At 37.2% G+C, this 72,089-nt stretch overlaps 2 protein-coding genes across 3 annotated transcripts; both read left to right on the top strand.

Annotated features, from left to right (window-relative positions):
* The first annotated feature begins 3,617 nt into the window (after positions 1 to 3,617).
* On the top strand, positions 3,618 to 4,496 carry LOC114269022 (uncharacterized). Its single transcript, XM_028210282.2, has one exon. It carries the CDS (start codon positions 3,673 to 3,675, stop codon positions 4,279 to 4,281), a length of 609 nt encoding a protein of 202 aa, XP_028066083.2. The 5' UTR covers positions 3,618 to 3,672; the 3' UTR covers positions 4,282 to 4,496.
* Positions 4,497 to 26,342: 21,846 nt separating this feature from the next.
* Positions 26,343 to 43,000, top strand: LOC114269023 (uncharacterized). 2 transcript variants are annotated; one of them, XR_014335186.1, is made up of 12 exons: positions 26,343 to 26,386; positions 26,549 to 26,633; positions 26,843 to 26,903; positions 27,011 to 27,165; positions 37,928 to 38,209; positions 38,337 to 38,463; positions 39,499 to 39,606; positions 39,729 to 39,831; positions 39,918 to 40,043; positions 41,275 to 41,354; positions 42,019 to 42,212; positions 42,729 to 43,000. XR_014335186.1 is itself a non-coding variant. In XM_028210283.2 (11 exons), the coding sequence occupies exons 3-11, from the start codon at positions 26,851 to 26,853 to the stop codon at positions 42,799 to 42,801; spliced, it is 1,221 nt and encodes a 406-aa protein (XP_028066084.2). In that variant the 5' UTR covers positions 26,349 to 26,386; positions 26,549 to 26,633; positions 26,843 to 26,850; the 3' UTR covers positions 42,802 to 43,000. The 2 variants fall into 2 exon arrangements, 1 of the variants encoding a protein (XP_028066084.2); XM_028210283.2 differs by lacking the exon at positions 41,275 to 41,354 and having other exon boundaries at positions 26,349 to 26,386.
* The last annotated feature ends 29,089 nt before the right edge of the window (positions 43,001 to 72,089 follow it).

Consider the following 72,089-nt stretch of genomic DNA (forward strand, 5'->3'; position numbering starts at 1 on the left):
ATATATTGTATTTTTAAAGTATTTTTCTTTATATTTTTTCTGATACACTATTTTGCTGTTTTCCTATGCTTTGAATTTCTTCTCGTGGCTATATAAGAGTTGTCGAATCCATGTGCAACCCCCTTTTTTTTCTTTTTTCTTTTTTATATTATTTTTTTTTATCAACGATTATATTTTGTGAGACTCCATGTGGGATTTGAAGGTTTTCTTTATTTATGCAATGTGAAACACATCTCATACGAAAGAGAATTGTATCAAGTTTTCTGGTTAGTTTGTATCTATCTAAACTTTTTATTTCGGTAAGTTTATTTTTCAGCCGGACCAGCTCCTCTTCAATAATTAGAGGGTGTTGTTTGGCATTGGTGGGTCTTAATCTGGGCCTATGATGATAATTCAAACTGTTCAATGTGTAGAACATGTTGAATGCATTGTCTTTGTAAAAAATTACATTAATCGGATATCAATAATTATTTGATTAACTTACATTTCAATATAATTTTCAAAATAAATTGTAATAAAAATGTAATCTGATCAAGTAGTTATTGATATCTGATAAACATAAATTTTTACAAGAATGATATATTCGATAGGTTCTATAGATTCAACAATTTGGATTATCGCCATGGGCCAGATCAGGGCCCAACAATGTTGAAGATCACCCTCCAGTTATTGGAGAGGAGTTGTATCCTTCCTGGAAATAGCGTACTAAAAATATACTCATAATATGGTTGCTTGCGGTAAAGATTGAATTATGTATGTATAGAATAAATCTAGACTATAAATTAACAATTTTGGGCAAAAGATTTGGATTTGAAGTCTTCCTTAAGTTAAAATTTAGAGTGCTACATATGCTCGATTGCACTAGCCACTTGAAAAATTATTAGATGTTTGGAAAGTATTACATGAAATTATCATATGATATCTACCATTATTGATAATAACCTAGATCTCTTTGGGCCCATGATTTGAATGCAATTTGAGCGTGTGAGGCTCACCACAAGTCTTATTTCGATAATTTGAACCATTAGTTTTGTCGAGTTATTTGTATATATCACCCACACACGAAAATAGGTCAATCCAATATTCGTAACGTATTCAATTTTTGCATTTGTTATCAAGAAAATGAATAGTGAAAAATCTAGAAATCTCCTAGATGTTGATTTGTGACTATATATTAATTTTAAGCAGTATATAACAATCCCAATCAAACAATCAAGACAAATCAACACAATGATTTTAACGTGGAAAAACCACAATTGGACACCTCCAACTGTGATTAAAAAATCACGGGCAACAGCCACAAAACAATTCACTAAGAAGATTTAAAGGAATTACACAGGTATACTCTCAATTACCTAGCGAATCCACGCCTAATTGAACCAACCTCTATGTGCCTCTTCCAACCCCGTCTTCACCTCGGAATTGTCTTTACGATAAGCCACTCCAGAATCCACCGAAGTTTCAGGCCATGAGTTAAATACTCAATAAAATATCAAAGAAAACTAACAAAATATCCACAGATATAAACCTTAAGAACCAAAAAGAAGATCTAGAGGAATTCACCAAGTTTTGGGAGAAACCCAACTACTTATAGAAAACCAAAGTAATCCTAATTTTGGAAGAAAACCAATTCCTTATAGAAATCCAAAGTAATCCTGGATTTGAAGAAAACCAATTCTTTATAGAAATCCAATAATCTGTGTCTGCGCGGTCCGCTCGAGCGTGGTAATGTCCGCTCGAGCGGAGGCTTCAAAATTGTGTGATTCATATAGGCTTCACGCTCGAGCGGAAGTTTCCACGCTTGAGCGGATAATCACACCATCTAGTACTTTTTCAGGCGACACAGAGATGCTGTGAGTTTGCAATCCCCGCTTGAGCGTCCCTTGTCCCGCTCGAGCGGGACGACCAAAATTGGAAAATCTGGAACACTGGATCCTGTAACAACCTCGGTTTTGATCCATGAAAATTGACAAAGGCACGATTCGAGTTGGATTCGCATCTAATAAACTCATAGTCTCACTGAAATAAAAGTGCGAAAACAAATACAACTGAAAGGAATTTTGTCAAACGGAGTTGCTAAGAATAAGACCTAACAAATAGTCTATTTTTAAAAATACACTTGTCATTTATATTTTTTAAAGACAAATGTAATAAATTGAATAGGTTACAATTATTATAGTAACTTAATATTTTATATGAATTATATACTCAAAAGACCTAACAAAGTGAGCGGTTCGAATAATTAAAATAAGATACGTGATAAGCCTCACAAATCCGAACAACACCCTTTAGTTTATAATTTGAGCCGAAGAGAAGTCGAGTCTTAATAATATACGAGTGATCCCCGTTGTCTTCCAAATACTTACTATAATACAAATATAATGGACTCTAATATCAATCCAATCACCACCATAGACAAAAGTACAATGACATATACTCTCCTCTGAAAAAAAGCTCCTCTCAATTACATGATTGAAATGAAATCTCCATTTCATTGTCCGAGCTCATTATAGGTCGGACTATGATAGAGAGCTTTAGACTGTGAGCTCTAAAGTCAACTCTACCAAATTGACAATAAAGAAAAAAAAAAAAATCATAATATCAGATCGATAATAATAGGAAAATGATTGGTGGCCCTAAAACATTTGTCCCTAATACCCCTAATTTCCATTTTTGGAAACTGTTTTCTTTTTTTTTTTCTTTTTTCCTTTTTTTTTTTTTTTTTTTTTACCAAAAGTGGAATTTCGGGGCATTCGAGCCCCGAAATTTAGGGCCCTCAAGCAGCGCTGATAATAATATTATAAATAGTATTAATACATTAATTAATACATTAATTTTTACATGTGAACACTACCTACTATTTGAAGCATCTAATAGAGAGCAAATTAATGGTTGTGTCAGTCTAATATCACGCCGATTTGCTTCCCAACTTCATCAATTTTTTACTTTCCGTGAAAAGACAGATCGGCGGCATTAAAGACGAATCACCAAAAACACGCGTCATAATAATTGAAGCCATTGAATTTGACTAACATGGTGAACGGTTAGTTGTTGAGACTCCGGTTAAGTTTGGAAGGATTAAATAAGTGTATTTTTTGATTTTTCATAAAATATAAGTTGGACTTGGGTTGAGTTTGAAGTGATGTATTAGAGAGGTGATGTGACTTAAATAAGATGATGTGATTTAAATAGAATAATAACTTTTTGACTTTTTGAATTTTTTTAAAAGATGTCAAACTTGATCTCAATAGGGTGAACGGTTAGTTGTTGGAACCACTTTAGGCTAAGTTTGGGAAGTCCCAAATAAGTCAAAAAGCCAAAAAGTTACTCAAAAAGTTAAAAAGTTAACACTATTCACCAAAAGTCAACAATTACGGCTGCACAACTCCCAATTCAAATTTTCCTCTACAAACTAATTTTTACAATTTTTTATTACACATTTTTCCATAAAAAGTCAAAAAGTTAACCCAAACATCCATATTTTCAATCTCAATTTTTTAGTCTAAAAAGACAAAAAGTGCACTTATTTAGTCTTCCCAAACTTGGCCTTAATGTGAATCAAAGTGAGAAAGTGAAAGGCTATTACTTTGTGTGCATATATATATATATATATATATATATCTAGGAAGCTTGTGCTGTTAATTCAAGCTCATTGCTAAACATTGTTTGAAGATGATGATAAGTGGTGCAATGAGGATTGTGGTGTTGTTATTGGTTTGTTTTCAAGTTCTTGTGAGTGTAGTGGTTGCTAGAGATGTGGCGGCGAGTGTGAGGCATGATGAGGAGGAGGAGAAGTTTCTGGCTTTTGGTAAAGGGGGTGGATTTGGGGGAGGTGGTGGATTTGGAAAGGGTGGAGGAGTTGGAGGGGGCTTCGGAAAAGGTGGAGGAATAGGTGGTGGGTTTGGAAAAGGTGGTGGAATTGGGGGAGGATTTGGTAAGGGTGGTGGCGTCGGCGGTGGTATTGGTAAAGGTGGTGGAATTGGTGGTGGAGGCGGCTTTGGCAAAGGTGGTGGTGTTGGTGGAGGATTTGGTAAGGGTGGTGGCATCGGTGGTGATATTGGTGGTGGTGGAGGCTTTGGGAAAGGTGGTGGAATTGGTGGTGGTGAAGGCTTTGGAAAAGGTAGTGGAATCGGTGGTGGGTTTGGTAAAGGTGGTGGAATGGGAGGTGGCTCCGGTGGTGGGTTTGGTGAAGGATTTGGTAAAGGTGGTGGAATAGGTGAAGGAGCAGGAGGAGACGGTGGATTTGGTGGAGGAGGTGGTGGTGAAATTGGACATCACTAAAAATTGCTCGTTGCATGAAGAAACAAGAAAAGAAGTATTTATATAAAATATATTATTATTGTAGAAAGTCTAAGTGTGAGGAAAAATAATTTCACCTTCTTCTTTTCGAGCAGAAATGATTAGTGAAATCTTATTGATTGTAATTTTGTTCTACATCGTATACTATTTCAATCACTTGTAATTTCGTTGAATGAGAATATATTTTTATTTCTTAATACGTGTGTTTGTATGTAGATTTGTTTTTTTATGCAAGAAAAAAATGCATTCCTTCAAAGATTACATAAATTACTAACAACGTATGTTGCCAAATACTTTGTTTCATTTCGTAATTAATCAATTTCATTAAGTAGAACAAAAAAGGTGTAAATGAAAATGAAATGAAATGTAACTAATTAGTTAGCTATTTTTGCACCACCCGGGCAATTAGACAAACTATTGGTGTTCAGGCATTACCAATTCAAATACAAAGTGCTACACTTCACAAAGGCACGGTATTGTCAATGCAACCAGTAACTAGTAGTAAGGGGGCAACTTGGGTGAATTCAATTGAGTTGAGAAATTGATTAAAGTCTAAATTTTAAGCTATATTTTAGTATTATAGTTTGACCTTTTACTCAAATTCGTCTGTTTAAGTCCGTCCCAAGGATAACAAATTGAACTCGGGTTAGGCTATTGAATTGTCCAAATTACCCACAAATTTGAATTTTTTTATTATAGTAAAATTATTAATAAGATCAAAATAAATATATAATTTGTGTAGAGAGAGGTGAGAATCGAAAAATCATTGCGCCCGGTGCTTTGCCATTTTTGAGTAAAAGGGAAAATGATAAGTTTATTTTATTTCATTTTATTTATTTATTTATTTATTTTTGTGTTTGTTACGAATATATGATATAAATGGTGAATATAATTTAAAGGTTCAAATTATATGTATATTTAATATTTTTTTTAATATTTTATATACACGTTGAGCTTCAAGTTGCTTGAGTTATGTGATATTTATTCCAAGTCTAGCCCAAATTTAATACGTGGTTATGAATTTTTGTCCGAACTCTCATTGAATTACAAAATATATTATATAAATTCTTAAAACTCGTATAAGAGCATCTCCAATGCACTAGGCATATAATACTTGTTAGTTAAAATGCCTAGCGTGATTCACTTTTTTCAATTCCAATGCACTAGGCATTTTGACTCAACTCATATTCACTAGCTATATGTAGCTAGCCTTCAACGCTAGGCAAAATGTATTCAATCATTAGGATCATTTCCCTCCATCTTTATTGTTGACGTGGCATTCTATAAAATTAATAGTATTTAGATAAATAGCTAAAATAAAGAGCATGGTTGGAGTAAAAACATAAAACAGTTGATAGACAAAATAAAATATATACTTTATAGTAATATTTGGATAGGTAAAATGCCTACTACCGTTGGAGATGCTCTAAGTGTCTCATTTTGAAATGGGTGAAAATGATCTAATTTTCTAATTGAAAATTAAAAAAATATATAATTTTAAAATTGAGAGAATAAAATAATATTTAATAATAATTAAGGAGTGTCCTTGGAAATTAACTCTAAATAAACGTCGCCGTAATTTGTGAATTTAAGAGGAGCATGCTGAATTCAAATAAGTTAACAAACTATGGTTATTTTCTGAGTTCTCAAAAAAAGAAAAAAGAAAAAAACACCTATGGTTATTGGCTCGACAATGAAACTAAAATCGGCCATGAAATGGGCAAAAAAATATTTAAAAAAAAATGAAAATATGGAAATTGCAAATAAACAGAAAACAATACATAATTGCATTTTAGTGGATATTTCTCAAATTGCAAAAGGAATAAAATATTGAAAAATAATTGTAAAAAGATTGTTTGGATCATTTTAAGACGATTATTACTATTTTCTTCTTTTTTTCAGGTTTTTTTTTTGTTATTGTCGACAACTATTCACCTTGTTTGGTTTTGATTGATTTTCTTAAAATTGAGCTTTATTATTTTTCGTATTCTTTTATTTTTAATGAATTTTTTAAATATTTAAATTTGTTACTTTATAGATGCACATAACTTAGATGCAACTAAAAAATAAAATTAAATACATAAGAATAAAAAATATATACTTACTTTTTATATTTTTTTCATATTTTTTGTATTTGATGAAATTTTTAAAGATTTTTTTCATAAATATTATACTTTTTAAGCATATCTAGGTTAGTTGTATCTAATAAATAATTTTTTTAAAAAATTAAAATTTTTCATTAAAAATTACAAAAAATAAAAAATTCAATTTCCTGATAGATTTAAAAAAACTTAACCCGAAACTCAAATTATATAGATTTAAGAGTTAATTACCTAAAAGTTCTATTTAGAAATGTTATGGTAATTTAGGTCTTATTTAAGATTTTTTGAATCAATAAGTCCTATTTAATAAAACTGAAAATATTATCATTTTTTTTAATTTTTAAAATTAAGAATATTATCAATTTTACATAGTAATCTTCCAGATAACTGTTTCACTAATTGATAAAAAAAACAAAGCATGAGATAAAACGTTTTCACCCTTTTTCTTATTAGTTTGATTCAAGTATCTAATAAAACTAAAAATATTAACAATTTTTTTTTTCAGTTTTAAAACTGAGAATATTATTATTAGTTTTTTCATTTTTAATTTTTAACTTTTTGCACATCAATGTTCCATCATCATGCTTTTTTTTCGATACAAAATTTTAGTTTTACAAAAAAATAATTCAGCTTTCTCAATTTTTTTAAAAAAATATTTTTTTTTTTTTGCACATAATTTTTTTTTATAGTTTTTTTTAATTTGAAAGTTGATATTTTAAAGTTTTGAAAATCAAAATAAATATCATATTGTCATGGTCTTTTATAGATAATTATAAATGGTAAACAATCATTGTTTGAATGATAATTCTAAGAATTAAAAACTTAATGGGACTTGAAAGTTCAAAAAATCTTAATTAGAACTTAATAGAGTATAAGTTCATAAATTAGGACTTGTATGTAAATGCCTCTAGATTTAAATATATGAAAATATTAAATATACATGTAAATTATTAGTCATTGAATGATATTAAAATAATTTAAATTGTTAAATCATTTTGAATATATATTACAAACACAAGTAACACAATATAAAACCTTACATTTTTCTTTTTTCACTCAAAAATTGTAAAGATAACTGTAGCAACACATCAATAGTTTGAACAGACAATCTTAAATTACAATTCCACCTTGAACAGATTTAGACAATTCTCAATACAACTTAAATTGATCTTGAACAATCTCTCAATGAATTGACCTTGAACAATCTTGATTCATACATTTCCTTTTTCTTTTTTAATTGGACTCCCATGAAAAAATCTAAAGAAAATTAAAAAACACAAAGATAATATACAAGTACAGAACAATCTTCTCATATAATCTTATTGACCAAGTTTGCCCTCCTCCAAACGTTGTCGCTTTGTTACCTGAAAACACAACCATGAGTTAGCCGGCGGGTGTGTGCTAGAAACCCCTCTGATGCCTAAGTCAACAAATAGACATTAGACAATAAGCTCTGTGTATTTGAGAATAAGAATTGCAATACATGTACATAGGTTCTGTCATGAGCTTTTATAGATTCCGCCAAACACATATCTAGTATGACTCTAACTCTTCTTAACAGAGTCCTCTTAGGAATCCCAATCCTAAAGGATAATGCTTATTCTTGAAACACCTTCCCCACTGTAAGCCAAGTGGGATGGTGACACCGTGCCTGGTTTGTAAGTGTTCGACCGAACTATCATGCTTTGGTTTATTCCTAATCACACTGCGAGTTCGTCTTCCACACAAGCTGTGCTGAGCTAAGGGTAACTCAGTCCCCTCCACTTGTCTGGTCGTTAGTGAACTAGGTCCAACCCTTTGGTCGGCCTACCGTACACTCTGCTCAAAATCGAGCTGCCTTCCTCGGCCCACTACTCGGCCTAACCACCACCGAGCGTGCAATTTATCTCGGCCTAATTTAATCGCACAAATTACCCTCTCAATTGCCCCTTAATTCCATCTGCGTAGCATGATTGAGCTTATTGTCTGTCAGCCGAGCTATCGATCATGCTAACCGAGATAAAAAGTACTGTTTGGCTTTAATGAGTCCCATTAATTACTTAACACGTTCTCTTGTTGCCCTGACACCACTATCATCACGGGACTAGCCCCTGGCACAGCCGTCAAACACTGTCCCAAACTTCGAATGGTCTCGCCTTTTCACCTTATGCACATATATTGCCCACGCGTACGCCCACTCGCATTCATTGTTCATCATCTCTTAGCGAAAATCTTGATCCAATCCTCCCACCCATTGCATTTTCGTGCGCCAAGTCCTGTTTCAAGCATTTTCAGGAATTAATCTGTTTTGTGCCAACTACTAGAGCTTTATCCACTGATCAAAACAGAGTACTACCCTTGCCAACTGTAAGTTTTCTAAAGCTTTTTTATGTTTCTTCTTTAATAGTCAAGCTGTTCTTCGTGCCTTGGTAAATACATACGAACCCAGAAAAATACCCCTGAGTCTTAACCCACTAAAATGCTTTTGAGTATTAACTTGCCAAAATGCTTAATAAAAAAAGATGAGGCACTGCACTAGGGCCTCTAAATACCCCTCTAGTTTCACGCTTAAGGATAAACTCCATCCAAAACCAGTGATTTTGATCCAAAATCATGTTTGTACCGAAATAAAACTTGTTTACACCATCCTATGCTAGATCAACTACACTGCGTGCATTAGTCACAACCAGAACCGAGCTACGATCCTGCCCCTGGTTAGAACCGAGCTAAACCTTGCCCTTTCTTAGGTCAGGCTAAAACCTTACCCTTTCTTTCAGCCGAGCTACACGTTGCACACACTCTTATGGCCAACCAAACTACAAACTAATTTGCATTGTTGCCTTAGCCCAGTTACTGCCTGGCCATAACACATTCTATGTTTTTCACTGTGCAAACTTGACTAGGTTTATTCAGGCACACCATTCACTTCACCACTTGACGGTGCTGTTCAATCGAGCTTCCCAATCGAAGCCGAGCTACCAGCCGAGCTTCGCACCTTGCCTGACTTAAGACCATGGGAAAATATTGCTTCATGGTCAACTCCCTAGGTGCCATAGCCGAGTTCTGCAGGGACTACAACATTCCTAAGGACGTACACTTGTCCTTGGCCGCGCTGGATATAGTACCTTGGGGCAAGCCAGGCTTCGTTTCTTTTATCGTGCTGACTATCGTAGAGGGTGGACTACGGTTTCCTATCCAACCACTTATTTGCGAATTCCTAAGGCAAACCAGGCTCTGCCCCACTCAATTATCCACTAACACCTATAGGATAGTAAATTGGATTGCTGAGCTCAACTGCCTTCTTAGTCTCCATCTTGGACTGGCTGAGATCTTCCACCAGTACTCATTCGGCCAAAATGACGACTGGTGGGTTTACTACCTCAAAGTCAAGAGAGGCTGAGAGAAATTCGTCAAACGAACGTTGGACAAAGACTTACATGATGGCTATTTTCTTTAGGTTTCTGGAAACTTTGAGAACCAAGAAGCCCAGATATCGGGCTATAACATAAATTGAAACAAAGGCACCGCTAGAAAGATTAGCTCGGTTGTAACCATTTCCACTCGCAATGTTTCATGTCGTTTTAACCCTTGTTCTTTTTTGCAGCCTTAAATTTGCTTAAGGAGAACTACCCCTACGCCGATCAAAACACCCTTCATGCCGTGCTACGATACCGATATAGGGACTAAACTGAGCTCCTACATTTCTAACTGACCTATTAATACAGTAGCAAGCGAAAGAGTAAGGTGATCGACTTGCTCTTGGAGTCTTCACCTAAACCTGATCCCAGTCTTCTCCAAATTAACCTTATTTCCCTCACCGAATAGCAAGCAATGGTAAAGAAGAGAGTCGTTCGAGCTCTTATCACCGAGCAAGCTCCTACCAAAGTCCAAGTCGAACAAGTTCCATCCACCTAACCGTGCGAGACTATCGTCGCCCTTCCAACCACCAGGGAAACCACATCTCGGCCAGGTAAGCGTGCTCGTATCTCGTACGCTGAACAATAATGCCTGGTGGATGAGGAAAAGACCGCACTTCCTGATCCCAAGCTGCCAGAACAAGGGCCTGCCCATTCTGGCCGAGCAAGCCCTTCTTTCCACTAGTGTAGACACCAGTTGTGTCCTTCAAGCGCCGCGTTGTGTCCACAACTGATTCGGTGACCGCGGAGAAGGACTACATATTGGCTTTTAACTTATCAAAAAGTCTTTGTCTGCAGGTCGAATAGAACATCACGACCACTTGACCAAGCTCAAGGCTATTTGGTCGGTAGTTAAGTCGATTGTTCTTGTAAGTCACCCACTTACCTATCTATTTCTTAACTTCTTGTGACTTTTTGCTCGGTTACCCTAACCGCTTTAATGTGAATCACAGGCCATGCAAAAATGCCACATTGCCCATAAACGTTTGCTTGAACTGCAAATGATAGCACGGTCGGCCATTACTAATGCCAATGCCAAGGTGGCCAAACTGAAAGAGGTTAAGGGCAAGCTGGCTGAGCTAACTGCTGAACAAGAGTGAGGAGGAGGAGAAACAAAAGGCCTTTGCTGAGAAAAAAGAGTGTTACCTGCGCAAGCTCGCCAAGTTGGAGAAAAGGAAGAACGCCGAAATCAAAGCTCTAGACAAGAAGATGGAGGATGTCGAGGACTGTGGTTATGCCGAGGGCGAACAGACCTACGTCTAATAATGCGAGGCAACCAAGGATATTGTCTTCAAATGCGGTTGGAAAATAGCAGCAAAAAAGCTCAGTCAGGCACCCGACTCTAAGGTCTTTCTCAATCCTCCTTCCCACTTCATCCCAAGCTATATAGCAACATATGCCAACACTGTGCAATAGAAGTTCCTGCAAGTGGAAAAGGAAGACAATCCGGTGCCAAACGAGCTGGACCCATTGCCAATTCGGTCAGAAGTGCCAAGCTAGACCGAGCTAAGCCTAGTTGTTAAAGAACGTATCACCAATCTGACACTGGACAGTGGTGTTGGCATAGAACTGGTGGGTACAGAAGTCGGTTCTGGTGCGAACGCCGAGCTGAAGGACCCGTTCGACTGACTGTGGTGTGGATGTTTTGTATTTCCTGCTTTTGTTTTCTTATTTTATTTTATTTGCAATGTAACTAGGCTATACGCCCCACATCTTGTAATTATTTCGTCAATGTAATGAAAAATTTCCAACTTTTTGCACAATCATTGTGTTTCTTCTAAAATGATTTATACCTCTTTTGAATGCATGCTTTGCCGAACTAATCAGTTCAGCCACACCTGACCTTCCCAACCTTCTTTAACCGAGATTAAAGAATCCAAAAATCATATTGGACAAAGCTGCCAACCTTTATTTGGCTGAGATAAACATCTTGGTCAAAGAGTGTAAAAACGCTTGTTGGTCAAACCTGCCAACTTGAATTGCCCCTAGTTGGGCAAATAGTAGAAAAATTTATTGGTCAAACCTGCCAACCTTCATTGGCCGAGATATGCATCTCGGTCCAAGAGTGCAAAAAAGTGTGTCGGTCAAACCTATTAACCTTTTTTAGCCTAAATACTTATCTCAGCTAATGAGTGTAAAAAAATTTATGGTCAAAATTGTCAACCTTATTTAGCCTAGATACTCATCTCAGCTAAAAAGTGCAAAAAATTATGTTGGTCAAACCTGTCAACTTTATTTATCCTAAATACTTATCTCAGCTAAAAAATGCAAAAATTTTGTTGCTCAAACTTGCCAACCTTCTTTAGCCTAGATACTCATCTCAACTAAAGAGTGTAAAAAATTTTATTGGTCAAATCAACCAACTTTTTTTAGCCTAGGTACTCATATCGGCTAAAGAGTGCAAAAAAATTTTGTTAGTCAAATTTACCAACATTCTTTAGCCTAGATACTCATCTTGGCTAAAGAGTGCAAAAAATTCTGTTGGTCAAACCTGCCAATCTTCTTTAGCCTAGATACTCATCTCGACTAAAAAATACAAAAAAGTCTGTTGGTCAAACCTGCCAACCTTCTTTAGCCTAGATACTCATCCCGGTTAAAGAGTGCAAAATATTTTGTTCGTCAAACTTACTAACCTTCTTTAGCCTAGATATTCATCTTGGCTAAAGAGTGTAAAAAAATTTATTGGTCATACTTGCCAACCTTTTTTAGCCTAGATACTCATCTTGGCTAAAGAGTATAAATTTTTTTGTTTACAAACAGAATAAATACAAGTATTGAAAGAAATTATGCTGGACAATATGTCTGCTTGTTTTATTGAATGTCATAAAATTATAAGTATATATAGCTAAAAATAAAATGTCTTGAGATTGGCCGCGTTCCATGACCTTGGGATAGCTCGACAGTCCATATCTTCGATGTAGTAAGCTCATTTTCCTGCTAATCATATCACTTTGTACGGCCCCTCCCAGTTTAGTCCCAACTTGCCATCTCTAAGCACCAAAGTGTTTCCTATTACTTTGCGTAGCACCCAATCTCCAATCTTGAATTGCCTTGGATGCACTGTCTTGTTGTATTTTCTAGACAATTCCTATTGGTACGAGGCGATGTAGACTAGTGCCTTTTCTCTTCTTTCTTCAGCAAGATCGAGTTCCAAAGCTATGGCCTCTCCATTCAAATCTGGATCGAAATTTTGGCTTCTAATAGTGGGGAGGCCGACTTCCAGAGGGATTACTGCTTCCATGCCATAGGTTAAGAAAAAAGGCATTTCGCTAGTCAATCGCCTAGGTGTAGTTCGGTAAGCCCATAAAACATGGAAAAGTTCCTCATTCCATTTTCCTTTTGCTTTTTTCAGCCTCTTTTTCAAACCATCTAAGGCTACTTTGTTGAAGGCTTCGACCTGGCCATTAGCTTAAGGGTATCCTGGCGTGGAGTTCTAGAATTCTATCTTGTGCTCTTCACAAAAACCCCTAAAAATTCTTCCATCAAATTGGGTGCCATTGTCAGATATCAAGGCCTTGGGATTCCAAACTGAGTTATGATGTTTTGCCATATAAATTTCTTTATGTCCTTTTCCTTGATGGATTCAAGTCTTCTGCCTCCACCCACTTTGTGAAGTAATCTATCGCCACAATAAAGAACTTTTTATTACCTGACGAGGTTGGGAGTGGTCCCACTATGTTTAAGCCCCACATTGCAAAAGGCCAAGGGCTGGTCAAAGGTAGAAGCTCTTTAGCTGGTTGAATTTGATGCACAAACTTTTGACATTTCTCGTATTTCTTGACGTACTTTTCTGCATCTGCTTGCATGTATGGCCATTAATACCCCTGTGAAATAGCTCGTAAGGCCAAAGATCTCCCCTCTTGGTGGCTTCCTTAAATGCCCTTGTGAATTTCGAACAAGAGTGCCTCGACCTTACTAGGATGGACACACTTCAAGTACGATCTTGTGAAGGACTTTTTGTACAGTGCTAGCGATTGGGAGAACCAAAATCGCTGCGACTTTGCCTTAATCTTGTTGGCCTCTTTCTTGTCCTCTAGTAGAATGCAATCTTTTAAGAACACTACGATTTGGTCCATCCAAGAGCGACCTAGCTCGGCGCAGCTATAGACACCCTATTTTTGACCGCCCTTAAGACTTGGGCGCTATTGATTGTTTATTTAGTGATGCAGGCTATGCTATGCAAAGGGTCGATTTCTTTGGCAAGGAGAGTGTCAAATCCAAACCTCACACCCCTTTTTTTGGACCAAAACTATTTTGAATGGTTTTTAGACCTTAAGGCCCTTTCTTTCAAAATATTTTGAAAAGGTTTCTGCGATGCTCCGAGGCTCACATTTTGTTAAGTGCTGCACTTTTCAGTAAATCGAGTCAGGACAGAATGGAAATGAATGAAAGAGAGATGAATTCTTTGAAAAATCTTTCAAAACACCTTGTTTAGATGGAGTTGAAGAAAATTAGAGAAGAGGGAAGAAACCCAGTTGGGGAAAAAGTTGGGCATGAACCGTTAAGAGAGAGCCGGGCAGCCCTCGGTAAATCAGGTCTATCCATTTGCACACTTGGATTTCAGCTATAAGGCCACCACTATTGGAAAGAAGACTTCCGGGGCTTCATTTTGCACTCTAGAATCTCCTCAAGCCGAGACCAGATGAGGGAGATATGGTTGGTTGAAGTTGGGCATCATTCCGGTTGGACTGAAACTGAGCAGTCTTCACTAAAAGAGGAATATCTCTTAGTACAGTTGGAATTTTGATGTGATATTGCCACCATTGGAAAGAATACTTCCGGAGCTATAGTTTAGGCTCAAGAATGACTTGAAAAGGCATCAATATTAAGGAGTTATGCTTGCTTCAAGTTGGGGACCAGGACTGATTTTTGCTGCCGACCACTAAGAGAGTGTGCCGACCACAAATGGAGCATGTCGACCTTATGCCGACCAGAAATGATCCTTGTCGACTAGAAAAAGTGGCCAGTTAACCAGTTGAGGTGGTCGATCGACAACTTGTGCCCAGAAAGCCCAGAATTTTGCAGATATTTTGCTCCAGCTGTTCCAGACTGTCACAGATATTTCCAATTCAGATATTTCTGACCCAAAGCTCTTGAATTGCTATATATGGAAGATACATCTCATATTTTGAGAGGTTAGAAAATTTAGGGAGCTTCTCACTCCAGAATCCTCTCTCTCTAGAAGATTTGTGAGCAAACTCTCTCTCTCTCTAGAATTCTCTCATTCTCCTCTTATTTTTAAGCCTTAAGCTTAGAATTCTTTACACTTTTGCAAAGAGACCCTTAACCAAAGTTGATCACCATTGGGCTGAGGTCCCTTGGAACCTATTTTTGGGCTGTTGGAAGGTTGTTTGGCTCAGAAAAGAGGCTAATTTGCTGTTGTGCTTCAAAAGTAACCCCTTATCCCTTTTAAGCTCTTTGTGCACTATTGTTTTGCCATAGTTTTCAATTACTTTGGGGCTATTTTTGGGGTGGTGTTGAACTACAAAAACCTCTATTTTTCCTCTATTTTTCAGTCCTAAAAGTGTTGGTTTGTGCCTTGTTTGGCTAGGGGGTTGTTCTCCCTTTTTGTTCCTTGGCTTGTGAGGCCTTTTGTGCAACTTCTCACCACCTTCAAATCCAAATTTTTGGGCCTTTTTACCACTAAAACTCATAGGTTTTTCAGTGACAAAAACCATGTTTTGAGGTCCCAAATAGGTGGGGGTGGCCCCCCCTCATCTTCTCTTGTTTAAATGTATTGATGGCCAACCAAATGAGCATGTGGTTTTACTTCTTTGTGGCTTTGTTTAGGCTTATTTTTGTGACTTTTCAGACCTTCCATAACTCTATTTTTGGCTGTCTTGGTCACCTCTTGCATGCTTATTGCACTTGTTGTGTAATCCTACTTATGGCCTTGCAAAGTAGCATGTCTTTGTGCCTTGAATTTGCTTAGTTCAAGCATGTTTTTAGCCATTATTTGCCATGCTTTAACTCTGATTTTAGTTGGTTGGATCACCTCTTGCTTGGTTCTTGCACTTGTAGTGCAATCATGCTCCTTAACCTAGTGTACTTGGTGTTTTGGCCTTTCATTCTAGCTTGTCTTGGCTATACTCCATGCATGTTTTGGTACTATTTTGACATGCTTTAGGAATATTTTGAGTGTTCTTAGCCTTTTGGGGCTTGCTTTGTATATCTATGGCATAGAGGGCTTCACTAGTCTTGAGTTTTGAGACCACTAGCATGCTATATTTGTGATGTTTGCATGATATAGTATCATTTGCCATAGTGTTTCAGAGCATATACTTCCATCATACACTCATATATATCGCTCTTTAATTGTGTTTGAGAGTTGAGCCTTATGCCTCGTTTATGAGCCAATGCATGAACATCATTTTCTTGCTTTTCATGTTATCTTCTCGGTTCATTTCAGCCACTGTTTTGGCATGTTCGACCTCTGTCCAGGTTGGTTAGACCATTTGAGATTGATAGTATATGCCTCATGTGTAGTATGTTTCATTAGCTTTGATTGCCTTAGCTTTTAAACGTGCCATGCATGCATTGCTTACATGATAGAGTCTTGCGCATGTCACTTTAGCATTGAAGGTTGATCATCTTGTTTGTATTGCATATGTTTGGATTGGACGTTAATCCAAACACGAGGAATGTCGCACGTTTCATACTCAAAGTGATGAAACGTGTAGCACTTCTCGGTCGCCGACCCTCTTGATCAAGCATAATAGATGTGGAGGACCTTATGTGTTATTTGTGTGCATTCATTAACATTGACTTGTGCAAACTTGGCTTCTCGGCCATCGTGCATTGCGATGTTCGGTTGGTGGCCCGAGAGTCGAGTACCGCACTCCCTTGAGCCTGAGAAATGATAGGGGAGGGTGGTTGTGCACACATGTCTTGCAAATACACTGCTATCCCCCTTGTTGTTCTCTGTTGCAGCAAAATTAGAGTTTGGAGAATCAGCTGGTCGACCAACCACAATAAGTAGTTGACCGACTAGTAAGGGTGGTCGGCCGACCAGTTTTTCTGGTCTACAGCTCCTTTTTCTGGTCGACAGCCCACCAGGAGGTCCCCGTGTTGGAGCAAAAGCAATCTGAAAGTTAGTGCACTTTTCAGAGATCAAATCAACTGCAAACAGAGGCAATTTTGGGCATAGCAATGGATTTCCGAGCAAGGCGATCGAGCATGCATGCACCCCTCACCACGAGGACCTCTTTTAATTGCTTTAGCTGCTTTACTTAGTAAGCTAATTCGTCGATTTTGTTCTTAATTAGTTAATGTGCTTGATTAATCGATTTGTTTTGTAATAATTAATTAACTAGGAATAGTTAATTAGTCTTGGTTTGTAATAATTAGTTTAATTAACATAGCTAATTAGCTTATTATATGGATCCTCCGTCGAGAGGGCAAATGTTGTAATAAGCGTGTGTGTGTGTGATGCATGTCTTCCAACCCCATTTCTTTCTCCCTTTTACTTATCAGCTTTCGATGGTTAGTTTAGGGCATGTTTCAATTAGCATACTTATGCTTTGCATGCGTGCATCATTCAGTCATATTGCATGTACCCGACTTGACACATCATTCAAACTGTATTGAATTTCAATACTTACTTGAATACGTGTTTCAATGCATGTATCAATTGTTACATTCATATCGTAGATATCCGAGCCTACTTAGTTGCATTTTGCATGTGTTGCATTAGGCATTATTGACATAGCTAGGATCATGCAATGATTACTAACTAGCTTTTGTTTTGGTTCGGAGTACACTGCAAGTGTTTATGCTTTAGCATCTTGCATGTGTGTAAGTGTTACCATGATAGCATGCTTGCCATGAGACTATTTGCTTAACTGCTATAACTGCATGAATGCCTGTGAATGAAGGCTTGATTGCCTGAATTGGAGCAACTCGATGATTGTGAGTTTTAAGCTCACTTAAAGTGGCAAAATCATATTTTTCTAAGCCCACTTGAGGGTAGCAAATCCGCACTTTAGCCTATTTGCGAGTAGCATTTTCAAACCACTTTCAAAAACAAACATGAGTTGTTTTGTTCCAATCCGCGTGATTGAGTCTATACTTGTATGCTGTGTGCATCACATAGTAATTTTAGATTAATAAACCGGAATAAAAACACATGTGTTTTCAAAACAACATATCATGCTTAGTAGAGGCTGATCCTTTGATCGGGCGAGTGGAGGTGCTCATTTCAGGACCTTCCCCTTTCGTACCCAAGTTCCCGAGCCGAGGAAACTTTGGTGATGACGGACACGTGGTCTTAGGCACGAGTCAGAGTTTCCTAAATTTTCCAAAACAAAATATTTAGGTGGCGACTCTGAAATCTGGCAAAGCAGTCCATGTTTGGCACTTCTTGATTAGAATCGATTTTCCAAAACGATTTGCCAGATTTGGACTCTTTGGTGATTTATCAGTCTTACATTGCACTATGTGAGATTAGATTCAGAAGCATGACAGGAGTCTGAACTGTAGTAGCTAGAACTACAATTCGTGCCCTCGCGCGCGGAGAAAGTTCGGGGTGGTCTACAGCAGCATACCTCGGCCGCTTCCGGATCCTCAATATTCGGTCATGGCAGGAAATCCACTAGCAATGGGTATGGGATAGATGTGTCTTCTATCTACGCAAAACCGGCCAGTTCATCTACCTTGTTATTTTCTTCTTGGCCGATTTGCTATATCCTAAAGACTTTGAACTTCATGATCTCATTGCTGATTAACTCTTGGTACTTGGACATTCTATCATCCTTCGCTTCATAGTCGCTTGATATTTGGTTGACTACTAGTTGGGAGTCGTTGTCCACCATCAGCTCGGTGGCCTTTATTCAGCAGGCTGACTTCAAATTGGCTAACAACGCTTCGTATTCCGTCTCATTATTGGATGCTAGAAAATCGAGGCTGATAGCCTGCTCAATGGTCAAGCCATTTGGTGAGATGAGGACTATCCTAAGTTCTGTCATGTACCTATTGGACACTTTATCCACAAAGAGCTTCCACATCTCTCTTACGAACAACTTCTAACAAGTGGATGGGTCTGGGGATGCTTTAGGATCAGGGACATTGACGACACATTCTTCTAAGTTTTTGTCCGCTGTTAGGACTTGATCCTCACTACTTGTTTGCTTTAGCATTTCCCTTTCAGGCACGTCCTTAGTTGTGCGGCTTGCTCTTTCCCCCTCCGATGATGGACTGTTTGCACTAATGGACAATGCAGTCACTATAAGGCTAAATGCTTCATTGTGCAGTTGAACGACTTGCTGCAGGGGCTATGCTATTCTCGTGGCACTTTCCCCCCTTTGCTCGATTGCCTCAGCTAAGTCGACCGGGCAAACATAATGACTTCCTGGAGCGAACTCGGCCATGAAGTCTGCCAAAGCTTGGGCCTTTATTGTGGTCCTTGGTTGGAACTCGATATCGAACTGTCCTAACTGCACAACCCACTTCAATATACGCCCAGAAAAATCCACCATTTCAAACAAGACTTTTAAGGGAAAGGCCGTTAAGACGATCATGGTATGGGCAATGAAGTAATGCGACAATTTTTTTGAAGCCATCATCAAAGCTAAGGCCAGTTTTTCTAACGGTAAATACCTCGTTTCGGTGCCCAGCAATGCCTTGTTTACATAAAAGATAGGCAAGTGTTATATTCCCTCGGCGTGTACCAATATTGCACTAACTACATGTTGGAAAACTGCTAAGTATAGAAAAAATTCCTCTCCTAGTACTGGGGTTACCAACAACAGCGGAGAGGTCATGCATTCTTTCAAGCTTTCCAGAGATTGGTAGCATTCGTCGTCCCACTCAAACTTGGCCTTAAGCGCCTGGAAGAATGGTCGACATTTTTCTGACGATCGACTTATGAATCGGTTTAGCGCAACAGCTAGGCCCGTGAGGTGCTGTAATTCTTTGACTGTGTTGGGCCTCTCTAGATCTTGAATGGCTTTGATTTGAGAGGGATCAACTTCTATACCTCGGTTGGTTACTAGAAAGCCAAGAAATTTACTTGACCCCATGCCAAAAGCACATTTGGATGCGTTTAGTTACCGCTTGTGGGTTTTTAAAATTTGAAACATCTCAGCCAGGTCCTTGAGATGGTCTCCTTCGCTCTTGCTCTTGACCACCATGTCGTCTATGTAAGCTTCCATTGTTCTGCCTAACAATGGCTCTATCATTTTGGTGATCATTCGCTGGAACGTTGTCCTTGCATTTTTTAGGTTAAAGGGCATGACCTTGTAGCAATACAATCCCCTAGGTATTGTAAAGGATGTAACTTTTCGGTCCGGTTCATACATAGCGATCTGATGGTATCTATGATATGCATCAAGAAAGCTAAGTCAGTTGTGACCTGCAATTAGGTCCATTAGTTGGTCTATCCGCGGTAGAGGAAAATTGTCTTTTGGGCATGCTTTATTGACTATCTTGTAGTCCACAAACACCTGCCACTTGCCGTTCTTCTTTGGTACCACCACGGTGTTGGAGATCCACTTGGGATAGTGAACCTCTTTGATTTCCCCTGCCTCTAGCAAGTTTTCCACCTCCTTTGCTACTATCTCAGCCTGTTGGTCGGGTGGACATTAAGTCGATGACAGATGAAAGTTGGATCTATTCCAAGCATGTCTTACGGTGTCCAGGCGAACATTTCGATATTAGAGATCAAGAATTCGATGATCTCTATTCTCTCGGTGCTGGACAACGATGAACCAAGCAAAAAGAACTTCTTTGGGGCCTTTTCATCTATTTTTACCTCCATCAGACATTCCATTGCTTTCTGTTTGGCTGTCTTGTCGACATTTGGGAATAATTTGTTACTTTTTGGCTCTTCTACCATTTGCACGAAACTTTGGCAGCCTGGCTGCCGTTCACCATTACGAAGCATTGCTTGGACATGATTTGGTCTTCCAAGATTTCTTCAATCACTCCAGCGTCGTTAGGGAATCGTATTACCTAATGGTAGGTTTATACTACTGCTCGCATGGCGCGCAACCATGCTCTCCCCAAAATAATGTTGTAAGTGGAAGGGATTTTCAACACCCAGAATTCCACTTACTTTGTCATTCTCCTAGCTTTGGCTAGCAAAATTATCTTGTCAACCGGCCATTCTGGCATAGAGTTGAACCCGACCGAGGGAGATGTCGCGGGTGCTAAATCTTTTTCCTTCAATTTAAGTTGTTTGAAAGTCTCGTAGTACATTATCTCACACGAGCTCCCTTGGTCTATTAAGATCTACTTGATGTCAAAATTTCTGACACGTAGAGTGACCACTAGTGCGTCGTTGTAGGGGCTTTACAACCTTGCTAAGTCCCTGTCAGAGAATGACGTTTTTTTGTTTCTATCTTTCCTTTTTTTCATGGTTGGTTGTACACTTAGTACTTCCCTTATGTGCTCTGCCTTTTTAATCATTCTTCTAAGCTCGCAGATGCGCTTAGGCTTGATGATCCCATGTATCACGTTAATTACGCTTTGAGGTAGACCCTCCACTGGTATCCTATCTGGCCCATTGTGGTCCTGGGTGGTAGGTCGAGCTCCCTCTTTTAATGTATTGGTCCAAGTGGTCTGCGACCACTAACTCTTCCAAATATTGCCTTAGTAGTGTGCAATTTTCAGTTCGGTGTCCCATCTCATCATGGAAGGTGCATTGATATCTATTGTTGTAGCCCCTTTATGTCTCTCCCAAGTTGGCTGGCCACCGAACGAAGGGTTCGTCGCGTATCTCGCTAAGAATCTGATAAATAGGCTTCTTAAATACCGTGGTGATGGTAGTGTGGACTCTCAACCTCCTTGTCTGAGAGTCCTCTCTATTCGGTCATCTGCCTCAACCATTTTTTCTCGGTCGTTTCTCTAGGCCGACCGTGTTAACTTTTGCTGCAGGTTTTTTGTCTAACATCGCTGTTGTGTCAGACTTTGCCTTGGTGCGAGCGCCATTTTTGTCTACCCTGATGTGTTAGTGCACTCTCTCTATTAGGGCTTCCATTGTGAGAGGTAACGCTATTTTCATTGAATCCCTCAATTTATGGCCCGCTTGCAAACCCTACTTATATTGTGCAATAGTTAGGTTGGTGGGGCAATCGCTTATTTGGTTGAAGGTCTCCCAATACCTGTTGTTGTACGCTTTCAACGTTTCTTTCTTGCCCATGTCAATGGCAAGCAGCTAGTCTATCTCGACCGGAGTTTTGGTGTTTGTTTTGAACCTGGTGACAAACGCTTTCGCCAGTTGTGCCCATGAAGCAATGCTACCTTTTTGCATCCTCTTAAACCAAGTAAAGCCTAGGTTTCCTAAGCTTGATGGAAACAAGATACACATTAAAGCCTCGTTTCGTCGTTGTATGGCCATAACCTGGCGAAAGTGGCTCCAGTACATATAGGGGTCTGACTTCTGTTTATAAGTTGTGAACTTAGGCTACTAGAAGCCCAAGGGTAATGGTGCGTTCTCTATCGCCGGAATGAACGACAAGCTTTGCAACCTTGTTAACGTTTTTGTCTGCTGGTTCGTAAGCATGTCATGGCATTGGCATTCCAACCTTTACACTTCCATGTGTCTGAGAAGCCAGCTGTTGTAGAGTAGAGACCCTTCAAGGGTCGCGTACCTAGGTGTCTTTTCTCCTTTGAGCCTTTTCTTCTAGCACGGTCTGCAGGTCTACTAACCTAGGCAACTAGGTGTGCTCAGAAGTTGTTTGATGATTATGTGAGGGTTGATAATTGCTTCCCTCCATGTAAAACCATTCAGTCCTTGTTCTCTCAGACCTGGAGTAACGAGTCCTGGAGGTTCTTGATTACGTTTCACCTGTCCTGAGGTTTCTTCTTTCAGATTACGATGGTGTGACCCACTTGTCGCGATCCCTTGAGTGGCGAGAACACGTTCTTCCTTCGCGGATCTCTTCCCCTTCCACCCATTTGCCTTTCATCTAGAGCTTTATGATCTCCATGTCAGTCGCCATCCTTCTTATCAATTCATCTTGCTCCTTCACGCGATCCTCCAGAACCAGAGAATCCACCCTCTGTCTTTGTCCATCTGGGTTTTAAGAGCGATGAGGGCTTGAGCCCCATTTCTCTCGTTAGCCTTTTCGTGGGTTCCATCGCTGGGGATCTAATTCTACCATGGGCGGGACAAAAGGCGAATTGTCGCGCCTCATATCCCCTTCTGGAGTTTGTCCATCAATAGCAAAATGAGACAAGTCTTCGTTTTGCGCCATTGAACTTAATTGAAGTAAATGTCAATCAAAAGGTTTGTTTTCTGTGATAGCTTCCCATAGACCACGCCATTTGTACGAGCACAGAATAATCTTCTTGTATAATCCTGTTGACCAAGTTTGCATTCCTTCAAATGTCGTCGCTTTGCTACCTGAAAGCACAAATGTAAGCTAGCCGGCGGGTGTGTGCTAGAAATCCCTCTGATGCCTAAGTCAGCAAATAGACAATAGACAATAAGCTCTGTGTATTTGAGACTAAGAATTGCAATACCTGTCCATAGATTTTGTCATGAGCTTTTATAAATTCCGCCAGGCACATTCCTAGTAGGACTCTAATTCTCCTTAGTAGAGTCCTCCTAGGAATTCTAATCCTAAAAGATAATACTTATCCTTGGAACACCCTCCTCACTGTAAGCCAAGTGGGATGGCAACAACTAGCCTGGTTTGTAAGTGTTCGACCGAACTATCATGCTTCGGTTTATTCCTAATTGCACCGCGAGTTCGTCTTCTACATAAGTTGTGCCGATCTAAGGGTAGCTCGGTCCCCTCCACCTATCAAGTCGTTAGCGACCTAGGTCCAACCCTTTGGTCAGCCTACCGTACAATCTGCTCAAAATCGAGCTGCCTTCATCGGCCCACTGCTCGACCCAACCACCATCGAGCGTGTAATTCATCTCGGCCAATTTAATCACACAAATTATCCTCTCAGATAATTTTGTTTGCATACTTTGGTTTGTTAATAGTTTGTGAGTAGATTTTGATACCAAACACAGTTTTAAGTATTAGATTTCAGATCATGGGTATTTTTTTTATTTTTTTTATGATTTTGGTTTGCGCCTCTTTATTGTTGTGTATGTGTTTTGGTTTTTGAAGTTCTAATGTTTTTGATCATGTAAGAACTGGCAGAGTTAATCTTATGATTAGCAAATTGTTGTTGTTGTTGTTGTTGTTTTTTGTTGCTAGACTCTTGTATTTGCAAGTGTTTTTGTCATAACTGAACTGAAATTGATTTGAAAAATCAATTTCAATTTATGGGTATATGTTTTTTTTATTTATTGTGAAAGCTATGTGAGAGAGTGATTTAGTGGTGGTTGGCGGTGGGCATCGGTAAGAGGGGGAGGCGTTGGGGAGAGAGAGTGTTGTTTACCATTTTAGAGGAAAGAGAATTGAGAGAGAGCTTTGTTTACCGTTTGATTGGAAAGAGGAAAGAGTAATTATTAAGAGGTAATGTTAGGGATATTAATTTTTTTATCAAATAAATGATCAAATGACTCACATGAATGTGGGATCTACACTTTTTGCTCTGTTATTTTTGAATCCAAACTCATAATCAAAATCTTTTTTTTTCTTTCTCGTCTCTTCTTCCTTCCCCTTCTTTCTCTTGTTTTAATGTCTAATTGGGTGCTTAGAAAATTGTTAGGGGGAAAGTTTTGAATTTGTTTTCATTTATTTACCTACAATGTTTACCAAACAAAATGTGAAATCAATTAGCTTTTAAATGTTTGATCTTGCGCATTGTTTGGTGTAAAATTCTCATCTGTCTACTCTTTCTCTCTCTCTCTGTCTCTCTCTTTTGTTTTTTGTTTTGTCTCATAAAACTAGTCGGCCGGCCATAAAACCATTTGGTCGACCAAAAAAAAAAAAAACACTGATCGGCCAAACAATACACCCAATTGTCTAAAAAGAAGAGAAATGAGGTGGGTCATCTTTCACCTCAAACTATCAAAACCAAAAACTCTCAAATTCATCAATGGATTCTCTCTCTCCCAAACCTCCCATGCTTTAGAAAGGTAAGGCCTTGGAATTGAAGATTCATCAAAAGTGCTACTACTACTAGTCTCTTTTACTTGTTCTTCACCATCATCTTTCTTGGCCAATCTTTGTAATCCAGGAATAATCTCAACCAAACTTGAGTTCACATCTTCTTCTGAGAACACAAAACCTAGATCCATAAACCCTTTTAGCTCCTCAAACTTAAGGCTTGACAAGCATTTCGTCATACCCTTATTTGTTCTCCTCCTCATGCTTCTGATTTTCTTGGGTTACTTTTTGCTTTATTGTTGGCTCATATTCTTTTATAGCTTCAAATCCTAAGATGATGGTCTAGAGATTAGGTGAGGAGGAAATGATAGAGTATGGAGAGAGAGAGAACCAGAACTGAAGCTTCTAGTGGTGCTCATCAATTGGTCACTTTAATAGAGGGAGGTTTAACAGAGACGAGAGGGATGAGAGAGATCTGGCATGAGACGGATCTGGGGACTTGATGGAAAATGGCAGCAACCAATTAAAGTCTATAAAAGGCGTGGATCCAATGGTTCTAAGGCCCAAGCCTTAATCTGGTATATGCTAGATGATGTGGGGCCTACTTGGGAGATTAACTAGACTTGGGATTTATTTGAAAGGGTCTTTTGAGTTTCTCAAGTCAAATGTCTTTAAATTTCTAGTTAAGGTCTTTGGGTTATTTAGTTGGTCAAAGAATCTTCTAGTGTCTTTCACATGATTAATGCATTAAAGAGTCCTAGAGAGTCTAAGTTAGTCATGTCATTTAATTTTGGAAGTTTTAGAGTCAAGATGAAGTTAGTATAAATTATATTGTAAGTCTTGTGGCAAATTATGGATTGAATGAATGAAAATTAAGCTTATGCTTCTATGATTATGCGATGCAATCTTTCTCTAATGTGATGCTAAAGAGCCCCTTGGTGTGATGCCTTGGGTTTTCTAGGTGTGATATCTTGATCTATCCTTCTTTAACCTTTCCTCTACTTCCTACAAATCACTGTTCACGTCTAATGTTCATATATGTTGTTCACAGTACCCAAAACAGCCTTGTTATTTGTGTTTTTGCTCATACTTAGGTCTATTTTGAATCTGTCCTGCATCAGGACTGAGAGAGATGAGGAAACAGAGGTGAGTGAGAGTATTTTTTGTGTTTGAATGCTTTTTTGTTTCTAAGAATAGAGATAGAAAGGAGAGGAAAGGAAAGGAAACATATAGAAAAGAGAGAAAATTTTCAGGCCAATTGAGCCTCAGCTTATTCGAGCTACGTAGCATTTTTGTTATTTTTGATACCATGATTTATTTATAATTTTATTTTATTAGTTATAATTTTTAATTAGAGTCTTTCCATTTATTTACAATTTCCGTGCATCATTTGGGAAAAAGGTTTGTAGGCTTTTTTTTTTTGCTATTTTAGCCACAAAAGACAAAATAAGCTATTTTAGTCACAACTAACAAAATATTACGTCCAACCCATAATCATTATACTCTTCTCTTACAAAAAAATCAAAAAAATCAAAAAACCTTTCTTAAACCAAGCTTTTTAACCAAAAAAAAAAAAAAAAACCAAAAAAAATTAAAAAGCCAACCCACTCCCAAACCAATCCCTCTCAAAACTCTGAACTTTTTTGGAAAATGTCTCGTAGCTCAAATTTTGTGGCTCAAATGGCCAAAACGACGTCGTTTTGGCCATTTTTATGTTGTTCTGTACTCAAAACGACGTCGTTTTGATCATTTGAGCCATTTTTGAGCCACAAAATTTGAGTTACGTAGCATTGTCGAACTTTTTTTTGTGTACATTATCGTTTCAATACCTCTGAAAATTTCATACGCGGTCATTGCACTTCACAGACCTTCAAATTGTTGTCAAGGTAACCATGTCTTTCAATCGGGTCTTCTCAATTTCTTTCAAATTTTCTACTCTGTTTGGTTGCCCAGAAAATAGAATGTGAAAAATGGCGGAACGAATCCATCTATTAGGTCCTAATAATGTAACCTAAAAGTTGGTTGCCTATACTTTCTGAGCATCCAAACAGAGCCATTTTGGAGTGCTTTTTATGGTTTATGTTTGATTGAATAGGTTAAGAAATGCCGGACGTTGAGGGCCTCGTGAATGAATTCGTTGTAAAGCTTGAAAACCGGTGAGCAAATTTGTGGAATTATTGTCTAAAATTGAAGTTTTTGAACTTGAATTCTGATTTGATTGATTGGTTTTGTGTGATATTGTGGTTTAATTTTGTGGTGGCAGTAAGGTAGAGGGATCTTATGCCACTGCTCGATTAACGGCAGAGTTGCTTCGTTCCGTGATTTCGCAGCAGAGGGTTCCATCTACAAACCAGGCTGCCACACTCATTGAGGCAGTGAGGGTTGTAGGAGACAAATTAACTGCCGCAAACCCTGTTGGTATGCATTCCAATCAATTTCTGTAGCTTTGACTATTTTATTCATACTTGCTTAATTATTGTGTTAGGGCTGTGGATGGGGAGAATCTCTAGTGGAAATTGTAATTATTTGGCTCTTTTATATTGAATACCCAAAAACAAACAAAATTAGAAAAAACAGGCTCAAAGAACCTCACCAAGACAAGAATTGAACAGAAACCACCTATTACAAACAATCAAGACTTCAGAATCTTTATAGAAATTCCCCATAGTATACAAAGATGCATATTCATTTGTGTATCTTCAACTTTTCTCTAAGAACACAACCTACTTCTAACATTAGTAACAATTCTACCCAAATGGCCCCAATTTTTTTAGGGGAAATATTAGTTCAGTGTATGTTTTCAAACACACAAAAAAATCCTTAATCCTTAATCCCATTTGAAATTTATAAAATTTACCCATTTGAATATTTAGCGTGCTGAAAAATCCTTAATCCCTTTTGTATATTTCACATTCTCTCTCATGTCTTTCGTACTCTTATTTTTGTCTTTTTCATTCGGTCTTTGTTTCTTTGTCTATACCAATTTTGATCAACAATCATGAAGCTGGTTTATGTTATATGGACTCTTAAAAATATATTGAATAGCCGTGTCAAACACCCAACACTTAGACAAGAGTTTGGGATGTGTCCGATCCGATACTTTCCATCGAACACTTTTTATATATTTATATTTAACACTATCATTTATGTATATATTGTTTTATAATTGTTATACAATGGGTAAAATACCTCTTTGATATTGTATGTTACATATAATATCATTTTATCTCATATAATATATTAAAAATATAAAATATGACTTTTTTTGCCGAGTGCATGTACTCTTAAATTTGAAGTTTAATGAGTCTGACTTTTAAATACACACCCGCACCCAACATTCGTACTCGACTTTTAGTCGTTTTTCTTTCCTTGTATTTTTGCATCGCCTTGCTGCTTTTCTAATGAAGTTTGATTATTTATCAACATAATAATAATAATAATAATAATTATTATTATTATTATTATTATTACATGTTCAAATTAGTTTTGATGGAGTATTAGAGTGCATAACTTGGACTAGAGTTTTGCAGCCAGTTGATATCAATTCTTTTCTTTTTATTTAGGAGATAAGTTATACTCTCTTTTAGTACCTTTTTATGTGAAAATTTAGAACTTTATGTCCATTTTACATGCATTTTGGAAACACAATAGTTTGTAGCATGTGGAGGGGAGACCCCCTTTTGTATGAGAGTAGGGACATGGAGGCTAGTTCACTCTCGTGGGTTGTGCTGAGTAGGTGTGATACACCTTACGAGTTAGCAATGAGGAAGTATGATACACTCTCCAAGATATCATATCATATGACTTGGTCAATATGTGTCTTTGTGTAGAGGCCTCTCTCATGTTTGAGACTAGTAAAAGTGGAGCCACTCGGGCAAGGTGAGTAAGGCAACTTTGATGATCCCTTAGTTCAAGCCACCATTGCGTAAGTCCCTAGTGATCCTGCACAAGGTCATGAGTTGCTCGACTATCCCTATAACTAAGGCACCGATCTCGAGGAGGTCCCGCTGAGAGGGTGAGGCTCTTAGTTGCATGTGTGAGAATGTGTTCTTCTTTGTGTTCTCCTTTTTCCTTATACGATTAGGAATTAGTGTTCTATATCTATTAGACTTCTATATGTCAGTGATGTATTCATGTCGGATTAGGAATTAGTGATGCTCTATATAAATGATGTATTCTTTGTTCAATCAATTCAATCTAATATATAGTTTCATTCAGAAACCTTACATGGTATCAGAGCCAACTCAGAGTCAGCAGATAGCAAACGACTTCTAGGGTTTGGCTCGTAGTTCTTCCCTTTGTTTCGTGACTGGTTCTCCATCGCGACTGGGTCTCTGTCGCCTTTGATCCGTGGTTCTGTGTGAGTCGTCTCTAGCATCTCTTTGCATCGCTAGATCGTGGTTCTTCTCCTCTGATTCGTGACTCGCATTCTCTTGCGAGAGTCTGCTTTGGTTTGCTGTCTCTCTCTGTCTCATTGGTTCTCCTTAGGGCTTCGACATCATCATCGAGCTCTCTGGTTATCTTTTTCTCTCTCGCTCTCTCTCTCGTATTGAGCTCTCTTGTTAACTCTCTCTCTCTCTCTCTCTCTCTCTCTCTAGTATTGTTATTGGTATCTAAGTATTTGAACTAGCTGTGTTAACTTTAGAATTATTACAATTTGACCCCTCTGATTAAATTTATTTTATACTTGGACATCATAAACTTTGCTTTATTACAATGTCGGATACTAAAATCCAAGCCATCAAATGCAAACTCACTGGTGGCAATTATGTCTATTGGACTAGTGTTATGAAGAATTTTATTCTTGGTCAGAAAAAATGGGACTATGTTTATGTTTCTGGTTCTGTTCCTTGTCCATCGGACCCAAAGGCGGAAGAGTATCTGACTTCCTGTGACACTTGGGATTGTGATAATGCCCAAGTTCTAGCTTGGTTTCATAATTCTGTGGATGACCGTATTGGAATGATGTTTTCTAAGTACAATATTGCCAAGGAGGTGTGGGAATATTTGCTAGGTGTTTATCAGTAGTCCAACTTTGCCAAGCGGTATAAGTTGGAAACAACTATTCAGAGTGCTTGTCAGCGGGATTAGACTATTCAGGTTCTATATTGAGATGACAGGTCTCTGGGATCAATTGGCTCTTATGGAACCACCTAGTCTCAAGATACTGGATGCTTATCTTGAGTTTCGAGAGTAGGGTCGTTTAGTGCAGTTCTTAACGGCTCTCTCCCCTCAGTATGAGGCTATTCGAGGTGGCATCCTTCACCGATCTCCTCTTTCTTCTATGGATGCTATTGTTCGTGAGCTCCTCTCCGAGGAAACCCGTCTTAAGACGGCTAGTCAAACTCTGCCTCTTTTTGTCTTGGCTCCTGCCAAGCCTTTCTTGTTATCGAGCCCACATCGTTATCAGCTTTAGGCCACTGCGAACCCAAGAAAGGACCATTAGGGCCAGATGAGTGTGTTTTCTGCTATCAGAGGGGTCATTGGAAGAACAACTGTCCCAAGAAGGGACGTCAGCCTACTCTGTCTTCTCAGACATAGTTCCGTGGTCCTACCTCGGGTACTTTCCGACCGCCTGCCGCTTATACTACATCTACTTCGGCTCCCGATCCTGACTTGGCTTCCTTGAGTGCTCAGGTTGCACAACTTCAGCATATTCTTTCTGTCTCTCAGCCATCCCCATCTGCCTCCCCTCTTACCGCTCTTCATTCAGGTTTGCTTGGGTTCTCTTCAGGTATCCCTTCTTTTGTCTGGCTTTTTGATTCTGGTGCCTCTCATCATACGACTCCTCACATTTCCTTACTTCAAAACTGTATTCTCCTACCCGTTCCTATTACTATTAATACTGTTAATGGGTCTGGTATGTCTGTTATATTTATTGGGTCTGTCTTACCCTCTGCCATGTTTGCTGTTACTATTCCTTCTGTTCTTTATGTCCCTCAGTTATCTGTCAGTTTATTATCTATCAGTCAACTTGATGCGTTTGGTTTTGATGTTATCTTTTTCTCTTTTGTTTGTTGTGTGCACGATCGGCTGTCTAAGAAGCAGATTGGGACCGGCCGTAGAGTTGGAGATCTCTATGTGGTTGAAAGCTTGCATCTCCCCTTAACCATCTCTCCAGCTGCGCTTTTCTCGTTTCAGTTAGATTCTCAGTTAAGTCAGTTTTACTTATGGCATTCTCGCCTCGGTCATTTGTCTGTTGACCGCCTACGGTCTTTAGCTCAGTCAGGGTTGTTTGGTGGCCAAAGGTTTCTCCCAGGAGTATGGTATTGATTATGAGGAGACATTTGTTCCTGTTGCCAAGATGACTACTGTCCATACTTTAATATCTGTTGCTACTGTTTGTTCTTGGCCTCTTTATCAGATGGATGTTAAGAATGCTTTTCTTAATGACCATCTCACTGAGGAGGTTTACTTGCGTCCTTCCCCTGGTTTTCATCATTCTTCTGGCCAGGTTTGTCGTCTTCGGCATGCTCTGTATGGTCTGAAGTAGTCTCCTCGTGCTTGGTATGATCGCTTTCAGACTGCTGTTATTGAGCTTGGGTTTCATCCTTCTGTTTCCGACTCTGCTTTATTTCAAAGACATACCTCGGCTAGTTTTGTTGCTTTCTTACTATATGTGGATGATATGATCATCACTGGCTCTGACTTTTCTGTTATCTCTGAGGTCAAGCAATATCTTTTCCGCACCTTCGAAATGAATGGGACCATTGCAGTATTTTCTTGGTATTGAGGTGGGTTCTTCTCCCGAGGGTTACTTTCTGTCCCAGGCTAAGTATGCCAACGAGGTTATCCATCGTGCCGGACTTACTGATACTAAGCTTTCTGATACCCCCATTGAGCTTAATGTAAAGCTCAACACTACTGATGGTGTTCCTCTAGACGATCCTACGTTATATCGCGAGCTTGTGGGTTGCTTAGTCTATTTGACAGTTACTCACCCTGATCTTACCTATGCTGTCCATGTGGTTAGTCAGTTTGTTTCTGCCCTTCGCTCTACACATTAGGCTGCTTTGTTTTGGATTCTTCGATATCTTCGCAGTACTATGTTCTAGGGCTTACTATTCTCTTCTACTTGTTCCTTAGACTTGGTGGCTTATGCTGATACTGATTGAGCTGGTGATGTTAATGACCGTAAATCTACTTCTGGTTTCTGTATGTTTCTTGGCGATTCCCTGATTTCTTGAAAAAGCAAGAAACAAATTGTTGTTACCCGTTCTACTACCAAAGCTGAGTATCGTGCTATGGCTCATGTTACTGCTGAAATTGTCTGGCTTCGTGGTCTCTTGTCTGACTTGGGCGTCCCTCAGTCTTTCCCGACTTCTCTCTATTGTGATAACCGAAGTGCTATTCAAATTGTTCATAACACTGTCTTTCATGAACGGACAAAACATATTGAGATTGATTGTCACTTCGTCCGTCAGCATCTACAGTCTGGCTTTATCTCGCTTCCTTTGTCTCTTCGGCTTTGCAATTTGCTAATTTCTTTACCAAGACTCACACCACTGCTCGGTTTCGGTTTTTTCTTGATAAACTCTCAATATTTTCTGCTAAAACACCTTGAGTTTGAGCGGGGGTTTGAGAATATGTTCTCTTTTTTCCTTATAGGATTAGGAATTAGTGTCTTATATCTATTAGACTTCTATATGTCGGTGATGTATTCATGCAGGATTAGGAATTAGTGATGCTCTATATAAATGATGTATTCTTTGTTCAATCAATTTAATTTAATATGTATTTTCATTCAGAAAACTTACAGCATGAAGCGGGAGCGGGAGAATGTGGCCACTTAGAGGAGTCGTAGATTAGGAGCGCTTACGGAGTCATAATGGAATGATATTATTATATATAATTTAATTAGATTTCTTTTAAATAATTAGATGATTTATTTTATTTATTATATGTTAAAAAGTTAAGAAATAATAATTTACAAAAATTATTATTATATATGATATTTTAAGAAATAACAATTAAATATTTTATTATATATGATATAATTTATAATTTATAAATTTTATTATATATATATTATATGATAAATTATATTATATATGATCAATTATATTATATAAAGTAAATTATATTAAAATAGAGAGACAGAGAGAGAGAGAGAGAGAGAGAGAGAGAGAGAAGACGAAGGTGTTCGAAGAGAGAGAGAGAACGAGAGACAGAGAGATCGAGAAGAAAAGAGAGAGAAAACTAGAGGCAGAGAGAGAAGAAGATCGAGAGAGAGAGAGAGAGAGAGAGAGAGAGAAAGAACGAGAGACAGAGAGATCGAGAAGAAAAGAGAGAGAAAACGAGAGGCAGAGAGAGAAGAAGATCGAGAGACAGAGAGATCAAGATCGAGAGAGAAGATACAGATCTTGATTGCTTCCTTCTTGCATCAAATTCACGTTTCTCACTCCTCAAACTCGCGATTCTTCTCCGATTCTTCCTCAGAAGCGCAATATCGCGCTTCTTCCTTAGATTCGTGAGTATCATTCACGATTCCTGCTACTAAGGTGAGGCTAGGCGCTTGGTGTTGAGTCAGTAGTCGTTGAGTATTGGTAGTGAGGTGATCAAGTTGCAGAGTGAGGATAATGAGAAGAACATATGGTTGTGGAGTTGGGAGTGGTGTATAGCACTTGCGTGAGTGAAGGCTCAAGCCAATGTGAAGTTCTTGGGTGAGCACCTTTTGAGACAAAGCTTATGCCTTGAGGATTTGGGGTCCACTCCATAGTGGTGGTACGGCTAGTCTAAGGTATTCAGATACCTATAGGGAGTTGTTGATTACTAAGGTGTTATAATTAGTAGATGTAATATGGATGTTCTAGTTATGTTAATTGTTCAGTGGTTTATTTTAGGATGGTATGCGGACAAACCTCCAAATGAAGGTTTCTGTTATTAATGTTCTTGATACTCATGCTAAATATCGGGTCATTGTTCTCTTGAGTACTCATGGAGTCATGGTAGCTTCCTTTTTTATGTTTATTGGTCAATGACAATATTTATTTTTTTGGTTTATCTGGATGGTTTCTTGTTTACTGAATATAATTGTACCTAAGGAAGGATTCGGGACACTTTTCACTCCCTCTCTCTTTGTATGTATACACAATAACATGATTTAATGTGAAAGAAAATGTTTAAAAATATATTTGTATTGGTAAATATAAATTCAAAAACATTAACAAACAATGGCTTTGTTGGTTTGAGCATTAGTGAGGACAAGTCTGAAGTTGTGAGTTCAAGTATTTGCAAATATATATGTTAGTATATATATAAGAAGTTCCTTCTAGGACTTGGACTCCTAACGTCATACTCATCTCCAAACCACTCAAATCAATTGAGCTATAGGTTGGTGTTTTCAAATACCCAGATATTACATAATACTTGAACCCATAGCCTTAGTCCCGTCCTAACACCACTCTAGCCTATTAAGATACATATCATTTGTTAGAATTTACCATCACCTACCACCACTACCACCTCACCTACTCCACTAAACCTAACCCACTACACCACTACCACTTCACTTACTCCACTAAACCTAACCCACTACACCACTATCACCATCCACTACACACCATCCACTACACCTACATCTATATAAGGAACCATTTGTAATAGACAGAATATGTATCAACAATATCAATCAATAATACATAAATTTTTCATGGTATCAGAGCAAGGTTAACAACTTAGTCATTCTGCTTCACCGGCGGGCGGCAGTCTCGCTTTGGCCGCCCGCCGGACCTCTACACATACCTTCACTCCGCTGCCAAATTTCTTGCTGCTGGAGTTTTGTACTCATCCCCGTGACCTCTCATGTGCATCCTTAAATTAGCATCTCTCTTGAATCCCTTTCCACATATCATACAGAAATGGGTATGAGGTGCGAGAATTTCTTCTTTCTCTAGTTGCAAGATGTTGAAATCATTGCTCGGAAATCCTTCCCTCCGGCGAGCTGAAGACTCTCCGTGAAGGTGCTTCTCTGCATTTGCCTCATCCATAACAGTATCATTTCTTTCTCGGTCATGTATCACCCCTGTGCCTACCTCATGAATTACCATCTCCTTCCACCTCAACTCAAGAACAGTAAGGTCCTCACAAGATTTAGAATGAGGTTCCAAGTATTTAAGAGCTGAACGCTCACCAGAGGAGTCTATGTTGGGCATAGAATTTGACTTCACAATAATAGGCGGGGTACGAGGTGTATGGTCACTAGATTCATCAGCACACTCACCAGAAAAGTGAGTATCAGAGTTTTCATGGCCTTCTTTTTCCGATTGCAATGTATCTCCAATTGAGAAGATGGACTCAGTATTCACCAAATCAGTACTTGCCTGAAGAGAATCATAGTGCCTTCATTAGCATCTTCTTCGTCTTTTGACTCGTGATCTTCGATGCAGTTTTGTTCAATCTTGCAACTACCAGCTAGATCAACATGGTTGGACTTTCCCACTGTTGGCCCTAGGTGTGCTAAGGTACAAGAGCGCTACATCGAACATCATACATGATTGCGACGAGGTCTTCAACTATTGGGAGCCTCTTCACTATCTCATCTACAAATCTGGCTTCCAGACTTGGGAATACAGCTCCCAGTTTGCACTTCGCTCACACCTATACCTTCTTTTTCATAAAGTAGTCGGCAGACCAGCTTCATTATTGTTTAGTAAGAATCTTTCCAACCCATGTGCCCTGTTGCTTTTATTCTCCTTTTTGACCCATCATTCCACCACCTCCTTCTTTTGTTTTTTTAAATCATATTTTTACCACCGCCCACTCCATGATACCTATTTTTTATTTTTTTTTATTATTATTATTATTCTTCTTATTAAAAAAAAAAAAAAAATAAATAAATACCAAACACCATTGCAAACAATTTACAAATTTGTACAACCAACCATATTTTATTCATCTCAGGAAACAACCCCGATCAGAATTTTACACCAAAAAAAAAAAAAAAAAAAAAAAACAAACAAACCAAACACCCACATCCACAGGCGGGATTTTTCTTCTCTACTCTGCCGCCGGTCTTTTCTTCTTGCCTCCGTCCTGGGCGGTCCTTGACGGTGCTGCCTCCGTGCTTCCTCGGCCACCCAGCAAGTTGCCTCCTGCCTGCTCCTCCACTGCAGCATATGGCGGCCCTCCAAATCGGAACATCACGGTGGCCTTCCGCTTCAGCTCCTTATTTTCCGTCTTTAGAACACTTATCTCTGCTCGCGCATCCTTATACATGCGTTGGAGCAGAGCCAGCTGGGAGTTTAACTGTTGCACCTCATTTGTCCTGCTCTGCAGCCGGTGCGACAAGTTTGTGACCGCAGTCATGGTTTCCACACATGACTTCAGAGTATACTGATTAGCCTCAATATCAGTTTGCACCGCCATTTTTTGCTCCACCGACCGCATCGGAAAGTTCAATGGAGCAAAACCAGAGGTGTTTGGTTGAGGTTCACTGGCCACCGCACCAGTTATTTCTCTTGTAGGCTCGTTCAGTTCTGGAAAGAGCGTGAGCAGGTTCTGGGTAGCTGGACGGGACGAAGAGGCCATGTTTTGGGTTGCTCAGTGTTTCAGCGCAGGGTTTACAGAGTGTTTCAGACTGCCAAAATTCAGAGGTTTCAAACTGGTTTGCACAGCCTCTGCCTCAACCTTGGTTAAATAGCCAGGGCCGATCCGCGCATCGCGCGCCACTTGCCGACAGACGACACTCGGGCACGCAAGCCAAGGCGCCCACGTGCCTCGCCATCATGTCCGGCACACCTTTTGATGAATTGGGCACGCCTTTTGATGGCACGCCTTTTGAAAAATTGGGCGCACCTTTTGAGGATGCGATTTTTTAAGGGGTCCGACAAGACTCTGTAAACTGTCCTGACATAGATTCCGGTTAGCTCCTTTATGGGTCCGACAAGACTCTGTAAACTGTCCCGACATTGATTCCGGTTAGCTCCTTTAAGGGTCCGACAAGACTCTGTAAACTGTCCCGACATAGATTCCGGTTAGTTTCTACAAGGGTCCGACAAGACTCTGTAAACTGTCCCGACATTGATTCCGGTTAGTTTCTACAAGGGTCCAACATGACCCCATAACAGCGGTCTGACACCGCCATCCAGTGTCCTCTACACCATTATGACACCACCATACAGTGTCCTCTACAACGTTCTGACACCACCATACAGTGTCCTCTACAACGTTATGACACCACCATACAGTGTCTCCTATCCTTTTTTTTCTGTATTTTCTTGTTTTGTTCCTCTCTTCAAACTCAAGTTGGTTAGTTTCTATCCTCCTTGAGTTTGCGGGGGGCTGTTAGAATTTACCATCACCTACCACCACTACCACCTCACCTACTCCACTAAACCTAACCCACTACACCACTACCACTTCACTTACTCCACTAAACCTAACCCACTACACCACTATCACCATCCACTACACACCATCCACTACACCTACATCTATATAAGGAACCATTTGTAATAGACAGAATATGTATCAACAATATCAATCAATAATACATAATCTATATAAGGAACCATTTGTAATAGACAGAATATGTATCAACAATATCAATCAATAATACATAAATTTTTCATCATTGTATGTATCTATGCTTATATGTATAAACATATAGGTTTCGAAAACTAAGGAATTTCAGAATTATACAGATTTATTATATAATCCTGAGAAATGAGATTATTTGCGTGCACAGATGAGAGTCAGGTTCAATGCTCTCCAGTTATCACTGCTGACTGGAAGTAATACGAATATGCTTTCCTATAGATATTTATACATAAATGGCACACACATTTTGATGTTTTTTAGCCATGCATACATAATGTACACACTAGCAATACACTCTGGCCAATGTGCAGGGTTTTAAAATTTAAAAACATAAACAAAAATTGGATCCCACATAGTTGTCCAGATTTAGTTTCCTACGTGGTATTTTTTTAGGCCCCCTGATCTTGAGCAATACATGTGGCTTCGAGATGGTAACTGTAGCACTGCTATAATAGCCACAACCATGACTATTGTGAGTCTTAGTTGTTTTTCGCCCTCTATAATTAGCAAAATAATTGTTAGTTGCAACTAATATAGATCTTTTTAAGCTTATAGGTCAATTTCTGGGGAAAAAAAAAAAAAAAAAATCTATCTAATTGTAAGTATTTATAATGACAAAGCCATATGGATGGAACTGCAGAGCTTGCTGTTGGGAATATTGTGAGGCGTGTTCTGCATATTATAAGGGAGGAGGAACTTTTGCTTTTGACAAAGGACGTTGGAGGTTTAAAGTTAATAGTTGGTAGTGATGATGAAGACACTGCTGAAGGAGATTATAACCATGTTGCATCTGCAGCAGCCGTTGCTGCTTCTAGAAACTCTCTGCTTCGACCTTCATTGCATACTCTTCTGGAGAACATTCAAAAGTCAACATTAGCTTGCCAGAATTCTTCTGGGGGTGATTCTGAAGAAAAAAGCAAATGTATTGTTTGGTTCTTATCTTATTAAAAAATTTGAAATAAAAGGGTCTTTGGAACAATATTGAACGGTATTTAGTCTCTATTCATCTATTTATTTAAATTTAAATTATTTTTTATTCTTTATAACAGCTGATAAAAATTCGAGCCGCCGAAAAGTAAAGCACAATGTCATCGAGGCAGTTAATATACTAATTGAAGATATTGATGCTTGCCATGAACTAATTGCCGAGCAAGCAGTGGAGCATATTCATCAGAAGTACTATTTTTCACCTAGGATAAGCTTATTTTCAGTCTTGAACTTGTTTTATATGCTGAAATTTATGTTAAAAAAGGTTTTCCTTCTGCTAATGTTTACTTGGATAACTACTTAGAACATGTATATATGCATGCCATCAATGCATTTGGTCTGTGCTGACACACCTGTTGTTCATAAGAATTTTATGTTGGCAATTGTATTAAATCAAGTTAACAAGACTGTTCATTGTGTTATCGCCCTCTATGATGTGCTTGGTTTTGATCAATCATGATTATTGTTGCAATTTGTGTGGAAGCTTTTAGTAATTTATTTGTCAGAAGATTAGGACTTGATGGCATCCAATTAGTTTTTGAATATTGCGCCTACATTTACAGAACCATGATGCCGATTCTCTGACGCTAACCTAGGTTAGGAGCAAGGCCTACAAACCCCTTCAAGTTTGGTGTTGTGGTTGTGGGCTGCCATGCGCTACCTTGTGACCTACATGCAGCACCTCTCTAGGTTCATATGACTCAATGGCTAGGTTTAGGGTTTGAAATTATCAATATTTCCTAAGGAGGTATTAAGACATAAATAATTGCTTCTTTTCACTTTAATGTTTGGCTTACATTTTATTTTCTCCAAAATTGTTATAAAAATAGTCTCAGGAGTCTTGGCTATAGACATACATCCCATGTGTGTACAAATGTGTCCAGTTTATAAAGTTTTGAAAAAGTGACATGTAGATATGTGTCCAACACTGTCGGCGTGTTCAAATGAGTTTGATACTTGTTGAACAAGGACATGGACATGACATCTCAATAGGTGTGCGTTGCTTCTATCTGAAAAATATATGAAATATTTATTGGACATGGAGATTTTTGCTTGATTCGACGCCTTTATTTCAGCACTTCCTATTTGGATTTTCGTGAATGTTTTTAATTTTTATCTAAATCATGTACTCAGCAGTTAATAGAACTTTTATTATGTACTTTTCTAATACATATATTTTTCTTGGCAGTTTCGCCTGTTTTAACGCTTGAACTGTTTTTTCAGTGAGGTAATATTAACCTTAGGTCATTCTAAGACTGTGTTGGAATTCCTATCTGCTGCAAAGGAGAAAAAACGATCATTTCGGGTTGTTGCTGCTGAGGGTGCTCCAAGGTTTGTACACAAGTCTACCTACTTTTTACAATTTAAAGCAATAGAACAAGCAATTTTTTACATTGGATTGACATATTGTCTATTGCAATTTTTATCTTCTTGTTGCTATTGTCATTGATCAGGTACCAAGGGCATGTTCTTGCAAAAGAGTTGGTCAAAAGGGGTGTGCAGAGTACTGTAGTTACCGATTCTGCAGTGTTTGCCATGATTTCTCGAGTAAACATGGTAATTATGAAATTTGACTTCTTTTCACTACTATTACAGATAACGTGGATCACATAAACTGTCATAACTTGAAACTTCTCATGAAGGTGATAGTTGGTGTTCATGCTGTGATGGCCAATGGTGGGGTCATAGCACCTGTTGGGATGAGGATGGTTGCACTTGCTGCTCGCAATTATGCTGTTCCGTTAGTTGTGGTTGCCGGAACCCACAAGGTATTCCATCAGAAAATAAAAATTATATAAATCCAGTAAATGTATGGGTTATGCAACAAAACTTTTGAAACTTTAAAGTTTTCAACTTGGTCATAGCAGCTTCACCTAATTCTTATGAACTCTTCAAAGATGAGGGTAAGTTTGAAGATGATGCAGGGTATGCAAACAAGGAAATGCATAAATCTAAAATTTTGCATGGAGCACATTTAGGACACTAAAATAAAACCTGGTATCTGTTACCTTGAATACAGTTTGTTTTGGTATGAGGAACGGGAATGGGAATGTGATACACCACATGTTCTAAAATGTGATACGATAGGGGTAAACTTCTTAATTTGACATCCAGTATATTATAGTGTATTTTTCTGCAAATTAATTGTTCAGCATTATGACCCATTGTTCTTCCATTCTGTCAATCCAACTCCACTCCATCTAGATTTTAGTGCATTATGTTTGTCTTTTTCCCTATTAAGGAGAACGTCTAATAAAAAAACAAGAAAATATTGTGGGATTGCTTTGGATCGACAAATTCACTGTTTGGGAGCAAAAGTGTACCATGTTTCATGACGTGTGTTCCAAAATGTAAATTGCTAGGGTGTTAGCGTTTTTGGGTAACAATTGAATTTTGTAATAAGGCAATAAAGTTGAATATAGAGAGATAATACAAATAGAAAAGAGAAAAGTAAGAATACAAAGGTTTAACGTGGTTCAGTCAACATTGGCCTACATCCACACACACAAAGCCCTAAAGGGTTACATCTTTCATTCACTCAACTTGATACTCTTGTTTACATGATACACCATATGTATAAAGTGGGAGATACAATCAAATTCCTTCAGTTAAGGAATTGAAATAAATTAAGGATACAAAAAATCATAATAAGTATAAATCATGGGATTTTCATATATTCTAATATCTTTCATTTCTTTTGATATCTTTGATGATATAATCTTATCTCCAACAAACATTAGAATTTCTAGTTTCATTCATTTTTTCTTTTCTTTTCTTGATCTGCCTTCATGTACTCCAGTAGATCACTTTCTTTCATTTTGCTTTACTTATCACAAGGAGAAAAAAAAAGGTGACCAAAATCTACTCTGCTGGATATGTTCCAAGGACTTGCAGATGCAGGAAACTGCAATAGACACACTCCTAGTAGAATTGGAAGTCATGCAGCCAACAAGTATCAAACTATCTTTGTAATAATAATTTAATAAATATGGTTTTCAGGATCTCTTAGAATCTTTTGAAGCTGTGGCATGACACCTAATGCAGATTAAGCTTAGAAGGTGATTCCTAAAGAATTCTAGGTGGGTTCCTAGTTTCTTCCCTTTTCTTGCTAGCTTCTTCTATTTCACATGGAGAGCAAAGTTGCTGTCCACCGGGAACTGTTCAAAGCGTAGCCCTTATTTCCATCGCCAAAAGGTCCAAAAGCCTCATCTAATTAGTCTAATCATCTCTACCATTGACGTTTAATTTAGCACTGCAAACCAAAAATACATCCTTTCTAGAATTTATCACAACTAATTCTCTGCAATTCCTGCAACCCAACCTGCGAAATCAAATCAATACTAAATCCTTTTCATCTAGAAACCCTAGGACTTTTTCCTCTGTTTCAAATTTTCATCCCACAAGCTTTCACAATCTTATTTTGGGGAGAAAAAAGTGCTACACACTTCTTACAAGAACTCTTATGAAGACCTGTGCAGATTTGTTTCCCTATGTTTGAGGAGCTTATTGTGCTGAAGCCTAAAGATACTCAGCTATTGTTAGGCTTTACATCCCTTGCATTTTTTTACTATGAGAAAATGACTATGAGAGAGAATATGCAGTCTTCAACTGTGAAAATTCATGGTTCTGCGGGCTTAGTATATTCTGCGCTATTTCTTTCTTTGCATAATTTAGTCATGAATTTGATATTTTACCTATCTGACACTTTCCTTATATTTTTCAATTGCCTTGTTTATGCGAAAGTTGTGTCCCTTGTACCCACACAATCCAGAGGTCTTGCTGAATGACATGAGATGCCCATCTGAACTGGTCGATTTTGGCGAATTCTCCAATTGTATGGATTTTGGAATTGACAGTGGTGCTCCGCTTCTTCACATTGTCAATCCCGCATTCGATTATGTTCCTCCAGAGCTCATCAGTCTTTTCATCACTGACATGTAAGGCTATCTTCTGTGTGCATTTTATTTATTTAAATAAATTTCTTTGTACAAGTAGCACTAGTTATTTCCAATCTCATGTTTTTTGAACAAATACAATATATTTTAATCAACAATTCGTGGTTTAAGCAAAATATGATACTTTCACAACTTGACCCATTTAAGAAACCATTTCTTTTCAATGGAACCTGTTAGACATATTTGCTTCTTTTACAACTTATCCAACTTGGGAAACCACAATCTCCGTGTTCAGCAATCAGAACCGTCTCGTCAATGATACTGCATTGGAATTCCTTGCGACTCAGGGGTGTGGTATAGGACTATAATGTGCTTCTACACAATTCAAAAGAATTTTTTTGTAAAAAAGGGAAAACATTCATAGTTTATTGTTTATCCTACTAATTTGGTTCGTATTCTCTATATACCTATGATGTTTTTGACAGTTTAGCAATTATTTGATAATATTTTGAACATTAGATACAACAATATTCTGATCATTGTCTACTTTATTCACAGAGGCGGACATAACCCATCATATATTCATCGGCTTATTGCTGATTACTACTCTGCTGATGATTTGGTGTTATAACAGGAGTCTATGAATTAAAGGTGAACTTCTTACTCATATGCTGACTTTTATTGGACTAGTTTATGCTTTTGATTTCATTTTTAGATTCGGAATCAAAGTGAATTTTTGTTAATTACTTTTCATCTGTTCCTTAAACATTGTAATTAACTAGAAATTGAGTCTTTTTGTGCATGGAATGAAAGAAATACTATTGACGAAACAATTTTTAGTAAATATTGTGGGGGATTTATCATGTTTGTATTTACACATATAAACTTTTTTTATTTTACAGGTCAATTTAGATAAAATTATAAATTGATCTATAATTACTAGCAAGTATTAACTAACTATCCAACTTGGCGACAATAACTTCGGATTGTGAATGAGAGGGATGACTCATTTTCATACCACTATCTTCATATTTTTTCATACTTTATTTTGTCAGTCCTACAATAATGATTCAAACGGTTTATCTCGTAACTTGTAATGAAGACCGTTTGCACAAAAAATTATCTTCTTCGAATATCAATGAGTAGATGAATAAATTACATTTTATAAGATGTCGGTTTAAGTTTAAATTCATAATTGTCCATTCCAAAAAAATAAAATGTAATTTATTTGCGCAACTCGTTTTATTGTTGGGCCTACTAGATGAATGGTTTTGATCATTATTGTGGACTTGAATGTGACTAATGAAATAAAGTATGGAGAATAGTGATATGGAGGAGAGCCATCATGGATACAACTTGAGAGCACCCAATTGGAATTCAATCTATAATTTTTTTCTTCTTTGAGCATGGTTAGTATAATTTTATTTGGGTCTGGATTCAAATATTTCAACCCAAACTAAATTTGGTCTAAACTTAGATACAATTCTCACAAATTAAATACCTTGAATTCTATTATTAATAATATACCTACAATAGTGGACATCTCTCTAATTATTGAAAGTGAATTTGTTTTATATATATATATATATATATTGTATTAGGGGTTGTTGGGGATGTCCTAAATAAGTGTACTTTTTGACTTTTTAGACTAAAAAGCTGAGGAAAAAAATATGATTGTTTGGGTTAATTTTTTGACTTTTTATGGAAAAATGTGTATTAAAAAATTGTATAAATTAGTGTGTAGAGAAAAATTAAGATTGAGAGTTGTGCAGTCGTAATTTTTAACTTTTGATGAATAGTGATAATTTTTTAATTTTTTGAATAACTTTTTGACTTTTTGATCACATGCCAAACAAGTCAAAATCTTTGAGATAAACTTAGGCTCAGACTTGAGCTAAGTTTGGACAAATCTCTTCACACTTGGGGGTTTGTATGTTAGTTGTTTCTTAATATAAATGTTTTTCATATTCTCAAAAAGACCGAGTTTTATTTAATAGATCCTGACTAAACTTGACTAAAGTTGTAGTTCTACTTGCATTAGAACTCCTTTAGACTTTGGATAAGCTTTTTCTTTAGTACAAAAATTATTTACTTTTTAGTTTTTAAATTGCAACTTTTTTTTTTGTTTTTTTTTTTTGGAGTTAAATAGCCAAAAATTCCACTCTAAAAGCCCATGATAAAGAAGAATTGAATTGTAATTGGAAAAATGCCCCAATAGAGTGAAAACATTTGCAAAAGGAGTGCCTTAGAGCATCCTTTTAGCAAATTTCTTAAAATTTTATCCTAAAATATTATTAAAAAATTCATTCCCTATTTTAGGAATCAATTTTTCATCTACTTTTTCCAACAAACTCCCTGTGCATTCTCTATTCTATTAAAATATTATTTTTAATTATTTTATATCTTATATTTTGGGGATGGAGGTGCTCGAGATCAATGATGATGGTTGAATAAAGAGTAATTTTTTAGTATTTAGGGGTGAACAGTGACTCCCTACATTTAGGGCTCAACTTATAATTTGGATAAGTTTAAGGGAATTGATAGGGTTGGTTTTATGAGAACCACACACCCCTCTTCCTCTCTCACAAAATAGCTAAAAAAGTGAAGAAAATGGATTCAATGGGGATGCTCTTAGAGCATCTTTAGTAGATTTTCTAAAATATTATTAAAAATTTTATTCCGTATTTTAAGAATTACTTTTTCATCTACTTTCTCCAACAAACTCTCTATTCTTTCTCTATTCTATTAAAATATTATTTTTAATTATTTTATATTTTATATTCTTGGGATGGAGGTGCTCGAGATCAATGATGATGAAGGGGTATAAATTTAGCCCGGTCCGACTCATATTGAGCTTCACTGGCTCCAGCCAAAATTCGGACCGGGCTTGGCTGGCCCACAGGCCAAAAAATAGGATTACGCCCTAACCCAGGCCCAAAGGTGTTCGAGCCTTGAGTGGGTCGGTAGGCTAGGCCTTTTTTTTTTTTTGGTAAATTTTTTCTACTAAAATTTTATTATTGTTCATTAAAAAAGACATTGGGCCTCAGGCCGGGCCACAGGCTGTGCCCACGGGCCGGTTCGGGTTTCAAAGTGATGGCCCGGGCTAAGGGCCTGAGCTGGGCTCAAGCACGGGCCCAAATGGGCCTAAATAGGCCCGGCCCACCCTGAGTCGGGGTCGACTTTGGGCTGTCCATGGGTCATTTTTACACTCCTCGATGATGGTTGAATAAAGAGAATTTTTTTTTTTTTAAAATTTTTTAGGGGCGAGCAATAACTCACTCCACTTAGGAAGCAACTGTTGCTCAACTCATAATAGGAGCTGGTTTAAGGAATTTGTTGGATTGATTTTATGAGAAATTTTTTTCTAAAATAGCTAAAAAATGAAGATAAAGAATCCAATGCGATGCTCTTAGGCTATTCGGGGCTTTAGCTAGATTTGCCCCATTCTACATATGAAATGAAACTCTTATTTGAGTAATAAAAAAGTAGACTAGGGCTTAGCGTTGGCCCATCCTAGTCGGCCTTCCCAAAAAAATCAAGTTGAACAAGGTTTGGGGCCATACCAATCCAAGTCTTAAGGCCGGTCTTAAGGTCAGAGACGCTCTAGTGTGGTTCTCTTTGAACCACACAAAAAAAAATAAAAAAATAAAAAAATAAAAGTCCTCTTGTGCCCTGCACTAAATTATATTATAAAAAATTATAAATATATATATACATGTTAGCATAATGAGGTCAAGAAGTATGTGCTCACTTGCTGATATTTATATTACTATTTTCACGAGAAGTGGACTCCATTATATTAATATGTACATTTTTAATATGTTTTATAATTTAATTTTATGCATTTCAAGTAACATTGATTCTATCTATAGAATCTAACTAGTCTCGTTAGTAGTAATGCTTTAGGATATGAGATTGAACCCTACCTTCATTTGAAGATAGGGAGGTGGGAGACCACGTTGGGTCATTTTGTCTAGTTCATTCTTTTTTGGGTGATCTCATTGATTGAAAGCATCATGTGTTGATCTTGTCCACGTTATGATGTTATGAAATTAGAATGGGGCAAATCTAGGGTTGCAAATGAACCGAGTCGAGTCGAGTCGAGTCAAGTTTTGCTAAGCTCAAGTTCGGTTCGTTTACTTATCGAGCTCGTTTATTGAGTTCGAGCTTAGCTCGATAAAAAATTGGGTTCGAGCTCGGTTCGGCTCAGCTCATTAATATTAATAAAACTCGAACTCAGCTCGGTTCGGCTCGACTCTGCTCGATAATTTTTTTTAATATTATTTATATTATTTAATATATAAATAATGTATTTATACTATTATTTATATATTATTTAATATATAAATAATATATTTATTGTATAATTTAAATAAAGATAAACGAGCCGAGTTTCTAGGAGTTCGAGCTCGGCTCGTTTACTAAACGAGCCTAATATTTGAGGTTGAGCTTGGCTCGTTTACTAAACGAACCAAGCCCTTAATGAGCTGAGTCGAGCTTGTTCATGAACAGTTCGGTTTGTTTGCAATCCTAATTTTGACATACAATTTTACTTGTTTTTTTTTATGCAATATGGGTCCTAATCTAGGGGATGAGAGAGTATTGTCTGTGACAAGATTTAAACCCTTAACTTTCTAATAAGATGGAAAGAAAATGATATAGAATTCTATTTTTTAGACCTATGGATGTGTAATAGAAATGATTTGTTGATGATTAGAAGAGAGAGAGAGAGAGAGAGAGAGGTTGTCACATTATTGAGTTTAAAAAGTAAATTTAATTTTTAAATTAGAATAATACACTCTGAGATAAAAATGTTCTAATAACTAAACTAGTTTGAGATGATTACAGTTTTAGTTTCTTTGCGTCTTTAAATTGTCAAGTTTTGTTTTGTTAGTTAATGTGCTATACTATTACACAAAAGAAACATGATGGTGAATGTTTTGTTTGTTTTGTTTTGTTAGTTAATCTTGCGTCTTTAAATACAATTCACCTATATATTTATAAATATAAACATTGTCATTGACTTTACACAAAAGAAACAAACCCTAGATAACCATGATGGTGAACATGATGTTCAATTTTCTTGTAAAAGTTTGTACATAGTGGTCTTTTCCAACATTGCGGTTTTGATCAGCCCTTTGCTTTGTCATTTTCTTATTTTATCACCACACAAATAAACATGGCTTAAAATATCACAATTATTTTGAAAATCGGATTGGACTAGTCAAATTTAATCGGTCTAAATTTTGATCTAGATCAATCCTCAAATTCGGATTAGTTTGAAAACCGGCCTATTTAAGTTAAATCGCTAAATCCACGGTTAAACTGATTCGCTATGTATGGTTCAATATTGATAAAATTGATGTTACAAGGAGTTGAACTCAATATTTCAAGCTCCAAAGAGCATGAATTTCTACTATGTCACCATAGTTCTTTATTATTATAAACGAGATATATAATGTTTCTTGTATTATTCAAAGTAATTTTTTTCAAACACATGTATAATTAATATTTTTAAAAAATATTAATATAAAAATATGTATAAACATAAAATTTGATAAATATATGTATCTTAAATAATAAAAAATATTTTAAATGAATATATTTTATTTATTTTTAAATTATAAAATAATTATGATGTCACGGTTTGATTTTGGTTCAATCCAACGGTTGAATCGATGACCCGTCCACCAAATCTCTTTTTTTGATTCGCTCACTAGTCCAATTTTTAAAATAATGTTTGTCTTAATTATCCATTAATCTCTCATTTGCATATATTATTAGACTACATGAATGGCTATCCATTATCTACCCAAGCAAAATTGAAGGCGTGGCGATATTATTGATTAGTTTGGGACGTGCTTAGAAATTGCCTGAATTTGCTTGTGCGTTAATTATGTTTGGCTAATAGAATCGTCTTGATATAAGTGTCATTTCGGTGATTGCGAGTAGATTGTGATAAAAAAAAAAAAGATGAGATAATGTTAAAAAGTAAGGCCATGTTTGACAATATCAAGCAGTGTTTTTAAACAAAATAATAATAATAATAATAATAATAATAATAATAAATTATAAGCCTGTTTAGCTTAGTCAGCTTTCGTTTGGGAAGTGAGTTGATTTTTTGATTTTTTGATTTTTTGACTTTTTTAACTATTTTAGTTTGGACTAAAAAACTTGGTTTGGGAAGGACTTTTTGATTTTTTAACTTTTTTGACTTTTTTATGAGAGAAGAGTGTAATGATTATGGGTTGGATGTGATAATTTATTTTTTGTGATTTAAATAGCTTATTTTGTCTTTTGTGACTAAAATAATAAAAAAAACCCTAAATAGCTCTTCCCAAACGGAAACAAGTAACTTCTATAGAATTTTTTTTCTTTTTTCTTTTTTTTAGGATGTCAACAAAATTGTTAAAAGATGATTTTACTTTTCATATTTTGTGAAATTTTATTGTCACTTTTTAGTTATGGTAGCAAAGATTTTATAACACTATAAGATACCATAGTAATTTCTTACTAAAAAAAAATACGGTGTTTGGTGTGGAGATGTAATTATGACTTGCACCTATATTTGAGTATGATATTTGATTATAACTTTTAAAAATTAATTTCACATCACTTTTAAAAACTCATTTCAGAACGAGATTTGAATTTTGAAATTTAGAGTATCCAATCATCCTTTTGGACGTCCGACCGGTTGATCGTAACAATGTATTTTTTTTTTGACAATTGGCACATGTTATTTTTTATATATTAAATAAAAAATCTATTTCAAATTTTTTAAATTTTTTTATGAGTTTTGAATAAAATTTTGAGTTGTGTGTTTGGTTATGAGTTGTAAGTTTTTGAATCAAATATCATATATCACATCAATTATTCCAAGCTCAATTCAAAACTCATAACTACACAAATTTTTCACACTCAAATCATAATTTCAAACTCACAAACTCAAAATATAACTCTATTTTTAAATTATAATTCTAAAACTCGACCAAACGCAACCTGTCATAAAGCTTTCTTCAATAGAAAGTAAGTATTTTCTAACAATTATTTAATATATCAATTTTAAAAGTTTTGAAAAATAATAATAATAATTATCAAACTCAACTTAGACCTTGTTTGGGAACTCTCATTTTTAGTAAAAAAATCAAAAAGTTACTAAATTAGTCAAAAAGTCAACAACCCATACTCAAAAGTCAAAGATTTTCTTTTCTCTTTATTTTTTGCACATTTTTTCGTAAAAAGTCAAAAAGTCATTCGAAACATACTAATTTTTTTTAGCTCATATTTTAGCCAAATAGCAAAAAAGTTACTAAATTAGCCTGTTTCCAAATGAGACCTTAGTGCTCGTTTGGCAAAATAGATTTTTTAGCTTCAAGGTAAAAGTTGTCACATCTAAATCATAATTATTTTATTTTTTTTCATAAAAGTCAAAAAATTTATTTCAAATGAGACTATTTAAGCCCCCAGAAAATAGTTAAAAAAACTAAGGGCTTGTTTGGTTTGATTTTGGGAGATGAGTTTGGGAGATAAAAAGTACGAAAAGTTGTTTGGTTTGATTTTTTTGGAAAGATATTTTGGAAAATTATTTTGAGAGAGAATTTTGGAAAAAGTGATTGATTTGATGTGTATGAGAGAGAGATTTGTTTGGAAAACTTGTTTGGTTAACAAGTTTTGGAAAAAAAATTTTGAGAAAATTTGTTTGGTTTGAGTTTTTCTGAAAACTCATTTGTAGAGAAATTTTCCCAAAATTTTTTGGGAAATTCAAACCAAACGAACCCTAAAAAATCAACCTATATCCCAAACGTAGCCTATGAAGTAAGATTCACATATTTTAAAAACCAAGAGTAAATCATATATTGAAAAAGCAAACCAAAAATTGGATCAATTTGTAATTTTTTCGTTTTTGGCTGATGACATTGGGCTTTTATTGCTTTCCAATGTCGAGTAGTTATGATCTATTTTGACAACTGAGTTAAAAATTAATTTTTTAATTTTTTAAAATTTATATCGTTTTTTTTTATTTTTTTTATAATTTTTTTTAAAAAAAATAAATAAATAACTTTTATCTTACGATAGGCTTACGATATATGCAGAGAGCACTGCCCTATAATGTCATGACTTTTGTATCACATGCCATTTGCAGAGTTGATCATAAAAATAAATTTAAGACTGACTATTCCCAAATTCAAAGTCTCTGACTGCCCCACATGGCCTCATTCATCATCAATCATAGTCTTCCAGAATTTTGATAGATATTTATATAAAGATTTTTTAAATAATAAATACAAACTTTTTATTTGAAATAAGAAAAAACGTTAATGACAGCTGTTTAGATGGTCAATAGTCTCAAATAAAGGGAAATTCTATAAATTCTTTGAGATGTATAAAATTAAATTCTCATATTTAACTTTTTCTTCCCAATATTGACAGTCCATTAAACTATCATTGCAAAAAAAATAAAAATAAAAATAAATTAAAATTTGGCTCTTATAATAAATTAATTTTATTAATTTAAATAATAATTTTTTAATTTATTTTCAATCTAAATTATCTATCTATTTTTGTTAAGTAAAATTGATGAATACAATGGTATTGCAATCATTTAAGTCAGCGAAAAAAGGTATTTTGGACATTTTTATGTACGCCTATATTTAGTTTAATGGCTAACAGTTGTTTTTCGGCAATTTTAGTTCGTGAAAATAGATAAATAATTTAAATTAAAAAAAAAAATTAGAGTTTAAATTGTCAAAAATTAAAAACGCAGAATTTATTTTGATATAAAAATCAAACTGTGAATTTTATTTGGTTCAAGTGTATAATTTATTTTCAAATTGTCAAACTAATGATCTATAAAATTATAATAATAAAGTTAACTTATAAAAGATATCAAAAAACGTTATCAATCTATGTAGTAATTTATCTACTAATTTATTAACATCCTAACCTGTTAAAAAAGCACACACACACACTGGTGTTTTTGTCAACACGGCATTTGAACTTTTTGGGCCACGGCATTTGTTTCAACTAATGAGACTTTTCCACTGTAGCCCTGGTTGGCTTTGATTTTTCTAGTTGAAGGTAATGACATTCTACTTTGTAGATTCAATTTCGTGTCTAAAATAATAATTTAAATTGTTGATCTCGTAAATTTAATAGTAAAAATTAGTTATACAAAAAATTAATTTACTCAGACATTACTAAACACGTGCACAAATTACATTTAATTATTTATTTATTTACTTAAATTGTTTATTTTATAAAACAAAATACGATTTGTTCATCTATTCAGTGATATTTGATGAACTAATATTTTACATAGACGGTCTTCACTACAAGGTTTATGAAGGTTTGAATCATTGTTATAAGTCCAAAGTGAGGTTCAAAAACAAAATATAGAGAAATATAAAAGATAGTGTTATAGAATTCTCGATTCTGTATTATGTACTCATAATTGAGGTGAAAAATGCTTAGAGGGTCAACTTCTCTCTATTTCACATAGTACATTACACAAGTAAGTATGGGTATGGGGAATTTACCGTGGTCCCAATTTTAATAATATAAATAATTTATTTTGTAGATCTTTGGCAATAGTTCATCAATATAAATCAAATTGATCTAAATGATTAACAAAATACATGGAAAATGTGATTTTCAAAATAATTATTTATTTATTTAGAAAAGAAATATAATAAAATCATATGATTAAAATTATCAAATCAGTTTGATTTTATTTTTAAATAATCTATACACAAGAACTTATAAAACCAACAATTAAATCATTAGAGTGAGACTTATGATTTAAGACAAGTCGTTTGTTTTAATCAAACCATGTGCAACCAAGGTCATCGATTATTATTTACTCTCTCTATCCCAAATATTAGTCTTTTATTCTATTTTTTATTGTCTCAAAATATTTATTTCTTTTAAAAAATTAAGAACTAAAATAACATGAATTTTCTATTTTACTCTTCTTTTAAATTCATTACCATTATTTGAAGTGTCATAATTGTACTATCAAAGGATAGTTTTGGAAATTTAATATTTTTAAAACATAAAAATTAAAAAAAAAGTTAAATTTTCCAATATAGACTAATATTTTGAGACGAAGAAAATAATAATGATAAAATGATCACATTTTTTTTACTATATTGTGTTTGTCATTTTTCTTGTTAACATTGCATTATTAGTTTCATATGCCCGACCTTAAAACTAATTTATAATATTGACATTAAAATGATAAAAAAATATGATTATTTGGAGACATTGAGGACGGATGGTTTGATGGAGAAGACTATGGATTTTTGCAAAAAGTAAATATACTTTTCAAGGTTATAATTTAAGAAAATTTGTTTGTTATAATCCAGTCAGGAAATGGGGTCATTACTGTGCCTTTAGCACAATAGTGACTGTTATGAACCATTTTAAAGTATATTATGGGCTTATTTTTATGATATGAACCGTTCATTTTGTAGGATTTGTTGAGTACTTCATGTCTACCAAAAATCATCTTAATCGGATATCAATAACTATATGATCGAATTGCATATTTTTTATATTATTTCTCAAAAGAAAAACTTACTATTTATTTTTTTGGTTTCGATCATATAGTTATTGATATCCGATTAATATGATTTTTGATATGCATGAAGTACTAAACAAACCCTACAAAATGAACAGTTCGAATCATAAAAATAAACCTATAATACACCTCAAATTGAAACACAACAGTCACTGCCGTGACATTAGCACAACAATGACCCATTTCCTATCCAACCATGTGCTATAAAAACCACAGGTTAGGTTATAGGTGGAAACTAGGAGGACAAGGTATGATTTTTATATGACTAAAATAAAATATAGGTACTGGCTTACTGCTCTAAAAAAAAAAATAAATAGAAACATTACTGAATGTTCCCATCTAAAAAAAGAAAAAAACGTAGCTCACAATAATCCAAAAAAAAAAAAAATTTAATCATTTTCTTATAGAATTTTTTTTAAACTAAATATATATATTTGACTGGAAATTTGTAACTAAATCAAACGTTTAAATAAATTGATACAATAATTTCATTACTAATAATAATATTTTCGGTAGTGAAGTTTTCGTTCAATATGTTATACTTTCATCATCTAAACATAGTTTAGAATATGAAGAGCAAAGGTCAATATGTTTGGTTTATGAGTTTTCATGTCTTTTATCTCATAACCCACTTTTCTATCACACAATCAATGTTGTAGAGGAAATTTGTGACAGAAAAAAAGAAAAAAAACAAAAGGAAAAAAAGATTGCTAATCCGTTTTATCAAATGAAAGGCCAATATTCTCATATCTTTTATCTCATAATCTATTTTCCTATCGCACAATAAATGTTATTGAAGAAATTTGTGATAGAAAAATAGAAAAATATTGGGACAAGAAATGTGGTGGCCCTATCATCATCAAGACACTGCCAAAAATAAGGCAATTTGAATTCAATTCATTCGAATATTTTTCACTACAGCAATGATAGGTATCATGAAAATTTTTTCATGAAAATAATCATGAAAGTTTTGTGATTCTTGAATTATACTTAGAATAAAACATTACACACTAATCAAGATAATCCAAGAACCATAAAAATTTTATGATTTTTATGATAAAATTTTCATGATTTTAACTTTTACCTTTTCCCTATTTTCGTTGGAAAAAAGAATGCAATGTGTGTAAGCGAGTATTTAAGTTTGACTTTGGCATTGTGTGTGTCTATTACACTAAAGATGAGTCAATGGAAATCAATATGCTTTGAGTTGGAAAAGTCAAATGAAAATCAATCATAGATTCTTTTTTAATGTAATGTTGATTGATTGATTCATCAAAATCAAAAGTTTAGTTTCCCACTGAGGATTTAGAAAAAGGACTGGACGAATAGTAAAGGGTTCAATATGACCCACAAAAAGCAACCCACCCGGCCCACCAATTGCAACCTTACAAGTCAAAAGAAAAACGAGTTACAATCTATACACATCTTGTTGGAATGTTCTGGTTGGTAGAGGATCGAATAAACAATCCCTGGATTTTATTTAAATCATGTTTGTTTTTAAGAAAATAGTAGGAATCGTTAATTCTATGGGACTATCAATTTAGGAGAGACTGAATGTATCCTTATTAATTTGGTTGGGCACCCTAATTTAAAATAATAATAATAATGTTCTACCCCTTAATCAAATTATCCAAATGGTTAATTTCAAACCCTAACTTTAGTCATCTCTTTCCAGTTCTAATCGCCCTCCGACCAATCCCACAAACCCGATTAGTCGTTCCCAACCATTTTTCCTGTCGCACCATCTTCTCTACTCCTTGTCATTGTTGCCACCATTTTTTACACTCACTGAAACCTTTTCCTTATCTCAATTCTTCTTCTTTTTCCTATCACCGCTTCTTTGCATTTCTTTTCCTTCTAGGGTTTTGCGGTGGGAAAAAGGGTTCGCAATCTAGATTAGTTTTAGATCTAGGATTTTGAGACGGGAGAAAGGGGGCAAGGTTAGGGCTTCGTAGCGAGGGAAGGGTTTCGACACAAAGACAAAAAGAAAAATGGTGAAGGTTTGTAGACGTTAGCAGCGAGAGTGAAGTGATGTGGTTGTGGAGGGTGGCAGAGAAGAGGTTGTCGACAGGGTTAATTTTGAATCGGGTGAAGGGGATTATGAGAGTCGGAGTGAGGTGCAAAAGATGGCTTCGGCGATGAAAACGGGCCTAACAACAAGTAGGTGAGGAAGGGTAAATATGAAATTAATTGGGGCGTTCAACATAAAATATCAACATTTAAATTTTAGGTTGGGGTGTTCAAATAACTGAGGCCCCCACCAAATTAATGGGGTATATTTAGGCTGTGTGTGGTTTATGAATTTGGGAAGGGAGTTGGGAAAAAAAAAAGGAAATGTATGCGAAATGTAATTATATTTTAGGAGAAAATACAATTTTAGTTCCTAAAATATGTATTGTTTTTCATTTTGGTCTCTTAATTTTTAATTTTGTCATTTTGGTTCTCAAAATTATCAATTTAAGTCAATTTAACGTTTGTCTATATTAGTAACAATAATATGATTAAAGGCAGTTTTGGTCTCTAAAATATATGTTTCTTATTATTTTAATCCCTCAAGTTTTAAATTTTGTCATTTTAGCTCAAAGTTGTCAAGTTGAGTCAATTTAATCCTAACTCAAATTGACAATTTTGAAGACTAAAATGACAAAATTTAAAACTTGAGATACTAAAATGACAAGAAATACATACTTTAGGGACTAAAATTATCTTTCATCCAATGATAAAATACTTTTTCTAGTTATCAATGTAAACAGACATTAGAGGTAGGACTAAATTGACAATTTTAATGACCAAAATGACAAAATTAAAATTTGAGAGGCTAAAATGACAAAAAACGTATACTTTAAGGATTAAAATTATCATTTATTTAATATTTTATTCACATTTTACTTATCTTTTATATTTTTATTTTAAATTTTTATCTAAATTTATGAATCAAACATAGTGATAGAATCCCCGCTAGTCCAATCTGGTGGACTGGTACCCTTTCTTTTTTATAAAAAAAAATTTATTTTTATTTTTTATTTTTTATTTTTAGAACGGGTACCCTTTCTTTTTAGGGTATGTATCGTGCGCATATGTAGATTATTTGTGCAAAGGCATTTGAGGGTTAAAAAACTTTCCATCCAATAAAAGGTTATTATATAGTAAGTAGTGTTTGCATTAATATTTTATCACTATTTTATGGGGGTTTTTTTTATGAATTTTTTTTATTTAAAATAGATCCGAACAGTTTCAGATTTAAACTTTAAAAAAATCTAAATTATATCACGTATGTTAGGACAAAATATATATATGAGACGCATTTAAAAAAATATTACACATTTTTAAATGTGCAGATGATAACAACTCCCCACTAAATTATACACTGGCGTTGTTTGGCAACTAGGTTTTTAAATATTTTTTTTTTCACTACAAGACAAATATTTTACAAAATTAAAAAAAATCAATCCAAATAAAATATCACATCAAATCCCATAATCTTTTCACTTTTTCTCTCACAAACATCACATCCAATCATAAAAAAATTTAACTATCTTCTCAAATAAAAAAAAAAAAAAAAAATTTCAATAATATCTTACACCTAAAAAAATCTACAAAAAAAATCTATTTTCCAAACACCCAAACTGTTTCTGGACAAAGAAAACTAAAGATTGGGTACGCCATCTATGTGAACACTTCTACTGTTCTAGATAGAGAAAAGGTAAATGAAAGGGAGAGGGAAGGAAAATGATGCGAAAGAAATTTATTTGTTTATTTTTCACGTGGGTAGTAATGAGTACATAATATTTAAAAATAGCAAAAATATTTTATTGTAAATCCAAAGTCATAAAAACGAATTAGTCTCCGTTTGGAAAGTGGGTTGACTTTTTAGTTTTTTGACTTTTTTGATTATTTTAGCCTGGGCTAAAAAGCTTGGTTTGGGAAGGACTTTTTGGCCTTTTTGACTTTTTTTGTGAGAGAAGAGTGTAATGATTATGGGTTGGATGTGATGTTTTGTTTGTTATGTCTAAAATAGCCTATTTTGTTTTTTGTGACTAAAATAGCCAAAAAAGTCCAACCAACTTCTTCCCAAACGGTGCCTTAAGCTACTCATATTCTTCTCCTTAAAAACTGGTTAGAGATTGATTTTTTCATGTAAACAATTAATTTTGAACACATTTTAAGATTTGTAAATTTTCTGATAGCATCTTTACACTATAAAAAGTCAAGTCATTCAACATCAATTAGAATAAAACTAGTTTGTGATCAACTTGAAAAGTAAAAAAATTAATTTTAAAACTCATTAATTTTTTAGCATATTACTCAATTCTACTTGTTTAAATTAGGAACCAAACCGGTTTTTACGGTTTTAAAAAAATTAAAATCACAACCAAACTGTTAAACCTTTGTAATTGGACCGGAACTGAAACATAAAAACCAATTTGGTTCAGTTCTAAAAAATTTATATAAAAATAAATATACATATATTTTTATAATAGTAAATAAACTAATAACAATGGGAAATTTATTAAAAAATTCCTTTTCAAGTGTTTGTATCCTAATTAGTCCATAGATATTCTTATATTCTAATAAGTCCTATTATTTGAACATTTGATCTACCAAATCCTAATTCTCATATTTAAGTGAGAGGGAGATTTATGATCTGGAATTGAGCCGAGGTAACGGCCGAGCGGGTTGAGAGCCTAATGGTGCATGGGGCCGAGATGACCGGCGATCCGCCCGGAGATGGGCTGCCAGGACTTGGGCCGGGCAGGTGTTGGGCCAAGTATGTGCCGTCCCAGACTGTAAAGAAGCTGCTCGGCAAGGCAGTGCTCGGTTGGACCGAGCTGCTTGATCAGGCGATGGTGGAGCGAGTCAAGTTGAGTGACCAGCGCCCGGAAAGGCGTGGTCAGCCGAGGTAATCGTTTGATCGGCAGGAAGGCCGACCACAGGAGGTGCCCAGGGCTCGGCTTTGCCAAGATGCCGCCTAGCCCGGCCCTCCTTGGGCTTAGCCAGTGAAGTGCTTGGGTATGAAGCACAGCACGGCCGTGGATAGAGCAGCTCGGCTGCCGAGCTCCAGCTGAGAAGGCAGGCAGTTGAGATTAGGTGATGTTCAGCAAGGTTTACGCTGACAGATGGGATAGCGGAGCCACGTGTCAGGAGATGACTGGGAGTGGATATGGGGCGCAGAGGGTATATAAGCATGTCTGCGCGCCCCATACGTGGATGGACGAACACTTTGTAAGGAACTCCTACACTCAAACACCCTCCATCTCTCTTTATTCTAAGGTGTGTGCTAATTAGATCATCGGAGGGGTTTTCCGGCCACACACCGCCGGGTAGCTCACCCTCATTGTGCTTTCAGGTGATCGGACATAAATGGAGCTTGGAAGAAAGGAATACGGGCTTGCCTGAATATTTGCTCCCCGTATATTAAGGTATTTTATGGACATTTCTACCCTTACAAATATTTTTTGAACGGTTAGCAATTTGGTAATATGAACATTTATATTTTACGATATGAATATTCACATTAACGTGTGAATGTTTACATTGACAATGTGAATATTCGCATTGATGGTGTGAACATTCACATCACGGAACATTCATAATGTAAATATGAATATTATTAGGGATTGGTAACTATATCACCCATAAGACTTATTGGAACATGAAAAAATAATGTGAACTAAATAGAATATACGTAGGTGAAAAAAGATTTATGAAAAAGTGCCCCAATAACAATTAGTTTAGTTAAGTTGGTTATTGTTGGTCATTTTTACAATCAAGACAAATGTTTAAATTTTGTTAGTGATTTTTATATTTTATTTTTACATACAAAAATATTAAAATATAATAAATGAATATATCACGGTTCACAACATTAACCATAGCCTTAGAATTGGAAACCAAACCGGTAAGGAGCAAGGATGGTGCTCATGGTGCTCCTTGACTTTCCTACTTAATTTCTTATTTGATAGGTCATTAGGTTGACTTTTGAGTCGAATTTTGATAATCTGAACCGTTCACATTTTAAAATTTTTCATGTATATCATACTTATAAAAAATCAAGTCGATCGAATATCAAAAATCATGTGAACTAAAAGTTTTTTTAATAAACGATTTTTAGTTTTTTCGATATTCGATCAATTTGATTTTTTACAAGTATGATGTACATGATAAATTCTAAAATGTGAACTGTGGGGATGTATTTTCTGAATACCAACACGTGGCATGGTGACGCCGACGTGTCAGCCGAGGTACCACGTGTCCTGGTAGTTAAGCCGAGATGATCTCGGGCTAAGCCGAGGTTATCTCCGAAGATATCGGAATCCGAGATAAGGGACAAGAGTCCTAAGACAAAGAGGGAACTTAACCTAGATAAGGATAAAACTCTTAGGGAGTTTATCTTTATCTCTTAAAGAGTCCAAAGTAAGCATTAGAATTGGAGTTCATAGAAGTCATACTTCTAGTGGGACTTGGATTGAGTATATTATAAAAGAGAGGCACCCCCATGGGTCTAAGGTATGCAATTTATGTTTTGAGTATTCAGTTTAGCACTTGATTATCTTTGAGAGATATACTGACTTGATCGTCGGAGTGCCCCCGGGTGGAAGAACCACCGCCGGAGCTTTTTCTTTCTGTTACAGGTTGCTGAAGCCATCTATTCTGCCTGTGCTCTCCAGTTGATTACTAAACGGGCGGTGTGGTCAGATTTTCACCCACACAATTTGGCGCCGTTTGTGGGAACGAAGGAAGAATAGATGGCCAGTAACGAACAGCAGGAAAATATTGGGGATGGCGCTCCCACCGGGAGTGGCAGACCAATTGACCTTGACATTGAAGGAGACAACCACAATACAGAAGCCCGTGACCAGGGTCACAGAGAGAATGACGTCAACCTGGAAGGCGACACGTCAAAAAGAACAAACTAAGGAAAGTACTACAATGAAGATAACCTCCAGGTATGGAGGGACAGGTGCCTACGGAGGGATGAGGAAGTAAAAGAATTGGCGAACAAGTTGGCAGACCTTCAGTCAGTCGTCAACTTCATGATGTAAAATAATGTAATGCAGCCACCATAGCCGCTGCAAGATACGCCGATACCAGCAACCAACACCCAAAAGGGCGGACGAAAAACAATCCCCGAGGTCCCTCAGCATACCAGGAGCGGAAGGCATTCTCACCGGCCTTCCAGGGAAGTCGGACGAGAAAACCGAGGCAAGAAGAGTCCCGAAGGACGCACCACATGAAGAATCCAGAGCCCAAAGAACATCGACATGTTCAGGGGCAAGTACTCCACTTTGACACAACCCATGAAAAAAGATCCAAACGGACCCACCTCGAGGTCGAAAGCAGTGTACCAAAAAGACTAAAATCCAAAGACAGCCGAGCTCCAGGAAGGAGCAAAGAAGACCTGAGGGACTACCTCAAAAGGAGGCAGCAGAATGCCGAAGCCGAGGTAAACTCCCCAGTAAAACCGAAGACAGCCTTCTCGGTGGAACTGGACAAATTTGAACCACCCAAGAGATTCAGTATGCCGAGGTTTCAAATCTATGATGGTAAGTCAGATCCAAACTTTCATGTTGGACTATACTTGAATTCCATGGCGTTATATAGCGGGAACGAGCCGTTGCTCTGCAAAGTATTCCCCTCATCCTTCGGGGAAATCGCATCCGATTGGTTCCACAAATTACCAAAGGGAAGCATAAAGACATGGGAAGGCCTGGCCGAGATGTTTGTGGCCAGGTTCGTGACCAACAAGCTGCAACCCCTGAGGGTTGATGCTTTAATGGCTCTAAGAATCACCAAGGAAGAAGGCCTTAGGGCCTATGCAAAGAGGTACTACGAGGTGTTCAACCGAATACCCGAATGCAACCAAGAGGTAGCGGTCGTATCCTTCAAGAACGGCCTGAAAGATGACTGCCCGCTACGGAAGTCTTTGGCAAAAACATTGCCAAAAAGTATGGAAGAACTCATGGCAAGAATTGAGAAGTACGCCAGAGCCGAGGAAGATACATCGGGAAACAAAGAGGTAAAACAAGAAAAGGGCAATGGCTCGCCGAAGCGAGGCCGAGGCAACAATGGGCTGACCAAACAAGAAACAGAGCTGAGAAATAAACAAGTGGTAACGACGGTATTCCGGATCCCAATCCATAAAGTCTTAGATCAGATTCGAAATCAACCTTATTTCAGGGCTCCGGCAAGAGCACCAGGGGAATTCATGGAAAGGAACGTTGGTAGACGTTGTGCCTACCACAATGAAGAAGGGCACCCAACTCAAGGCTGCAGAGCCTTGAAAGCACACTTGGAGGACCTGGTAAGACAAGGCCTTCTGAGGGACCTGGTCGATGAGGCCAGGACAAGGGAAGAACAGGCAAGGTTGCCTCAAGCACCAGCAGCACCGCCTCCACCAGCACAACTACCACAAGCAGGAGGACCGAGGGTGGTTAATGTGATCCACTCAAGGGTCAACGAAAACGAAGTCAGAGGAGAAACCCAGAGGGTAAGACATTTACAGCAAATCTACCAAGTTGGGGAGAAGAGACATCGGCCGGAAGAATGCCAAGGGCCGATGATAGCCTTCACTGAAGCCGACCTAGAATGGGTCTAACATCCGCATAATGATGCCTTGGTAGTATCCCTCCAGGTTGGGGAATGCCAAGTGAAACGCATCCTAATAGATCAAGGCAGCTCCTGTGACATCATGTATGTCAGATGTTACAAGGAGCTGGGCTTTCACCCAGATGACTTAGAACAATCCAGCGGCCCGATGGTCGGCTTTAATGGAACGCCAACATGGCCACTGGGCGCAACAAGCTTGGAGGTACAAGCCGGCACTAAGAAGATCCAGACAGAATTCCTGGTAATTGACACACCCTCACCATACAACATCATCTTGGGAAGGCCGTGGTTGCATGCAATGGGGGCAGTTCCCTCAACGTTGCATCAACTACTGCGGTTCCCAACAGAGCATGGGATCGAAGAAGTCAGAGGGGACCAACTGCAAGCAAAAAATTGCTCCATGACAGCAATGAAATCCACCTGTAGTATAAGGGAGCCAAGGAACGCAGAAGTTGAAGATGAGGACATGGAGGTCCTAGAAGACGTCGGGAAGGAACCAGCCGAAAAGAGCGAAGAGGCGCTAAAAAAAGTTTTCGTCCAAGAGGACGACGAAGAGCGTTTCTTTCTTCTCGGCTCAGGCTTAGCTGGAGAAGAAGAGAAAGAACTGGAAGATTTCTTAAGGGCAAACATAGAAATGTTCGCCTGGACACCTTACGAAATGCCGGGCATTGACCCCGAGGTCACTTGCCACAAACTGAATGTCGACAGATCGGCAAAACCCGTGATTCAACGAGCCAGAAGACCGACGTTGATGCACGTCGAAGCAGTAGAAGAAGAGATAGACAGACTCCTAGAGGCCGGGGCCATCCGAGAAGTTCAGTACCCAACATGGCTGTCCAACACAGTAGTAGTAAAGAAAAAGAATGGCAAATGGAGGGTTTGTGTAGACTTTACCAACCTCAACAAAGCCTGTCCCAAAGACAGCTTTCCTCTGCCCAAAATCGACCAACTGGTAGATGCTACTTCGGGACATGAAAGGATGAGTTTTCTAGATGCATACAGAGGGTACCACCAGATTGCCATGTACCCTCCAGACGAGGAGAAGACCGCGTTCATCACACCTAAAGGCTTGTACTGTTACAAGGTAATGCCTTTTGGGTTGAAAAACGCAGGAGCAACCTATCAGAGGTTAGTAACAAAGATGTTTAAACACCTGATTGGCAAAACAGTAGAAGTTTACATTGATGACATGGTCGTAAAGACCAAGGAATCAAAAGGTCATCTTGCCGACCTAAAAGGGGTCTTTGACATACTCAAAAGATATCGGCTCCGACTTAACGCCTCGAAGTGCGCCTTTGGGGTTGGATCAGGTAAATTTCTAGGATATCTGGTAACAAGAAAGGGCATTGAGGCCAGCCCAGACCAAATCAAGGCCATCTTGGAACTACAGAGCCCGACATCGGCGAAGCAAGTTCAAATACTTACTGGGAGGGCCGCAGCCCTAAACAGATTCATCAGCAGGAGCTCAGACAAGTGCAGACCCTTCTTCAACCTGGTGAAAAAAGCCACGGACTTCCTATGGACAGAAGAATGTGAGGCCGCCTTAACCGACCTAAAAAAGTACTTGACCATAACTCCGGTTCTTTCCAACCCAGTACCAGGGGAGGAACTGTTTTTGTACTTAGCAGTCTCAGAACACGCAGTCAGTGCAGTACTAATCCGAGAGGAAAAAGAAGAGCAAAATGCTGTTTATTATGTAAGAAAAACTTTGGCCGACGCAGAAACAAGATACCTACCACTGGAAAAATTAATGTTGGCCTTAGTAATGGCTTCAAAGAAATTGAGCCATTACTTTCAGGCACACAAGATTGTGGTCCTAACAGAGCACCCACTAAAGTCCTTGTTGCAACAAGGAGACTTAACAGGAAGAATAGCAAAATGGGCAGTAACCCTGGGCCAGTTTGACCTGGAGTTTAGGCCGAGAACAGCAATAAAGGGCCAAGTTTTGGCCGACTTCGTCGCAGAACTCACACCCGAAGCCATCACACATCGGGCTCCGCCGAGCCAAGATGAGCATTGTCCCAACAAGCAAAAAGAATCCCAGCAAAAAAAGCAAGAGAAGGAAAAGCTCAGACCCTGCAGCATCTACATCGGGGATTCATTCAGACTATTCGTCGACGGCAGTTCAAACCGCCAGGGAGCAGGGGCAGGAGTGCTACTGATATCTCCAGATGGAGAAATAGTAGAACAATCCATCTGTTTGGGGTTCAAAGCCTCAAACAATGAAGCAGAATATGAAGCATTAATTGCAGGGCTAAAGCTAGCAGCAGCAGCAGAAGCGGATGAGGTAATTGTTTTTTGCGATTCACAACTCATTGTTAACCAGTCAACAGGAGAATTTGCAGCTAGGGACGAAAGAATGTCGGTATATGCAAAGGAAGTCATCAGATTGGCAGCCCTATTTCAGAACTGCAGATTACTCCAAGTTAGCCGAGATGACAACACCCACGCTGACGCGTTGGCTAACCTGGCCAGTTCGATTCAAACTGGAAAAACAAGGACAATTATGATCGACTACATGTCGGCCCCGAGCATTGATAAACAGAGCACCGAACAAGAAGCAATGTGCTTGGACCTGGGACCAAGCTGGATGGATGCAATCATTGCATTCCTAAAAGAGGGGAAGCTGCCAGAAGACCATAAGGAAGCACATAAAATCATACTGAAGTCGGCCAGATTCAGTCTATCAGCAGAAGGCCATCTCTACAGGAGGTCCTTCACTGGACCACTTTTAAGGTGTGTACATCCTTTGCAGGTTGAAGATTTTCTCTACGAAATCCATGAAGAAATTTGTGGAAGCCATGCTGGGGGCAGATCATTAGCCCACAGGGCCATTACCCAGGGGTATTGGTGGCCCTACATGCAAAAGGATGCCGAAGCCTATGTAAAGAAGTGTGAACAATGCCAAAGGTTTGCACCTTTGATACATCAGCCAGCTGCTGACCTAAACCCAGTATCCAGCCCTTGGCCGTTTGCCCAATGGGGCATGGATTTGGTTGGACAACTTCCCCAGACAACTGGGCAGAGAAAATACTTGCTGGTAGCAACAGACTACTTTACAAAATGGACAGAGGCAGAACCTCTGGCCAAAATCTGAGATGTAGACGTCAAGAATTTTATATGGAGAAACATTATCACCAGATTTGGGATTCCAAGAGCAATAGTTGCCGACAACGGAACACAGTTCGACAGCAAACTCATCAAGAACTTTTGTGCAAAATTCAAGATCAAGAATTATTTTTCAACACCAAGTTTTTCTCAAAGCAATGGGCAAGCAGAGGCATCCAACAAAGTAATCCTGGATGGAATAAAGAAGAGACTACAGGCAGCAAAAGGAAAATGGGTAGATGAGTTGCCCAACGTGCTTTGGGCATATCGGACTACGCCGAGAAGATCAACAGGAGAATCCCCCTTTGCCATGGCTTATGGCACAGAAGCAGTCATCCCATTGGAGATCGGCATCCCAGGGATCAGAACCCAGAGAGTAGAGAATGGCACCAATGACGTACTCTTAGCCCGAGATCTGGATTTGTTGGAAGAACGAAGAGAGAGAGTTGCAATTTAGCTTGCAGTATACCAACAACAGCTTGCCAGAACTTACAACAAGAAGGTCAATCCAAGAGATTTTCAAGTCGGCGACCTCGTCCTGAGAAAAGTCGTCGGGAACAAGAAGGATCCCAGGGAAGGCAAGCTTGGCCCAAACTGGGAAGGACCTTACAGAATTACTTCAGTATTAGGCAATGGAGCTTATCGGCTTGAGGACAATAAGGGCAAAGCATTACCCAGACCTTGGAATACTTGTAATTTGAAATTTTTCTATCATTAGATGTACATCATTTTTTGGCCGATATCATCAATAAAGTCTTTTCGGAATTCTTTCAACACATATGATTGATAAAGTTATGCATCGATGTTTATTGAAGACAATTAATGTGAACCCAAGCCAAACTCAGGTTCACATTGGGGGCACAGAATAGGCAGAGATTATTCCTTAATTCACTTGTTGAAATTTGTAGCAATTTACAAGTTGGAATTAAGCTGATTCCTTATCTTCACTTGTTGAAATTTGTAGCAATTTACAAGTTGAAGTTAAGCCGAGATTATTCCTTAATTCACTTGTTGAAATTTGTAGCAATTTACAAGTTGGAATTAAGCTGATTCCTTATCTTCACTTGTTGAAATTTGTAGCGATTTACAAGTTGAAATTAAGCCGAGATTATTGCTTAAGTTCTCATAGCAATATGTGGGTTGTTTAAACCCTAAGAAAGATGCTTAACACTTGTTGAAATTTGTAGCAATTTACAAGTTTATGTTAAGCCGACATATGATCACCTGCTGAGGTATACAAAAATATACAGGTTAAAGTAAAGGCTTAGTGTGTTGTTCACTACTTGTTGAAATTTGTAGCAATTTACAAATAGTTTGCAGGTCAGTGTCTTGCCGAAGTAAAAGTTTTGTAGTTATACCCAAGGTATGTAACCCCAAGAAGATTGCACAAAGGAAGCAACATGAAGAAGCATGCAAAAAATTTCTAAGTACAAAACTATGCAGAAGCAGTCAACAGAACATCACTGGATTAAAACATCCAAAGGAAGAACAGTTGCAGTTACATATTGAAAAAACCACATCGGCCAAAAGAAGGAGTTTTGCATTATCCAGAAAGTAAAAGAGTACAAAATACAAAAAACAGAAAAAGAAGGAAAAAGGTACAAAAGACAATTTTTTCAGGATTCTTCAGTATTGGCAGCTGCAAGGATTGGGACCTTGGATGATTCTGGTGGCACCTCGTCGGCCACTTTTTCCGCTTGTATCTCGGCATCAATTTCTGCGATTGTTGTCTCAACGCTTCTTTCTACCAAAAGAAGATCGGACGGTAGCTGCCCAGTGACAATCTCCTTGGTCGCCCCCTCAACCTCATCACCCTCCTCATCCAAAGTTAAGTCCATAACCTGCTCAGCAGGGGGAGGGGACTTGGTTTCAGCAGCATCCTTGGGTTTTCTCACCAAGGCCTCACCATCATCTTTTTCTTCATCTTCATCCACGGCATCGGCCTCAGACTCTGATTCGCCTTCAGGAGGAGGTGGAAGAAATGGTAAAGGAATAGCGTCGGCCTGACGCAATGGCGAGTCAGCAGGAAGATTAAGCTTCTTTATCAGGGACATCCAACCAAGGGAAAATCCCCTGTTGCATGCCTGCCTGACTTGAAGTTTGTAATCTTCTGCAACGTCGGCCATACCTTGAGCATAGGCCTTTTCATCGGCCTCTTTAACTTTGGCCTCTTTGGTGGCCAGAGCTTGCTGGAGTTCTTTCTCCGCTTCGGCCTTCTGAGCCTGGGCCTCTCTTTTCTCAGCCTTAGCAACTTTTTTAACGGCCTCAGCAGATTCGGCCTTCTCAAGAGCTAAAGTTTGAGCTTTAGTTGCAGCCTCGGCCTGATCCTCCAGTTTTTTCATTTTTGCTTCAAGGGACTTTATCTCTCTCTTCATGGAAGATGCTTCCCTCTTCATATCAACCAATCTTTGACGATTTTCAAAAGATTGCATTGAAAATGAATGGGCGTGCTGAATGGCCTAAGGAAAAACAGAAGTGTTAGAAAATATTTTCGGTCGAAAACAAAAAAAAAAACAAACACAAATGCAAACAGAAATGCTTACCTGAACAGAATGTTGGAGCATGAGAGCATAATTCTCATACTCACTAAGCTTAGCATTTCGCTCCAAGTCATTTGGAAGCAGAAGAGCAGTGCTGAGGGCGACACCAACGTTGATATCATCGGCACTTTCACTGACCATGATAGGCCTATCCTCCAGAGTTAGTTCAGGAGCCCATGGAACATCGGGCTTCTTTGACGCCGAGGTCGTCGCAGACGATGACCTTGGCCTCTTTGATTGTGTAGACCCTGAGGGTTGGCCCTCAGCTGACCTCTTGGTGGAAGCAGAGGTTGATTTTCTGCTTTCTCCCAACTTAGAAATAGGCAAAGCATCCTCAGCTTCGGCATCTGTAGCCTTGGCCTTAGGCTGAGCCTTTTTAACTCTCTTTGGTTTTGGTGGGAGCATTGATTGCGTTGGCGCAGCTTCGGCGTCAGTTAGAAGATCGGCGAGAAGGTCTTGAACGACAGGCCTTGGACGAACCATCTCGGCAGTCTTTACAAGCCTTCGTCGACGTTTACGTTCAGGAATTGGTATTAAGTAGGGGGCCGAAGTTGATGGAAGATCGGCTGGGTCAGATGTGGACTCTTGATCTGTTCGGGATGTAGAAGCAGTTAAAGTTGTGGCCGTGGGTGGAGAAAGGCTCTTCTTCCTTTTTCTTGGGACGTCGGGTAAAGTGGATTTATATGTAGGGATGAAGTTTAGTAATACTGGGGCTTTTCGTTTATGGATTGGAAGGCCAAGGAGTTTTTTCAGATCTGTTCCTGGGAAGAAGGATTGACGAAAATTTTTCGGTGGCTGATGAAGATCTGCAAGACAAAGAAACAGACGTCAGAAACAGAAGGTATTAAAGACTTAAATAAAAACAACTAAGTGTTGACTCAGGGCTCTTACTCTTGCCCTCTGTAATTGTTCGAGGAAGAGGGTAGAGGTGGACATCTTCATGTGGGCCAAATTCCCAATTTCCAGAAGCAATGACAAAATCATCTCCAGCCCCCTTGTTGGAGTCTGGGAGGTCGGCTACAATTTTGTACTAAGTAGATCTCGGCTTAAGGTAATAGACAAAACCCCTATCCTTCAGGTCGAGAGGGCACATGGTATAACAATATTGAAGGTCGGCTAGGGTGATTCTAAGGTTTTCCTGCCTAGCTAGGGCTATGATACCGTTAATCACCCTATAAGAATTGATGGTAAGTTGCATGGGGTTCAACCTATAGAAATGAAGAACTTCGCGAAACAGGGGATCAAGTGGAAGCCGAAGTCCACATTCGGTGAAAGCTACTATAGGAAAAGGCATTGAATGATCTGTGGGCATGATGGTGTCGTTATCCCCAGCTAACTTAAGGTGAACATCGGCTGGGATAGAGAATTCCTGCCTAAAGTATTCTAGTTTTGTTGGGGTATTTACCCTATGCCTCCACACACCCATTATGCCGGCTTAAGCTAAGAGAAATGTGTTTCAGAAGATGGGCGTTTAAAGGAGGATTGTAAGAACCTCAGCAAAGACCTAGGAAAGGACTGATACGGTTTGTTTCAGTTTTCCCTAAAGAATTTCCCTGAAGATTAAAGGTTCTGTAGACAAATCCCAAATCTATGAACTATGAAGATAAAGATCGAAGGCACAGATCTGGGACAGATACGAAAAACAGAAAACAAAGACGAAGTTTCAGATTCAAGAACAGAAGAATAGCTCTCAGAAACAATAGAAATACAGAAGTAAAAAAAAATCAAGAACAGTGGCAAGGAGAATGGTGAAGAAGTATAGAAGTTCAAGATATAGCCACAATTCAAGACACAAATAACTCCAAGGCTTCAAACAAAATCAATAATGGCAATAGGCGGACAAAAGCACATAAAGAGAATTAACAATGAAGGGAACGAATCTTACCAGAACAAATGAAGCCGAGGCAATGTTCGCCGAACCCAGAAATCGGTCGCAACAGTGGAGAAAGCTTCGCAAGAATGGAAGATTGAGAACAGTTCCAGAAGGGAGATCAAGGCAATGGCAGATCCGAAGAGGAAAGAGCTTTCAGAGAGAGAAAAAGCAAGAAGTCAGAATGAAAAAGTGAAGGAAAAATAGAGGCAAAGAAGAGTTTTGTCAAAAATTTGAAACGGCGGCAAAATTAGGGCAATTATTACGCCTAGAGCAACGCACGCGTCAGACGGCGCAGACGAATGACAGACAGCTTTCAGGCGCGTCACTGACACGCTCCAATGAATACAAAACATGTGAAAGGAACAGTCAGATATGCATGACAACTCATGCGCGTGGGAGAGTACGATGGAAACCGTGTTCTCCGAAGAGAGCACATCGGCTGAAAGTGGATTATCTCGGCTAAAACAATTTTTGAGTCATTACTCATAAAAGAAGTGACAAAATATCGGAATAGGTTCCATCACCTCAGAATGCCGAGGTAATAAACCTAGGGGGCAGTTGTGGGGATGTATTTTCTGAATACCAACACGTGGCATGGTGACGCCGACGTGTCAGCCGAGGTACCACGTGTCCTGGTAGTTAAGCCGAGATGATCTCGGGCTAAGCCGAGGTTATCGGAATCCGAGATAAGGGACAAGAGTCCTAAGACAAAGAGGGAACTTAACCTAGATAAGGATAAAACTCTTAGGGAGTTTATCTTTATCTCTTAAAGAGTCCAAAGTAAGCATTAGAATTGGAGTTCATAGAAGTCATACTTCTAGTGGGACTTGGATTGAGTATATTATAAAAGAGAGGCACCCCCATGGGTCTAAGGTATGCAATTTATGTTTTGAGTATTCAGTTTAGCACTTGATTATCTTTGAGAGATATACTGACTTGATCGTCGGAGTGCCCCCGGGTGGAAGAACCATCGCCGGAGCTTTTTCTTTCTGTTACAGGTTGCTGAAGCCATCTATTCTGCCTGTGCTCTCCAGCTGATTACTAAACGGGCGGTGTGGTTAGATTTTCACCCACACATGAACGGTTCGAATTATCGAAATTGGGCCCAAAAACAGATCTAATGACCCATCAAATAAGGAGTCAAATAGAAAAGTCAAGGAGAAATCCTTGCTCACCTGTAAGGGGTTAGATTATATCAACCTCGCCTAAAATCCTATGAAATGAAGATTCCTAGGCGACAGGAGGGATCTACACAACAAACATGGATGAGCCAAGATAAACACTTGTCAAACACCATCTCACTCGACAGACTCGTTGGCAAATGAATTTTGCATCGCAAGATTGGCAAGTGAGAAAGGACAGTGCCACAGAAAAGGTATCACAAGAATGATTTGAACGGTTCATTATTTTCAAATCTGGAATCAAAAATGAAATTTAAAAAAAAAAAAAAACTGAATTAAACTGATTATTTAAACTAACTTGAATTGATTTATAAATTCCATCATTTTTTTTTAACATCCTACATTTATTTATCAAATCAATCCTTCTTTTCTTTGGTCTACCTTGGTAGGGGATAATTATTGTTACTTGCACCTCATTTTTTAAAAGTTTAAGGTATATGGATTTATAAATATAGGAGATTAGAATAGAAATTGGGAAGATATTATCTGCTATACATCTAGAACCTTTGACTACGAGTTGGGAAGAAAACACATCTAGAAGCTTAGAAATGTGAAAGATTTTTCTAATATTACTCTTAAATTCACCTTTAATAATGTGAAAAAAGAGTTAACTTTCGAGTGATTAATTTTTAAACTAATCAATAAATAATTCATGTCAATGTTAATAAATTTAAGAGAAAATTACACTAATATTTTTTGAGATTTCAAAAAAATTATGAAAAAAAACTTGTGTTTTTAACATAATTATCACGATTGCCTGAATACAAATGGTGGGTAATAGAAAAAATATAACAATGTCGTTTTTTTCATTCATATGGCTAATGAATTACTAGTAAAAAATAATCCAATTGTTTCATGAATTAAAATCTCAAGGGAGACTAGTGTATGTTAAAATTATTTATTTTTTCTAAAATTTCTGTAATTTATCCTAATAAATTTAATGATTTCAAATTTTTTATTTTTTATTTTTCCAAAAACAGGAATTCAGTGAAAGTGACCAATAGGATGATGCCAAATGTAGACTTGTGGCCAAAATTGCAAGCACACAATCTAGAAATGGCATCCACTTTGTAATTTTTAATAACACATGTGGGTATCTATCTTAGGCAGAAAAACCAAATGTTGAAATAAAAATGTTTGATTTGAAGTGAATTTCCAAGTTTTCAAAGATTCATACAGCGTCAAATGTACCCACTTTTCATGGTTATCTCTGTTGACCATTTAGGCCAGCCACCAAAAATTATTGTAAATCATCATAAAATTTCTATAATACCCTTAACCTAACTTTTAGACAATTTTAAACCTAAAAAGAATTAGAGTTTAGAATTTATATTGAAAAGATGTAGTGTCATTAACATTCTATTTGTTTTCACATAAAATATTTTAATTAGTAAAACATTTTTTTAGGTAAATATTCTTCATCAAAATCTCTAAAATGATTTATTATTCAAAAAAATTTAAGCCAATTTTTAAGAAGTTTACTACCACGCTTTTAATATATTGATATTCTTAAAGGTGAATGCATACAATAAAAAGTTTTTGTTTGAAGTGTCAATTAAATACTGAAAATTTATTATTATTATTATTAGAATAAAGCTTAAGACCCCCAGTGGGGGTACTGGGAGTCTGTTTTCATTGGTCCAAAACTGCTTTTTTTTTTTTTTTTCATTGGCAGCCCCCCACGTGGAGGTGGGGGTGCTGGGGTGCTTCCGTACTGGGGGTCCGAATCACGACTCTTATTATTATTTGTGCAAAATCAATTTAGATGAATATTTTCAGATATAAAATATTGGAGGCAGCTCCTCCTAACGATGTTTGGGCTCGTGGAGCCCACTATAGGTCCCGTTTTAAATATTTAAACCGTTCATTCGATTAGATACTTTATATATTTTATCCACACAAAAAATTAGATCGATCCAATAATCGTAAGTTATTCAGTTGATTGCGTTTGTCACTAAAAAAATAGATGATTTATTTTTAAAAATACAAATGTTATCTTTTTTGTTTGTTTGTTTTTTTGGTGACAAATGC

Source organism: Camellia sinensis, chromosome 7 (genome assembly GCF_055761805.1).
Source record: "Camellia sinensis isolate YWXY chromosome 7, ASM5576180v1, whole genome shotgun sequence".
NCBI classification, from domain to species: Eukaryota; Viridiplantae; Streptophyta; class Magnoliopsida; order Ericales; family Theaceae; genus Camellia; species Camellia sinensis.

Excerpts from the sequence above, each read along its gene's own strand:
- LOC114269022 (XM_028210282.2), top strand. The coding sequence starts at position 3,673 with ATGATGATAAGTGGTGCAATGAGGATTGTGGTGTTGTTATTGGTTTGT.
- LOC114269023 (XM_028210283.2), top strand. The coding sequence starts at position 26,851 with ATGCCGGACGTTGAGGGCCTCGTGAATGAATTCGTTGTAAAGCTTGAA. Across the intron at positions 27,166-37,927 it reads AACTGCCGCAAACCCTGTTG|AGCTTGCTGTTGGGAATATT; the intron begins GTATGCATTCCA and ends ATGGAACTGCAG. Across the intron at positions 42,213-42,728 it reads AGTCTTTTCATCACTGACAT|AGGCGGACATAACCCATCAT; the intron begins GTAAGGCTATCT and ends CTTTATTCACAG.